The 71307-nt window shown below is 43.6% G+C and overlaps 4 protein-coding genes and 1 long non-coding RNA gene across 6 annotated transcripts in view; 2 read left to right on the top strand and 3 right to left on the bottom strand.

Annotated features, from left to right (window-relative positions):
• Positions 1-2901, top strand: part of LOC120651382 — a 10130-nt gene extending 7229 nt beyond the window's left edge. Inside the window, exon 2 of the mRNA XM_039928858.1 lies at positions 2306-2901. Within this exon, the coding sequence (XP_039784792.1) occupies positions 2306-2646 (341 nt within the window). The 3' untranslated portion in view covers positions 2647-2901. The remainder of the gene's footprint in view (positions 1-2305) is intronic.
• Positions 2902-8386: 5485 nt separating this feature from the next.
• On the top strand, positions 8387-8923 carry LOC120647980 (cilia- and flagella-associated protein 251-like). The gene is made up of 2 exons (XM_039924773.1): positions 8387-8560; positions 8609-8923. The coding sequence occupies exons 1-2, from the start codon at positions 8387-8389 to the stop codon at positions 8921-8923; spliced, it is 489 nt and encodes a 162-aa protein (XP_039780707.1).
• A 14511-nt stretch (positions 8924-23434) lies between these two features.
• LOC120651381 (probable alpha-mannosidase At5g66150) lies at positions 23435-46713 on the bottom strand. Its single transcript, XM_039928857.1, has 28 exons — positions 46501-46713; positions 46332-46415; positions 43461-43549; positions 43203-43377; positions 42752-42871; positions 42547-42633; positions 42406-42477; positions 42196-42309; positions 41752-41852; positions 41573-41666; positions 41294-41461; positions 41123-41206; positions 40712-40777; positions 40588-40644; positions 40193-40406; positions 28912-29048; positions 28171-28239; positions 28018-28077; positions 27121-27192; positions 25790-25837; positions 25226-25291; positions 24993-25105; positions 24411-24495; positions 24194-24304; positions 24017-24112; positions 23864-23911; positions 23711-23779; positions 23435-23623 (listed from the first exon to the last, which is right to left on the bottom strand). Exons 1-28 carry the CDS (start codon positions 46711-46713, stop codon positions 23435-23437), a joined length of 2901 nt encoding a protein of 966 aa, XP_039784791.1.
• A 5300-nt stretch (positions 46714-52013) lies between these two features.
• Positions 52014-64728, bottom strand: LOC120651380 (alpha-mannosidase-like). Of its 2 annotated transcripts, none has more exons than XM_039928855.1 (28): positions 64199-64728; positions 62421-62509; positions 62158-62332; positions 61874-61993; positions 61673-61756; positions 61520-61591; positions 61307-61420; positions 60593-60693; positions 60413-60506; positions 60138-60305; positions 59963-60046; positions 59616-59681; positions 59490-59546; positions 59043-59262; positions 58401-58537; positions 58162-58230; positions 58013-58072; positions 56919-56990; positions 56203-56250; positions 55951-56070; positions 54030-54095; positions 53623-53735; positions 53198-53282; positions 52981-53091; positions 52811-52906; positions 52666-52713; positions 52502-52570; positions 52014-52380 (listed from the first exon to the last, which is right to left on the bottom strand). In XM_039928855.1, the coding sequence occupies exons 1-28, from the start codon at positions 64505-64507 to the stop codon at positions 52192-52194; spliced, it is 3036 nt and encodes a 1011-aa protein (XP_039784789.1). In that variant the 5' UTR covers positions 64508-64728; the 3' UTR covers positions 52014-52191. The 2 variants fall into 2 exon arrangements, with proteins under 2 accessions (XP_039784789.1, XP_039784790.1); XM_039928856.1 differs by having other exon boundaries at positions 52073-52380; positions 59963-60090; positions 60200-60305; positions 64199-64666.
• A 1468-nt stretch (positions 64729-66196) lies between these two features.
• LOC120648696 lies at positions 66197-67638 on the bottom strand. Its single transcript, XR_005665051.1, has 3 exons — positions 67408-67638; positions 66873-66955; positions 66197-66423 (listed from the first exon to the last, which is right to left on the bottom strand). It is a non-coding gene; the product is annotated as an uncharacterized LOC120648696 (long non-coding RNA).
• Positions 67639-71307: the final 3669 nt, after the last annotated feature.

Raw genomic sequence — 71307 nt, 5'->3', positions numbered from 1 at the left:
GATCATGTTTTAAGTAGCAAACTAATACTCTTGGATTTTGTATTTTGTTCATAACATCTCACTCGGGATTTTTGGTACCGTTTGAATACAAAATTTTTTAGTACATTAGATCGTCCTATATATCACTTTATTCCACATTTCGTATTGGTCATAACTTTTCACTCGGGATTCCGATTTTGATAATCTTGGACTCTATGAAATGTTTGTGAAACATGGTAGTTCATAAATGTAATCTATTTGATCGACCAAAATATAAATATACATGGGATAAGTCTAATTCATTCATCTCTTTGTCCCGGCTTTGGTAGCTTTTTTTTGTGTTCCATCATTAGAACCTATGAAACCCTACAAGTATAATTAGTGATCTAATCAGATCAGTTTCCTCACCCATTATTAGTTTTCACCCGGTATTCTTGATGATACCCTTTTTTTCTAGTAGTGTATATATATTTTGAGATAATGGAAAATTTCCAAACCTCTTCATAGAATTATTACATCGCATATAAAATTTAAAACACATAATGGTTCAACATTATTGACCAATGCGTAAAATAAACGACCATCCATGGGATGCAAAGAACTCCATGGATCTTGACTCTAGACCCTGGCATGCTTTGACAATCTCATCCTTTTCTGTCATCAATGTGCTGCAAAAGAGCCCAAAACTGAAGTCAATGCGTCCCTCTGAAAAGAATGTGCAAAAAAATGTTTGACCTGCATTTGTTAAACACAAAGAAGCAGCCCCTGTCAATAGCATTACATTGTGATAATGATTACCAAGTTTGGACAAAGCGCATTAAACAAATCAATGTTACTTTGTGGTGGTGATATCCCAAACACAATATTTACTGCACGCCATAAAAATTTGGCATAATGGCATTCAAAAAGCAAATGTTGGATGGTTTCTGGTTTACTACCAAAGCAGCAAGTTTTGCTTCCTTTCCAATTTTTCCTAACTAAATTGTCTTTCGTTAAGATCACTCCTCTTTTAACATATCACATTAAAATCTTTATTTTGAGAGGAATCTTCGTACGCAAAATTTCTTATGTAAATTTAATGTTGTTATTGACAAGGTGCTTACATTGACTTAACTGTGAGTGTGAATAAACCATTCTTATGGAGATTCCATACAATAAATCCATGCCCTCATTTAAATTAACATGTACTAGTTTCGAAACAAAACTACGCCACTCAATTAATTTGTTCCCAACTAGCGCTCTCCTAAAGGAGACATTGAGTGGATTTGTACTGAGCACTTCCGCCACAGTTGCATGTTTCTTTCTTACAGTGTTTAACAAGTTTGGGTACTGGAATTTTAGGGCTTGGGTGCCTAACCATTTGTCCTCCCAGAATCTTAATTTGCTGCCACTATTTAGCTTGAACTTCCCAAGATTTAGGAATTGATCTTTTACACCCATGAGTCTCGACGAGAAGTAGCGTGAGTCTCCTGCTTCCTTACAGACTTGGATTAAAGTTTTAGTGCTCAGATATTTGTTTCTAAGCAATTCCTCACTATATCAGCAGTTCCGCGGAGAAGGAATTAGGTAAAATTTGCAGACTTGTTGCAACTAATATTCCTATAGAGGACACGGTTATGGACACGTTTAGCTCGCCTAATTCTTTAGAACTAGTCATGGACAAGGTTAGCTCGCCTAATTCTCCTCTTCTTTATCTGGACAAGTGTACTACTACTAACCAATAATATAATCCTCCGCAGTACTATAGAGGAATGAATGCCACTGTACTGCAGAGGATATGGCTCGTTGACTCTTAGTGCCAATCTTGATCCGTCCCTTTCTGCGCGTGGCACCTTTCAGTTCAAACGATGGCTCCTAAATTAAAAAAAAAAGAGCTATATACTCAACCTATATAGCAGGTGGCCACTGTCTGAATTAATGCGTACGATGGCAATGCTATTTTTCTGGTCCAGATTCACTCCTTTTCCCCGGTGCTATCAGCACGGACTAAGAAAGCTGCTTTATTTAGTTGTTCGGATACAAAGGCACTACTGGAACCGGAGAAATTTATCACGCCTCGCTCACTCTCCTTTTTCGAAAGACAGGTGTAGCTCATTCTCAGATTGGGAGTTTCTCACCTGTTACATCCTAGAACGGTTGCGTTTCCAACGGATCCGTTGAGTACACGCTAGTAGCAAATTAGTACGATTTTCTACCGAAATAGGGGTATTCGAGCATTCGCAAAATCCGGTGCGAAAGAAAAGCTGAACATATTGTTCTTTATTGCAACCATATCTTGGTACTTTCCCATCGGGTTGTTGATGAATTGTGTATTTGTCTGAACCAGGTGCTAAGGTAGCTGTACTCTGTAAAACTGACGGACCCAATGATCCGGTGGCTGACTCTGCATTTGCAACGACCGACGAGTTTGGCAACTTCACAATAGATCTCCCTTCCCAGCTCCACGCCACAGAAAATCTGGAGAGGGCTTGCACTGTGAAGGTGCTCCAGCTCCCGGCGGACTCCTCGTGCCGCCTCCGACACTGCCCCAGCACCACCTATGGCCTCAGGCTGTCTTCTCAGGAAGATGGCGTTCGAGCCTACACCACCGGGGTGATACGGATACAAAACAGTGATACGCCGCATGACAAGTGTGTGAGTGTAGAGGAAAGAACTGAAAGAAGATGAACAATTAGTTGAAACAAACTCGATAGGAAGCAAACAATGCCATGTGAAATTGGAGAGAAGGTAAAATTTTGAGAGAGTAAAGTTCACTGGTCCCTAGTACAGCTATACGCAAGCGTGTATAGAAATGTAGATCGATATGTGTGTATGTGTATGTAATCTTAGCAACGACAACTGTGCAGGAATCAGTTCATCTTCAGAGAGTTCAGTGTTCAACTGTTCACTATAGCAAATTAAGGAAAGCCACCTTTTGATAAATACCACAAATTTCCTGCGCAATATGTGGATCCATACTACATTTATCAATGGAATCGTCATTTGGCACCGCGAGAATTTTAATTACATAAACTCAGAGTAGTACACCCCCCCCCCCCAAGCAAAAAAAAAAGTTTGGGAGACCACCAAACTTTAACCCGCTTTGATATCCACACAAGAATATGAAAAAAGATTTAGAAAGCTACCTTGTCGTCCAAGGGGGTGTAAGATTTGTGTGCATGTGGGCTGTACCCTCTTGGAGGTCAAGACCGGGACCTTTTTCCCATCATCTAAAAAAACATATACATCTGTACTATGTCTCACAAAGAAAAAAAAATCAAAAGATGCCTTGGAAATTCATTGCGTTCCATATAATGCCTGGTGCTAGCCGAGCAAGAGAGTGAGTGGCTCATCCCACTGAGAACAAATAAGTTAGGAGGTGCTCATCCCACTGAGAACAAATAAGAAATGACTCTACGCACAAACTACCACAAGCCTGCTTGTTCCGTGTACCACGGGTTTACTTGTGCGAGCATCTTAGGGTGCAAGTGAGATACACAACGGATCCTGAACGTGTAAGGGACTACTCTTTATTAGGGACAGATGTACTTGTGTTACATTATTTTTGCGTATCTAACTTCTTTCTCCATAAATTCTCATTAATTGCAGGGCATCTCCCAAGGAACAAAGGACAACTCCATGAGAGACAACTTCTAGAAGTAATCACTGATTATACCATTTCATTATGCACGAAGTGATCAACCGGAGGGGAACAGTTTTTCAATAAAGACCACAAATTACCAATAGAGCTTAAATATCTTGGTCTTCGTGAGTGAGATAACAAGAAGCACCATGCCTTCTCTAGTAGCGTTGGTAAATAGGAGAAAAACATGCATTCGAGCTTCAGTTTTAATTATTTACTGTATTAATTATATTCTTTGTAATGACATATGTGTGTGTTTTATTTCCACATGATCAACTCCAGGAACGCTCCAGGAACTCTGCCTTAGTCGCTCAAGCGGCAAAGGACCAGCCAAAGGATCAACTCCAGATCCCAACAATGGACTCGGCCGCCGAGTCCCAGCTGCAGCCAGACCAGAGGTCAAGGCTATCGTCCTCAAGGACGATGAGCCTCACAAGACAACATTGATTGGGTCCTAGTTTGATCCGGCATAGGAAGGCATGCTCACCTCCTTCCTCCGAGCCAATTGGGACATCTTCGCATGAAAGCCCTCCGACATGCTAGGCATTACGAGCTCGAGGGAGGAGGCTGAGTACTCCTTGGATCTCAACGAGAAAGCACAACCCATCAAACAATGGTTGCTCCATTTCACCCAAGATCGGAAGGAGTCCATTAGGGTAGAAGTCACCTAGCGCCTAGTTGCCGGGTTCATTCGAGAAGTCACACGTCCAAATTGGCTAGTAAACACAGTCCTTGTAAAAAAAATGGTGAATGGAGAACGTGTGTCGACTGCACCGATCTCAACAAACACTGCTCTAAGGATCCTTTCCCCTTACCACGCATCAACCATGTCGTTGACTCAATGACCGGATGCGTTCTTCTTTCTTTTCTTGATTGCTACTTAGGTTACCATTAGATCGCCCTGAAGAAGTCAGATCAAGAGAAGACCTCCTTCATCACGCCCTTCGGGGCCTACTGCTACAACACCATGACGTTCGGGCTCAAGAACGCGGGTGCCACCTATCAGAAGGCCAATCAAAGATGCTTCGAGGGGCAAATCGGGTGCAACGCCGAGGCCTACGTGGATGATGTGGTCATCAAGACCGAGAGCAATGATCAGTTCATTGCAGATCGAAAAGAAACACTTAAAAATCTCTGGAAATTCAAATGGATTGCCTAGCTAGCTTGAAAAAATTGTATGAAGGATGCGTGTATTTATTTTCATCTCCTAGACATGCCGACGAGCATGAAAACAATTAGACTTAAGGAGAGGAATTTGATTACGATTGTAATATTACATTTTAAATTAATTAGCTATGCATGTCAAGTATCATTTCCTGTCTTTATATAGGAATTAGCTTTAGCACTTCTTTCCTATTTGCAATAATTGAAATATACATTATATTTTTTCCTAAATTAGCACTGCCTTTTTTAATCGTAAGCTTCTTCGAGTATTTTTTTTATAGTTTTGCTTTCCTTCAAGCCGATAAATATTTCCTACATGCACGGATTTGATTGGCTCCAAATAAACTCATGTAAACTCTCATTGGTTATTCCATGGCGCAACAAATGAGACTTTTTAGTAGTTCGATGTAATCCAATTATTTTTATATATCTCCACTATAAACACGTGCCTGTGGCACGTGCATCTCTACTAGTAAATATCTAAAGAGTAAAACTCTAGGGAAAGTCAATAAGAAGTCAGGATATTCTTATTTTTGGACTAGCCAGATGGGGGTGAAGGATGAGTTTCTTAGCTTGGACTTAGAGATAATAAGGTTTTGGAAGACATATGGCTGGGAAACAACACATTGAAATTCCAATTTCCATCTCTGTTTAATATTGTTTGCCGACGACACGCTACGGTAAAGGAAGTGTTTAGCACCACACCACTAAATATCTCCTTTAGGAGAGCTTTAGTGGGGGATAAACTACATGACTGGCTCCACATAGTGGATATGTTGTTGAATATTATTTTACAAGAGGGGAGGGATAATTTCACTTGGTCCCTACAAGCTAATGGCTGCTTCACAGTATACGATATGTATAAAAATCTTGTTAATAGTGCTATAAAGGTTATACAAGAGATTTGGCATGCAAAGATACCTTTAAAGATTAAAATCTTTATGCGGTACTTAAAAAGGGGTGTGTTACATACAAAGAATAATTTAGCTATGCAAAATTGGATTGGAAGTAAAGTTTGCAGCTTTTGTAACTGGGAAGAAAGTATCCAACACTTTTTTTCGATTGCACTAACGATAATTTTTTTTGGCGCGCTATTCACTTAGCTTTTGGTTAGCACCACCAAATAATGTTGATGATTTATTTAATCATTGGTTAAAACAAGGGGTCATAAACCAAAATTATATTTACTGACATGCATATGGTTTATGGTTTACTGACAGGCATATCTAGGAATGATGTTATTTTTAACAAATGTCAACCAAATTTTTTTTGTAGATTTTATTTAGGGGAACATATTGGCTACGTCATTGAGCGCAGTTGTAGTGCAGTGATGATCAAAAGGAGAGGATGATTCATGTGTGTCGTTTGCTGGAGATGTCGGCTCTTTGTTTCTTCACATCCTATATGTATGGGCTTTTAGTTTATGGATTGGCTTTCTATAAGCATACTTTATACTTTAAATAAAAACATGATGTGGTTGCTACTGCGTGTACTAAGGTTGGTTTGATCCCCCCCCCCACCCATAAGGAGGGTGAAGCCAGATAATCATTTCCATTATCTAAAAAAGGTACATAGGAATTTATCAAGTTGTCATTGGGATCAATATGATGTAATCAATGCATTTAAACGGTTATCTTGATCCTGTTATCCCAAGGATATCAATGAGCCAGGCACACATGCAAGCCACAACACGGCATCTTGAAGATCGGGAGATTACTTGGTGACAAGGACAATCCCTGGAGGCAATAAGGAAGGCTAGGCCGATCAGCCTGGGGCTCTCCTTCACCCAAAAATTTTGCCTTGGGAACAGCGACCTCCTTGAGGTGGAAATTTAAAGATGCCAACATCTCCAATAAACACTTGTAAAATGAGTTGGATAGCTAAAATTAGAAAAATTGGGATAAAATCTGGGTCCAACAGTCTCTTTATAGTGCTCCTCTTGGTATCCGGCAAGCTATCCTGGCGTCCCCGCGCGGTATCTGTACCAAGCAGGCACCACGCAGCATCTCGCCCTCCCGCCACGCGACCTCGCCTCCACCCGCCGGCCCCACCTCCTCCCACTGGCGCCGGCCCGGCGCCCCCGACAGCGACCTCACCCTCCAGCACCGCCTCGTCTCGTCCAGCTGGGGCCGCCTCACCTCCGTCCAGCCACGCCCCTCCAGCATCACACAGAGCTCAATGCAGAGGCGACGGTGGCGGCGGTAAACAACCCTGGGCAACCGGCAGGAGGCCCTAGCCTCCTTTATTTCCTCGCCGTCCTTGTGTCAGCCTACGTCCGTCGACATCTAGCTCGTGTGGATGTTTAAGGAGTAGATCCCCTTCTCCTCCTTCCTCGAAGGCGACAAGCTTGAGGACCACATCTAGTGGTGGGAGTATCGCAAGGCGACCGCACATCTGTGGTGGCGCGATGAGGCCCATACCACTAGCGCTCTGCGGGTTCCTCACCGACGTCCGGGGATCTCGCAATGCCTACGCGAGTCCGACAGGGTCGACAAGCACATCGACCCGTAGCTGCTCCGCCTTCTCGAAGATCTCGCCTGCTCAAGCGCACGCGGCCGCTGCCTGGGAGAGCTACCCGCAACGAACTGCTACGCACGCTGCAAGGAATCCATGGCCGGGGCGACAATAGGGAGGCGGTGGTCGAGCTGCAGCTCGCTTGCCGGCAGAACTTGCAGCTGCTCTGTGTCACTGGGATTTGGCGGCAGGTAGGAGAAACAGCATCAGAGCGGTGGCGGGACGCGCTGCCCGCGCTAGCGGCGGAGCTCACACCAGTGGGGCCTAACACTGGGACGGGCGGCACGGGAGTCCACGGCGGAGCTTGGACCCGCGGTGGCGGAGGTCGTGCCGGCCGACGGGCCGCAACACGAGCGGGAGAGGGAGGGAACGAGAGGCAAATGATTTGAAGAGTCAATTTGGAGAGGCTGTTGGTTCCCCTACCACTTTGAGAAGCTTTTATTTGTTTACCTAGTCTTTTACCACTCCATTTAGCAAGAATTTTTACCTAACCTCTTAGAGATGCTTAAATGAGAACTATATTTTTATTTATTATTCATGCGTGGAGCTGCTACTTGGTTACGTGTTTATTTTATTTGTTATCTATATATGCTTACAGTACATTGACTCTCTATTACGAACATGAAACAAGTTTGTGTAATGCTTAACAGAAATAGTTCTTAATAATATGTTACACAGATTGATAAACCTTGGAAATAATACAAAAAGGGGAAAGCTATGATGATTTGTGTGCTTGCCGGACAACATTTGGTGCACTTAAGTGCCATTAGAAGCGTGGGAGGAGGAGATGAGGGGGAGGAGCTGTGGTAGTGTGAGCAGAGGGTTGGGGGCACGTTGCTGCCCAAGGGGAGAGTGAGTTAAGTGAGAGGGATGCGGACCAATCCCCAAGCATTCACTTATACATTCTGAGATTTGGTAGCAACTATGAAATCCATATTTAAGAGAATAAAAGCAAAGTTCCTATAGTTGCAAGAAAAGTACATGACCAAAAACAATACTTGTTTACATCAAATTGGTTCACCAAATTAAAATAACAATAACAAGTACAACTGCATAAGACGGAAATAGTTCCTCATTTGATAAGCCGTGGACATTGAGTTTATTGACATGGAGCAGTTGGATCACCGACTTATACCACCAACTCTATACGTGCTCTTGGAGGAGTTGGAACTGGTGCCCCCAACTGTGGGGAAGGAAGGCGAGGAGTGGAAGGTGGACCTCCCTTCCGAGGGAAAGGAGGGGGAGCTCGAGGAGGAGCTCCCATCTGAGGAGGAAGAGGAGGTGTTGGAAGTGGTGCCCCTAGCTGTGGGGAAGGAATAACAGTAGTAGGAGGTGGAGCTCCCTTCCGAGGGGAAGGAAGAAGGGGAGCCTGAGGAGGAGCCCCCATTCGAGGAGGAAGAGGAGTTGGAAGTGGTGCCCCCAACTGTGGAGAAGGAATGCGAGGAGTGGGAGCTGGAGCTGCCTTTCGGGGGGAAGGAAGAAGAGGAGCCCGTGGTGGAGGAAGAGGAGTTGGAAGTGGTGCCCCGAACTGTGGAGAAGGAATGCGAGGAGTGGGAGCTGGAGCTACCTTTCGGGGGGAAGGAAGAAGAGGAGCCCGTGGTGGAGGAAGAGGAGTTGGGATTGGTGCTCCATATTGTGGGTTAGCTAGAGGAGTGGGAGGTGGATTGGCCTTCCTAAGGGGAGGAACAAGAGGAGAGCGAGGGGGAACACCTGATCGAGGAGGAGAAAGAGGGGGAGTTGGAAGTGGTGCTCCCAATCGTGGGGAAGGAATAGTTGGAGTAGGAGGTGGAGTGGCCTTCTGAGATGGGGGGACAAGAGGAGCACGAGGGGGAAGTCCCATCCGCGGAGGAATTGGGGGAGTTGGAAGTGGTGCCCCTAACTGTGGTGATGGAAGGCGAGGAGTGGGAGGTGGAGCTCCCTTCCGAGGGGGAGGAATAGGAGTTGGAAGTGGTGCACCGAACCTTGGGGGTAGAATAGGTGCAGGAGATGGTGCACGCTTGGTCCTTGAGGGAGGAAGAAGAGGAGCGCGAGCAGGAGCCCCCATCCGAGGAGGAAGAGGTGGAGTTGGAAGTGGTGCCCCCAACTGTGGGGAAGGAAGGCGAGGAGTAGGAGGTGGAGCTCCCTTTCGAGGAGAAGGAACAAGAGGAGCCTGCGGAGGAGTTAAAGGAGTTGGAATTGGTGCTCCCAACTGTGGTGTAGGTAGAGGACTGGGAGGTGGAGCAGCCTTCCTAGTGGGAGGAAGAAGGGGAGCTCGAGGGGGAACTCCCCATCGAGGACGAGGAGCACGAGGAGTCGGAAGTGGTGCTCCCAATCGCGGGGGAGTAAGTGTAGGAGTGGGAGGTGGAGTGACCTTCCGAGAGGGCGGAATAAGAGGAGCACGAGGAGGAACACCCAACCGTGGTGGAAGAGGAGCAGCCGGGAGTGGTGCCCCCAACTTTGGAGGAGGAAGGGTTGGAACTATTGGTGGAGCGCCCTTCCGTGAGGGAGGAATTAGAGGAGCTTGAGGTGGAACCCCTGATCGAGGAGGAGTCGGAAGTGGTGCCCCTAACCATGGGGAAGAAAGTGGGGTGGGAGATGGAGCTCCCTTACCAGAGGGAGGAAGAAGGGGAGCACGAGGAGGAGCAAGGGGCGGAGTAGGAAGTGGTACTCCTAACCGTGGGGGAGGAAGAGGTGGAGTAGGAGGCGGAGCGCTATTTCTAGTGGGAGGAGGAAGAGGTGTGCGGGCGGGAGCCCCCAGCCAAGGAGAGGCGAGGGGAGGAGTGAGAGGGGGAACTTTCATCTGTGGGGGAGGAAGAGGAGGGGTGGGAGCTGGAGCTATAACTGCACAAGCTGCACCCATAGCTCCGGCGAGAATGAGCAATGCAGTGATCATGAGGCGATGTGGCGGTGGAAGGGCAGTGCATGCCATGTTGTTGGGGTGAGTTTTATGCTGTAAGAATGCTAGGGGAACACTTGATTGATTGCGGTGTGGGTGCCAAGGACACCTCCATGAATATATAGGGGTAGTCGACCTCTTGCTCACCAAGTGAATCATTGTCTAAATATGGCAGTTGGATCCATGCATGCAAAGTTAATCGCGTGACCCAGCTCCATGTCCATGGAAAGCTCACATCTGGGAATTGATGCTGAACAACCGGTCCTTACTCTACGTTTTGTGCCGAATGCTAGCTGCAGATTGACTAGTTAATCAAAAATACAATTTTTTATTTGACCGGTTAATAATAAAACTTTAACATTTTAAACTCTTACTTGTCAATCTCGTATAACACAGTGTTGTTTGAACCATTCTCCGGCATGTCCGGTCCGGATTAGTGGTTTTGCTGGCTTTGGGACCGGTGACTGATTCTGTCCGCTGGCTAATTCTCCTCAAATGAGCAGCATGCATCCATCTCATCTTGTTGTTCGTGCATGGCTTACTGCTTCTCGATCGATCTAGAAGTCCCAATAGGATTTAAACTACTTTTACAGAGGGAGTATTGTTTACACTCTCTGGATGAACCCGCAGCAGGCATTCTTTCCGTTCATGAACCCTTCATCCGGCCATACAAGAAACAAGTAAACACACATCAATCGGATTGCATAGTTAGGTAACATCATAAAGATGAATAACTCCCGGTGGAGCAACGCTAGCTTGTTGAGGTCTTCGGAAAGCAGAGCTATTCACTGCCGGATTCAGTTATTTTGCAGTGTGCCACAGGCACACGGCAAAAGCTTTGCTATGGGGCACTCATCGTACTGGCAAAGTCAGTTTTGCCGTGGGCTATTTTTCAGGCACACGATAAAGATTTTGCCGTGTGCTAACGTGGCCCACGGCAACATAAAGCACTCGCAAAATTTAAATGACAAAAACTCCAAAAAAATAGCAAAAACTTTTTTTTAATAGGGGAGGGCCCCACCAGTCATCACCCATCCGTTTCCGTCTCAAGTCGCAAGTCACGATATTTTTCGAACAAAGTTCGCGTGCTACGCAGCCGGTAGGATTCGAACCCGCGACCTGCCCTTGCGGACATTTTCCATGCAAAGTTTGCGTGCTACATGGCCAATGGGATTCGAACCTGCAACCTCCCCCTCGTGCGTTAGCTTCTCTACTGCTGCGCCACACTCTCACATGTGTCTATACTTTGTTTTCTTTCCCCACATATTATACTAAACTAAGAGTAAATTGCTTATTTGAGGCTCTAAACGAATTCAAATTAAAAAGTTGTCAACAACAAAATTTCATAACTTTTTCAGATCTACAACTTTCATTTTGGTTGTTTTCCATCCGAGGTTGTTTACAAAATTTGAATCTCACTTTGCCGTGTGCTTGATCATGGGCACACGGTAAAGCCTGGTCATTTGCCGTGTGCCTTGATCTGGCACATGGCAAACCCTTGCTTTACCACGTGGAAACTGAGCAGCAAACAGTTGGGGCAGATAGTTTGCCAGCTAACATTCAAATGGGCCGCAATGCGACGGTACGGATGTCCGAGCATTTTGTACTACGGACAGTCCTCCAAGGAGGCGCGGAAAGTCCATCAGCTAACATTCAAACAGCCCGCTATGCTGATGGTTCGGATGTATGAACATTTTGTACTGCGGACGGTCCGCCATGGGGCGCGGACAGTCTGCCAGTTAACAGAACAGTCACTCAAACATTGAATGTACATGACAACTTGTGCGAAATCTTCTCAATTTTTTACCACAGCCTTCACGTATGAAATCGTGATATCTGTTGGAAATATGCCCTAGAGGCAATCATAGAGATGATCATATTTCCTTGTATTCATGATTAATAAAGTGTTCATTGAATATCCATAAAAGGCAACTTGTATTGATTAACGATTATGTGAATTGTTTGTAAAACTCTTTACTTGTATGGATATTCTAAAGATGTTCCTAGACAGAGTTCATGCATGGACACATATGAATATTAGACTAGCACATGTATTAGTTGATGACTATGTTTCACAGGTTATGGACATGGAGATGCCAAACTAATAGTGTGAACTCATGTAGGACATGAGTCTAAACTGACCCAACACAAGAGATGGTGATTTCTCATTACACAATATGTACGTTGTGTCCATAGACCTGAGATTGTCGCATGTACTCAAGATGTGAATTGACTTACTTAGGAGCCATCAAACGCTATTTCGTAACTGGGTAGTTATAAAGGTGATTTTCAGGTTTGCCAAGAAGCATGCTGTGAGACATGGACAGTCGAGATGGGATTTGCCCCTCTCTACTTGAGAGAGATATCTCTGGGCCCCTCGAGTAATTCAGATCAAGAAGTGCATGGCCATGCGAAGGTTAAGAGTTAACCAAGGATCTGAATCACGGCATCGAGAAAGAGAGGTTAGCTTAGAGCAAGACCAAATATCGTGAGACAAAAGGACCAATATGTATATGACATTATGACGGCTTGTCTGATATGATCTTTGCGTGCGTATAGGAGTTGACATGTCTTGCTAGAGGCCGCTGTCTACTATTGGGCCGTGTAAGAGTACTCAGACCATGTCTATTCGCATGTGAGCCTATAGGGTCACACACTTAAGGGAAAGAAGCCTAATAAAGATGAGATCAGAATTAGACTGGGTTTAAGTGCACTAATGGGCCTCTCAGGCCCAAAAGGGGACACCCAAGATGGGGCCCAAGAGGAGCCCTCCTAGGGGGTGCCCCAGGGGCTATAAAAGCAAAAGGGGGGGCGCCCAAGGGACAACCCTAGCCCTTCCTAGACGCGCTACAGTACCGTATGTGTGGATATCTTGGATGTGCCGCATCTGCTGCACAAGGACGAGCCACACGTGAGGAGGATCTCACAACTGCACTGCCGGCTTCCATCTGCACTACACCAACGCGCTACAGAAGTTCCGCACCCGCGCGTCTAGTGGTAATCACGTGATCTATAACAGCAGTAGTTCCTGGGTATGGGTAGAAAACTTTGTTTTTCGGTGCCCGTTTCCCTACAGTGGTACCAAAGCCGATGCTTCTGGTTATAGGTTCGTGGTGCATGCATATGGAGATATGCATGACATAGATGAAACCCTAATCCTTGTTTCATGTCCTCGCTACGATGGTCGTGTGGCGAATTACTCATATCGGTCGGGTATCCGCCATCTGAGTTAAGTGACACACATAAACCCAGTCACAGGATGAGGAGATCAATAAGATTGATCATATCGAAACTTTGGATGGTTCGCCAAATGCATGAGATGCATAAACATGTTGTTGTGATAGAGAGGCAAAAACATGTTGTTCGGTAAAACAGCCATAACTTTTGCATACGAACTTGGATTGAGGCGATTTTTATATGAAAAATCATCTACTAAAAATTTTGCACGTGATGCAGACTGCCATTGGCAGTTTTACCCAATTTAGATTTGCGAAATTCAGCCAGGAAGATCGAGTTTTTGGCGATTTAAGTTTGGACGTCGGAAGCGATTAACTCTGTTTTGCAAGATTTTGTGATCGGTATGGCCCCTATGTGTATGAGATGCATGTGTATAATTATTTTATGACCTGCGTGTCGTGAGTATGATAATTCGGCATGAGCCATATGAATTGTTACATTTGATGTAATGGCCTATGTGCCAACTTTGATGATCCGTACCAACAATGTAACTAGATTAACGTAGTTATAGTTCTTGGAGGCTTCATCACATGGAGGATGGTGCACATAAGTCATGGAGATGGGGATCAACATGGTGAATAGGTTCTATGGAGATGGAAATCACCAAAAGAACATGGGCTATACTGATTCACAACCATGTGCTTGCCGTTCTTATCGTTTTACTTCAATATGCGATAAAGAGTTTTATGCATACGGTAGAAGTGGAATGATTGATCCCTCACAAATTTTAAGTTATTATTCCATACCAACTAAACTTTGCACTGTCCCATGTCATGTACGATTGGTGGTGGGTCTATGAAATTAGGGCGCCACTAGTTTTTCTTGGCTAGACATATTTGTATCGGATATTTACACGCATAAAGATTGGTTTGCTTGACAAGGTTATCTTAACGGTTAAGGACCTTGGGGCATAAAGGTTGGGAGCCAAGACATAGAGATGTCACCCAACAACAAGAGTCGTATGTGATATGATTAGCAAAGAGTTGCTTACCGATCTATCTAGTCTTCTAGCGGTGATGCTAAAGCTCACTAGTCGACTTGATAGTTGTGGGTCTTGAATCGCTAAGAATCAGTAGAGGAATATTGATTTTAGTGGGAGTAAATTCTGTTAATTTCTAAATTTCGCTTACTCCATCATGAATATGTTTGTCTTAGTATTTTGTATTATTATTTTGTTGTAGATCATGGTCCGCAACAACACCCAATCCTTTTCATTGCGTTCGGTCCATGAGAAGGATAAACTAAATGGGACTAACTATGCGGATTGGATCCGCAACCTGAGAATTGTTCTCAGGGCAGAGAAAAAGAAAGATGTTCTGGATACCCCATTACTAGAAGAGCCTGCTGATGATGCACCTGCTGAGGAAAGGACTGCTTACAGAAAGGCTTGTGACAACAACCTTGAAGTTAGCTGTCTTATGCTCACTTGCATGGAACCTGACATACAGATGCAGTTCGAGACAAACCATGAGGCACACGATATGATCGTGGCACTTCAGGACATGTTTCAAATTCAGGCCAGGACTGAAAGGTTCAATGTGTCCAAGGCCTTTGTCAAGAGCAAGTTGGCAGAAGGCGCAGCAGTGGGTCCGCATGTAATCAAGATGGTTGGTTACACACAGAGGTTGGAGAAGCTCGGCTTCCCACTTGGCCAAGAGTTGGCCACTAATTTCATTCTCACCTCTTTACCACCAAGCTATAGGAACTTCATCTCGAACTACCATATGCATGGGGCTGAAAAGGGCCTGACTGAACTGTGTGGCATGCTCAAGATAGCAGAGAGTGACATCAAGAAGAGCACAAGCGGCAGCCATATGATGACTGTCCAGAACAAGCCTGCTTTCAAGAAGAAAGGTTCTTCTTGGAAGAAGAAGGGCAAGGCTAAGGTTGCAAACCCTAAGCCAAACCCTGCACCTAAGGCTAAACCTAGACCAGCTGCAGATAATGAGTGCTTTTATTCTCACGAGAAGGGACACTGGAAGAGGAATTGCAAGCTGTACCTCGCCTCGTTGAAGAACTGTTCTTCCACCTCAGGTACACTTGTTATTCATATTATAGAAATATTTCTCGCTAATTCTTGTGTTAATTCTTGGGTATTTGATGCCGGATCAGTTGCTCACATATGCAATTCGATGTAGGGACTAACAAAGAGTAGAAGCATTGGAAGAGGAGAAGTTGACTTCCGCGTCGGCAATAATGCAAGAGTTGCTGCTGTAGCCGTCAAGACGATGCAACTTCACCTACCGTCATGATTTGTCTTGGAGCTTAATAATTGTTATTTTGTTCGTAGTTTGAGTCGAAACATTATGTCTCCTTCATGTTTGATGAAGGATGGATATTCTTTTGCGAGTGAAAACAATGGTTGTGCTATCTCTAAGAATAATATGTTTGTGGCTTTTGCGTCCATTGTGAATGGGCTATTTGTTTTAAATCTTGATGATTCACCTATCTATAATATTAATGCTAAAAGGTCTCGGCTTGCTGATTTGAATCCTAACTACATGTGGCATTGTCGTCTCGGTCATATAAGCGAGCAACGCACGAAGAAGTTCCATTCGGATGGACTTCTAACTTAGTTTGATTTTGAGTCATATGAGACATGCGAAGCTTGTTTGCTAGGCAAGATGACCAAGACACCATTCATAGGTTTTCTAGAGAGAGCATCGGCTTACTAGAACTCATACATACTGATGTATGTGGACCAATGAGCTCGACTGCTAGAGGTGGATTCCAATACTTCATAACTTTCATTGATGACTTGAGTAGATATGGCTATGTCTACTTGATGAAGCATAATTCTAAAACTTTTGAAAAGTTCAAAGAATTTCAGAGTGAAGTTAAAAATCAGTGTGGTAAGAAAATTAAAGCTTTACGATCTGATCGTGGAGGCGAATATCGGAGCCACGAGTTTAGCAGTCATCTAAAGAGTTGAAGAATTGTTCCACAACTTACGCCGCCTGAAACACCTCAGAGAAACGGTGTGTCTGAGCGACGTAATCGAACTCTGTTGGACATGGTTCGATCGATGATGAGCCAGTCAGACCTACCATTATCGTTTTGGGGTTACGCTCTAAAAATAGCGGTTTTCACATTAAACAGAGTACCGTCTAAATCTGTAGTTAAGACACCATATAAGATGTGGACTGTGAAGAGTCCCAGTTTGTCTTTTCTGAAAATATGGGGCTGTGAAGCATTTGTCAAACGTCTGCAGTCTGACAAGCTTGCACCCAAATCGGATAAGTGTATTTTTGTGGGATACCCAAAGAAAACTTTAGGGTACTACTTCTACAACCGATCTGAGGGCAAATTGTTTGTCACTCGAAACGGTGTTTTTCTATAGAAAGAGTTTCTCGAAGGAGAGAAAAGTTGAAGAACAGTGCAACTCGGAGAAGTTCGAGATGAGCCAATAGATTCAAACTCTACAAGTGACGCTAATGTAGCTGAACAAGTTGAGGCGCCTATGTCAAGGGATGCACCGCCACAACCACGAAGATCGGCAACGCTCCACCAAGCGCGGGAATTATTATTGTTAGACAATGATGAGCCTGCGACATATGCAGAAGCGATGGTAGACCCCGACTCCGTGAAGTGGCAAGAAGCCATGGAATCCGAAGTAGAATCCATGAGGGAAAATCAAGTTTGGAATTTGATTGACCCACCTGATGGTGTCAAAACCATAGAGTGCAAATGGATCTATAAAAAGAAGAAAGATATGGATGGAAATGTTCACATCCACAAAGCTCGACTTGTTGCAAAAGGTTTTCGACAAGTTCAAGGAGTTGACTACGACGAGACGCTCTCGTCCGTAGCGATGCTTAAATCTGTTTGGATTATTCTAGCTATTGCAGTATATTTCGATTACGAGATATGGTAGATGGATGTCAAAACAGCTTTGCTTAATGGAAATCTGACCGAGGACGTGTATATGATGCAGCCCGAGGGTTTTGTCGATCCAAGCAATGCTGGAAAGATATGCAAGCTTTGTAAATCTATTTATGGATTGAAGCAAGAATCTCAGAGTTGGAACATTCATTTTGATGAAGTAGTCAAAGGGTTTGACTTCATTAAAAACAAAGAAGAGGCTTGTGTTTACAAGAAGGAAAGTAGGAGCTCTGTTGCATTTCTAGTCCTGTATGTGGATGACATATTGCTGATTGGAAATGATATTCCTATGCTTGAGTCCGTAAAGACTTCACTGAAAAATAGTTTTTCAATGAAAGATTTAAGGGAGGCAGCATACATTCTGGGCATCAAGATCTATAGAGATAGATCAAGGAGGCTTATAGGATTAAGTCAGGATACTTATATCGACAAAGTGTTGAAACGGTTCAACATGGAAGAGGCGAAGAAAGGGTTCTTGCCTATATCACATGGCATACATCTTAGCAAGAGTCAGTGTCCTACGACAACTGATGAGCGGGATCGCATGAGCAAAGTTCTATATGATTCGGCAATTGGATCTATTATGTATGCAATGATAAGTACCCGTCCAGATATTTCTTATGCTCTAAGCGTTACAAGTAGATACCAGTCTGATCCGGGTGAGAGTCCCTAGACAGCTGTGAAGAACATTCTTAAGTACTTAAGAAGAACTAAGAATGTGTTTTTGGTCTATGGAGGTGAGGAAAAGCTCGTTGTAACGGGTTACACCGAAGCTAGCTTCCAAACTGACAAAGATGATTCAAAGTCCCAATCAGGTTACGTGTTCACAATAAATGGTGGTGCTGTTAGCTGGAAGAGTTCCAAGCAGGAGATGGTGGCCGATTCTACAACAGAAGCCGAATACATCGCAGCTTTGGAAGCTGCGAAGGAAGGTGTTTGGATAAGGAAGTTCCTTATTGAGTTTGGTGTGTTCCCAAATGCATCCAGTCCGCTGGATCTTTACTGTGACAACAGTGGGGCTATTGCACAAGCAAAGGAGCCACGGAATCCCCAAAAGAGCAAACATGTTATGCGGCGATTTCATCTTATTTGAGAGTTCGTCGAACGGGGTGAAATCAAGATATGCAAAATACACACAGATTTGAATGTTTCAGATCCTTTGACAAAATCTCTTCTGTAGCCCAAGCATGAGGCGCACACAAGAGCAATGGGTATTAGATACATTATAGATTGACTCTAGTGCAAGTGGGAGACTGTTGGAAATATGCCCTAGAGGCAATCATAGAGATGATCATATTTCCTTGTATTCATGATTAATAAAGTGTTCATTGAATATCCATAAAAGGAAACTTGTATTGATTAATGATTATGTGAATTGTTTGTGAAACTCTTTACTTGTATGGATATTCTAAAGATGTTCCTAGTCGGAGTTCATGCATGGACACACATGAATATTAGACTAGCACATGTATTAGTTGATGACTATGTTTCACAGGTCATGGACATGGAGATGCCAAACTAATAGTGTGAACTCATGTAGGACATGAGTCTGAACTGACCCAACACAAGATATGGTGATTTCTCATTACACAATATGTACATTGTGTCCTTAGACCTGAGATTGTCGCATGTACTCAAGATGTGAATTGACTTACTTAGGAGCCATCAAACGCTACTCCGTAACTGGATAGTTATAAAGGTGGTTTTCAGGTTTGCCAAGAAGCATGCTGAGAGACATGGACAGTCGAGATGGGATTTGTCCCTATCTAACTAAGAGAGATATCTCTGGGCCCCTCGAGTGATTCAGATCAAGAAGTGCATGGCCAAGCGAAGGTTAAGAACCAAATATCTGAATCATGGCATCGAGAAAGAGAGGTCTGCTTAGAGCAAGACCAAATATCATGAGGCAAAAGGAAAAACATGTATATGACATTGTGATGGCTCGTCTGATATGATCTTTGCATGCGTATAGGAGTTGACATGTCTTGCTAGAGGCCGCTGTCTACTATTGGGCCATGTAAGAGTATTGTGACCATGTCTATTCGCATGTGAGTCTATAGGGTCACACACTTAAGGGAAAGGGTCATACACTTAAGAGAAAGAAGCCTAATAAGGATAAGATCCGAATTAGACTAGGCTTAGGTGCACTAATGAGCCTCTTAGGCACAAAAAGGGGCGCCCAAGGTGGGGCCCAAGAGGAACCCAACTAGGGAGCGCCCCAGGGGCCATAAAAGCAAAATGAGGGGCGCCCAAGAGACAACCCTAGCCCCTCCCTGGACGCGCTACAGTAGCAGCGCCCCTTTTGCTGGCCGCCCCTCCTGTGCGCCAAGCCCTAGGTCGCCCTCGCGGACCTAGCAGTCCGGATCGCGACGCTTCTTCCCTACAATATCATGATAAATCTTATAATTTTGAGACTTCGTTTGCTTTTTATAGAATTTAAAAATGAATTGGCCACACGTGGTCGTGTTTCCTGGACAAGATTTTCAAAATTTCTTTTCATTTGATGGGTAAGGCCTCAAACTAGGTTAAATAACATGAATATTATTTTTCCACTCATTTATTCTATTATTTGAATCACTTGCTGTTCAAATTTAAGTTGATTCAAAAACTTGCTTCAAATGCAATTAATTAGTTAAATATAGCAAATAAATATAAAAATATACCAAATTTTAACATAGAGTATTACATGCTGTTTGTGAAGAGTAGAAAAAGTTTCGAGGTGAGAAAAAAATTATTATTTTGCCGCGTGCAAAAAAAGCACATGACTATTTTATTATTTTGTTGTGTGCCAAAATAAAGAATACAACGAAGCATGGATTTGCCATGTGTTCAATATTTTCCGTGTATTTTTCGAGTGACACACGGCAAAAGAATTATTTGCCGTGTGCCTGAGAAGTTGGCCACGGCAAATTTTAGAGCACACGACAAACGACACACCGTTTCCTGCAGTGATCGGAGACCCCCTGCCGATCAGCGGCTGCGCGGGTACGCACCCCACTGGCCAGGAGCAACCCCGTCACGCAATCTGCCGTGCGCCCAGACTCATCATCCAGCCTCTGCGAGCCAAACGATCAGATGCACCTGTGAGGCGTTTCCTTAATAACCGAGAAGATGGATCACATAAAAAATATATAAAGGTTTGACTTGTACAGTTGATCACAAGTTACATGTGCAGTTATAAGAGACTTGCTTGCAGTTTGTGACAAACCTAGATCACCTAGGAAGTCCATGCTGATCCTGCCGCTTGGTGATGGTCCGGATGTAGTTAGTGTTGCCCACTTGGTGCTACCGCAGGGAGGAGCTCCTGTGTGACACTCGCACCTACCGCTGGGATCACACTCCGGCAAGAGAGACACCACTGCGGCGATCAGATTTTTTCATGCTGCTGAGAGGGAGCGAGTGGCGAGAATTGGCCGTGCTGATGGATGGTGGTGTTATTGGATAAAGTTAGTCACCACTCTCACCAAAGTGACTTTGATTTCTAATTGGCAGTTCCATCTGTGCTAGTCGATCAGGAGGCTGATTTGGCCGGTCACCTTGATAGACTTTCATATTTGCGCTGTTCGTATCTTGATTATATACTAGAAAATTTGCTCGTGCATTGCAACGGTGGTTGAGAAAAATAAATTCTTGAATACCCTCGACAATAAAAAGCACCATGATTATATATTTTGTACGTTCAACTTACTGAAGATGACATAGCTTGTCCAAATTTTGTAATATAAGAAGTTGATATGAATCTTAAGATCGGACCCATTTGTTGATAAAATGATTAAAAGTTCCCACCAGGCATGTTTTCAACGAACTAATTAGTAAAAGGAAAATAGAGGAATATGACACTACTACAAAAAACGATTTGTACGAACACCCCAACTTTTTTTTAGAGGCGGACCAAAATGTCATCCGTTGGTACAAATAGAGCGAGATTACTGTAGCATCCAACCCGCCCCTAGAAAAGCATTTTTAGGGGCGGGTCACCCCCTCACCCGCCCCTAAAAATGAGCGCCGTTTTCAGGGGCGGTTCATGGCGTCACCCGCCCCTAAAAAGAGCATTTTTATGAGTGGGTGACGCCATGAAACGCCCCTAAAAATAGTGACATTTGTAGGGGCGGGTCATGGCCTCACCCGTCCCTACAAATGCATTTTTAGGGGCGGGTGATGGCATGGCCCGCCCCTATAAATGGTTTCATACAAACAAATTCATGACTTTTTCATATGATTTCGGATGAAGTCAAATTTTATATCAAAAATATAGAGAATGACAAGATCTAAAACTTTGTAGTTGATAACTTTTTCATTTGAGGTCATCTAATGGTCCAAAAACTTAGTATAAGTTATCTAATAGCTATAACTATATAGTATCTCATATAACTCAAGTAATACTCTAAGGTTTAGAGAATCTTAACATTTATATACACTAAAATATACTTGGCATATTTTTTTGTTTATATAATTTACAATAACCATAGTGTAGAAGTTTCATATTTTTTTAATTTGTTTTGCTATATGTAAAAATTAAATGAATTTATAGATAAAATAGAAAAATATTTTTAGGGGCGGGTGATGACGTCATCCGCCCCTAGAAATGCATTTTTAGGGGAGGGTGATGGCGTCACACGCCCCTACAAATCAATTTCTGGGTTAATATAAAATTATAACATACCCCATAGAGTCACAAGTGGCTGTGTAATGTAGTGGTAAGTAAGGAACGCGCGAGGCTAGAGTTAAGCAATTCGAATCCCAGGTGATGCAAGTGTGTATATTTCATCAAAAAACATAGCTTGACACTATAGGGCTAGTGGTGGTGGCTGGTTGGCTAGAATAATTTTTTTCTTTTTTATTTTACTGTTTTTGATTTTTTTGGACTTTTTGATTTTCTGGACATGGATTTGTAGGGGCGGACCATGTCATGACCCGCCCCTAGAAATAGATTTTTAGGGACGGGCCATGCCATGACCCGCCCCTGAAAATCATTTTTAGAGGCGGGTGCATTACCCGCCCCTGAAAATGGTATTTTTAGCTGCGAGAACTAGGGGCGGGTACCGCATCCGCCCCTAAAAATACGTTTTTACCCACCCCTAAAAATCATTTTTGTAGTAGTGTGGGAAAGTAAATAACAAATGAAATTCATATTGAGGGTGGGTTCGAACGTTTGAAACTTTGAATACGGTAGAAAATATTTCTGTTAAGTACAATATAATATTTCTTGTTAAGTACAATATAATATTTATGTTTTAGAACAAGGGCCCACTTGTTATTTGACCCCATCTCCTCCATTCACATTCATCTATCCTTTCCCTTTCTTGTCCAGATGTTTGTCATTCTATCCTCTCATTAAAGGGAAATAGGCATGCTTGGTTGAGAGAAAGTTCTCTATTTGAAATTGGTAAAGTTGAGGCTTCCTTATTTGACACTTAATTTTTTTAAACTTCCCTATTTGACACTGAGTTGAATCTTTATTAGAGATATAACGAAAAGAGATGAACCCATTTTGCACAAAAATACATATGCAATGTTTGAAATCTTAAAATTAAAATTTACCAAATTAGGCTACTTTCGAAGATTATAAAAAATTTTAGGGCAGAAAAACACTTTTCAACACTTATGCAAAATTCCTAATATTCAAAGGTACGTGCTTTGTTTTTTTCCCCTTCTTCGAGAAAAAAGGGTACATGCTTTCTGGCTGGATGATCCAATTAAATTTTATTTATATGGGATAGCAAAAAAAGGTATGTGTACGGCAAGAGGTATTGGGTGTCTTCCCAGGTTTGAAGTATTTTTTTCCCTCAAAAAAAAGGTTTGAAGTATTTTTTAGAATCTTTTATGTATCTTACTACCATTAGTATCACCAACTGTTATTAAAAGATATCTCTAGCACCGGGTGAGCGACCCAATACTAAAGATGTTGCTACCAATTGGGGATCTGGTATACTGGTGGGAGTTTGGATATAACATTTGCATCAAAGGGTGATGGACAGACAACATGGACCAGAAATGTAAAAATAAGGACTCGATTGGCCAACCAGAAGTTGAAGGACGAAATTGAGTCCCAGACAAGAGGTAAGGAACCGAATTTGATACCGGTCACAAAAATGTAGCAAATTGCTTCTATGTATTCTGGTTCTATCTGTATATCAACTATGCACCTGCATATCAGTAATTCAGAACTTCAGCAAGAAAGTGCGTATTTCCATGGGTCCCAACTCAACTACAAGAGCTTGACTGTCAACTGGGCCACCCTTCAATGGGGTGAGACCACTATTTGTGTCCCCAACTACCCTCCAGTTGAGCTTCTTCATGTCTGACTTCTTTTGATTTGCAGAAAGGTTAGTCTCAGTCAACTCCTTGATCTGCATTTCCACATAGAATCATAACTTAATGGTCTTAATTAGATAGATCTGAAAACAAAAATTGCAGAGCAAATAAATTTTACTTACACTTCTCTTTGCGAACACCTTTCTTAGTTCAACTTTTGCTATAACTGAATATTGAGGGTCCTCTGCTGCCTGTAGATCCAGCAAAAGGTTGATCAGCATCATGGGTCCATTGTCAAGCTGACCAAAAAACTATTGAATAAACTATTAATATACCTGAAAAAGATGGGCCAAGCGAAGTAATGTCGTACCATCATCTAGATTCTGAAAATGTTTAGATGGGTTTCATTAATGAATTCAGATTGCTAATAAGGTGTGTACCAATACTTCTTTATGAGTTAACGGTGGATGGAGAGAGCATTATAATACCTGCAAGGTTACAATTGCAACATTATTAGGAAGACTGTAATTCGCATCCATCATACTTGCTCTGGCAACATTATAGGATTTCCAATTTGTCTCATCCTGTAAGGACAAAGTTATTAGTTAACTGTCGAACAGCAGAAAAGCATTATGCAGACAGGTTCAGAGATTAAGCAATTATACCTCATGAGCAAAAGCCACAAGATAGGGCGAATATACTTGCTGGCCATATGTTCTTCGCCAGTGAGGTCCATGGCCTAGCTTGTCAACTTTAACATAGTATGTTCCCCTGGCCTGTCATTTTAATTTTTGGCGGAATTACAGGAGCTATTTTCGCATAAGTAGCTGCATGCTGTTGGAGAATACAGAGGCAACTTAAATATTGTCACTGAATGTATACCGTGAGCCCCTTGCAGCTTCCATCCAGACAAACAACTTCACCTAGTGGCTCATCCACACCTTTGCCATCATCTCGTACTGTACGCCTGAGAATGACATAGTTCATGGTTATTACAGAGGGTTCCAGTATGCGCAAGGGAGATGCAACATAGTTAAGTTGCATAAAAGACTATTAAATTCCTAGGGTTTTGTTTGTTCAATAGAAAGGATTGTAAGCTTTCCAGCTGTCCCATTGTAAACCTAAGCTGGCCTTTGTCTACAAATATACAGCATCATCATATTGAGATACAGAAAACATACTACTATTATTATAGAGTGTGGCGGGTATTTCCAGTGTGTTATAAAACTTTGTCCTAAGGGCTTGGCACCAGATCCTAAACATTTTGGTCATAACGGTTCCAAAGAAAAGAAATCCATGAGCTGACTCCACGCTTGAGACCTTGCATTGGTTTCAGGAGATAAACATCACCCCCCCCCCCCCCCACCCACCCAAGAGGACACCGCTGACAAACTATCCTATCCCTGCTTCCACAGACAGTAGCAGGAAACTAGAACTTGCTCAAGTGACTTCATCAGATAGTACCTATGTAGCATGATCTCTAGCTCACCATCGTGAATACTTGATGCTCCAACAGCACGGTCCACAAGTACAGACACCTCATATTTTTCGTCTGCTATATACGCTCCTAGATTGACCTGAAAAATTGGGGTGTAAGATATTATTTATATATCATCTCACACAGGATACATCGTTGCATGAAATTTATACACCAATACTTCTACGCAGGTGGGGGGGCACTCTGAAAATGTGAATACCGGATAGTAATTTCCTGCAACCGGTTCAGTCATTTCAAGGTTCCAATCTTCCCTGTGGTTTCTCACCTGCAAATAATGAAATTCTATATGAATATCCATGGAAAAAGGGAGTTTAGAATCATTTAAAACTGTAGTTGGTTTTCACATCAAAAAACTTTTCAGTGGAGTAATATGAGAAACACTAAATAGTGAGAAGGTCCACAATGATCTACCTAATATGTTCTGTACATTTGTCTGATTTGAAACAAGTACAGCTGATGTCCAATGCACAAGTTATATTTATGATTACCCTTTTTAGAAAATCCCTTCCATTGGAATCAGTATAAAATGTACTGTTTGTGACCATGTTTGCTGTCAGTCGAGTGATCACCTCCTTTCCTACATCATCATCGATAGGGATTGGCCCAATCTTAGGCATTCAAAGGAACAAAATTGTTAGTTCACTTTTGAGTTATAGAAATCCCCATGCATGCTAGCATCACTATAACATCATACTGATATTGTACAACCAGTAGGTAAATCTTATTCAAACATCTTTGACAACAGCTGAAAGTAGTTACTGACCGTGTATTCAACTTCAGCATGCTCCTTGTTCTTGTAGAGTCGTGTAACCTATATAAAGAAAATTATTAACAACTATTTCCCTAGTGCACTATTCAAATAGATTTTCCAAAATATATTTATAAATGCACAAATGAAGAACTGTTACCAAATGGTGATTAACTCATTCATATTTATAAGTTTGTAATAGTCGGAATTACGTAGGCTAGCTTGAAAAAAGGAATTTTCTAGTACTAATCTATAGTAACACATAACAAACAGAAATAGAGGAACGTATTTGGTAACTAGACCTAAAATGAAGAAGTGTAAATTGCAATAGAACCTGGCATCATCCAAGTGCCTAACAATAGGGTACTACAATTTAGTATTGATGAAGAAAATTCAACACTTCTATGAGATCCTCATCTGATTCCTAGAATAATAAACATGTCTTAAATTATTAGTAACTTTAAAAAACCACATTTCTCAAATGAGGCAAGAATTTAACCAATAATATATATGTTGATTAATGCCTTAAACATACAAACCTGAATTTAGCCCCTGAGTTGATTTGTGCTTTAGTCACCCTCTGTTTGTGCATTTCAAAAAATTGATAACAAGAAAATAGATCAACAAAGAAATGCTCTTACTTTAGGATACTCCCTCTGTTTTTATTTGCATGTCGTATTAGGTTTGTCCTAAGTCAAACTTAAAAAACTTTGACCAAACTTATGGAAAAATAATAATAACATTTTTAATACCAAATTTGTTTCATTGTATCCACCATGAAGTATATGTTCATAGTGCATAGGTTGGATAGTATAGTTGTTGCTGTATTTTTCTATAGACTTGGTCAAAGTTAGTTAAGCTTGACTTAGGACAAACCTAATATGACATGTAAATAAAAATGTGTGAGTACTAACAAAATAGGGACATCTAATTAATTATCCAAGACCAGAATCCATTTTGTTCTTGTGGTTGCATTGTTACACTAGGTGGTCACTTCATGGTTCATTAATCATGATCATTAAACAACTAGTTGATTCATAAACTCAAGTGACCATAGTAACGAGGTCTTTCCTTTAGTACGCTCTTCCAAAGCATTTCTTTTGATTGGTTTACTGCTCTTGCATTGGTTGTGATTTTTTGGTTGTTAGTATGTATGCTTGTGCCAATAAAATGAGAATAAATTCCAGAAAATTCTCAGAAAACCTAAACTATGGGTAATCACATTCTAAAAGTTATTCACATACTAAAATTACATATTTGGGGTGTGAAAATGATCCACTAATCATGCAATCTATATCACATTTAGCAATGATGGGTTCTAAATTGGAGTAAATTTGAGATCTGACCTGATAAATCCATGAGTTGAATTGTTGATGCACTTCATCAACCAGAGGTCCATGGATAACTTTCAGCGGCACCTAAAATGAAACTATAAGAAATCAATCCACTGAAATAGGATGATGAACATGAAGTTTTAACTAGCTAGTGCATGAACTTAAGTTACTTTTTAAACAAAATATAGATACATAGAACTGGGTTCCCTCTCTTTATTTTACAAGAGCTGTTTGATAGCAAAGACCAAGTTAGCAAGTCCAGTTGGATCTGTTTATTTCAATATAACAACAATATTGTCTTAAGTTAACCTATGCTCTATGTTGTATATGACGTATAGAATCCATGCATGCAATGAAACATGAAAGATTGGAGTACTGATAACCAAATCACCAAAAATTTAGTTTGAAAAAACTTTAATTATTACCATTCTAATTCAGTTTTATGAAGTTGATAGACCAAATTGCACCTCCCCTAACTAAAAAGGTTCAACAGGATCAAACAAAAATAATGTTGAGGAGTATACTTCTTAGAAGTCCTGTGATGAACCGAGTTCTTGTTCAGGAAACAGATCAAGATCAAACAAAAATAATGTTGACGAGTATACTTATTAGAATTCCTGTGATAAACTGAATTCTTGTTCAGGAAACAGATCAAAAGGTTGTGAGATATTATACTATGATATTCCAGACTATATCCTTCAAAGTCCTTGGTGTTAAAATGCAACCATAAGAAATACTATACTATGAACATCTCTTGTCTGTGTGGAAATTCAACAAGCACCAATAAATGATGTTATTACTAATAGAATGTTTAGTCATCTTATAAAACTTAATAAAATGTCACTGGCGAGGTATATCAATGGAATATGGATAAAGAATAAATACAGATCATTTGCTGTGAGGTATTACCGAAGATGAAACAGTGGTTGGTGTAGTACCATTAGGTCTAAATATATATGCTCCAGATGCCTAATACGAAACATTAAGTATATACATCAAAACTGTAAAATAATGTGGCCAGATTTTATTTAACTGAGAAAAGTTTCGATTCCTTAGTAAAACCTGTGAATCCACAGTATCACCGTCGTTTGATATATACCAAAGAAAGCTTTGTTGAAGTGGTAAATCCACCTGAAATAAATTATCCAAATTTTGATATATAATTAGTGCTAATCAACATGTATGGTAGGCTAGGGCTCTAAGGATTTGTGACACTGTAGACAAGTTCTTTATCTAGAAAAATAACATGAATTTTTAAATCTTAGTGATTATTCCCTGAGAGCAAAGCAGTCAAATCATTCAAAGAAGAAATACGCAGGCATATTTTCTTCATAGAAACATTAATAGCTATATACAGTTTTTCATGATCTAAGGTTCTTTTAACATAATATAAATGACATGGTACATGACCAAAATGGAAAATTATATACAGTATCATGTATCCCTGCATGTAAAGTTATGTGTTCTTATGCATAAAAAATTAGATCATGAGGTCCCCTAAAGATAGTATACAAGATTACAGTTTACAGTAAAGTCTTATGCCAACTAGTTGCAATGCCTAACCAATTCAGAGGTTAGATCCATTGTCGATAATATGTGACTTATTCATATATCAAGTATAAGCATGCATATAGTATGATAGATCAAGTATAGACACCAATAAGTTGGAAATGGGTTAGTCAATCTTATGTTAGATATCCCTATTGAAAAATGGCAGTTTTATATCGAATTGTCTCAAATGTAACGTGGAATACTGCTACATTTTTATCAACTCAAATATGACAAATTTATCTTAAGACTCACTCCAGATACAGGATTAAATATCCTCTTGAGTTGCCCTGATTCTGCTGAAAAGGACATCTTTAGAGGCCCGGGTCCAACTTCGACCATATCATTACCAGGAGAAACCATGGTCGAGACATACCCGGTATTATTGTATCCTAGAAAGATTGTAGGAAATCGATCACAATCTCATAGATTAATTTGATAATTTTTTAATTGAATAACGAAGAACATTGCTATCATTAATTATATAGTGGTTGTATGACTAAAGGATAAGAATCTGAAAATTGTCAATAGAGTAAATTGCATCACGAGTCCCCGAACTTGTCCCGTTATGTCAACCAGGTCTCTAAACATGTAAAATGCATTTTTGGATCCCAAACTATGCAAAAATGTTCATATCAGGTCCCAAACGCGCTACACGAGTTTTCGATGCCGACATGGCATGCCACCATGGTGCCATTCAGGCGAACACATGCGCGCGCACACACAATTTCTATTATTTTCACCCGATGTCCTCTCACTACTACAAAAAACATTAACCGCGACCTTTAAAAATACCCTTAGAGGGCGGGCACAATTTTCTGCATTAACTGAGGCAGTCATTTTTTATTAACTGAAGCAGTTGTAGAAAACCGCCTCACAAAATTGATTAACCGAGGCGGTCATCCTAACTTCACCCCCTCGGTTATAGTTAACCAAGACAGGCAGTGTAACTCAACTGCCTAGGTAAAACAGGCCCAGCCCACTAGCCCAAAAAACCCAATTGCGAACATATATGTATATACTCCCTCCCCAAAACCCTAGCTCTATCCTCTCAATTCCCCCAGCCCACCCCAACTCCCTGCCGCAAGTGGCGGCGGTGGCGCCGACCTCTCCTCCCCTCTCTCTCTCTCTCTCTCCCTCCTCCTTCTCCTCCCAGCGTCGACCACAAAACGGCGGTGCGCAGTGGCCCGAGTGCAAAGCGGCGGTGGCCATGAGTGGGGGATCCCACGGAGGCCCCGAGTGCGCGGATGCGGCGGCCCCAAGCGGGGGGAGCAGGGCGGTGCAGCGGCCGCCCCGAGCGCGTGGAGGCAGCGGCGGACCCCAAGCGGGGGGGGGAGGGGGCGTGGTGGCGGAGCGGCGGCCCCGAGCTCGCCACCGACTGAGGGGAGCTCGAGCTTGGGGCTCGCCGGATCTGCTATGGGGCGCGGCAGCGGGCGATAGCGGCGGGCGAGTGAGGCGAGGCCGGTGACGGCGGCGGGAGGTGGCGGCGGCCCATGGGCTCGGCGGGCCTGTGATGGGCTCGGCGGGCTTTCCCTTTTTTAATTTTTTATTCTATTTACCAAGGCGGGCATGAAAACTGCCTCTATTAATGCCATGATTAACCGTGACGTTGGCTCCAAGACGGTTGCAAAAAACCGCCTCGGTTAATGCTTTTTGTCTGCGTCTGAAAAGATTTCTGTAGTAGTGTCTTTCCTCTCCCTTCCTATCTATCTCCTCTCGCATGAGAGTGGCTGACCTTGAAGAGTGGCTACCTCTCCGGCGGCAAGGTTCCTGTAACACCCAAAATTTAAATTTGATTTGAATTCAAAATGATTTTATTCAAATGATTTGAGTTTGAAAAAAAAACAAAACATCTCACCTCCCTCTTTTCTTCTCCAGCTGGCCCGGCCCAGTTCCTTCCTCCCCTCACTTTTCTTTTTCCCTACATGGCCCAAACCCGGCCCAACAGCCAACACCAGCCCACCCCACCTCCTCTCTCCCTCTCTCACCGCCATGCAGGGCCCACCCGTCAGGCCCTTCTTCCACCTCCCGCCGGTTCCTCTCCCCACCACAACGATCGCCGCCAGCCGCCCTCCTCCGCGCCCGCTCGCCTCTCTTCCCTCTCCACCTCGCCCCGCCTTTAATGCCACCGTCAGTGCCGCCACCAACCCCTCGCCTCCTCTCCTCCCTCGGCCAGTAATGGTCACCACCATAAGGGCCATCATGGCCGGCCACCGAGCTCCGCTCCCTCCCTTTCCCGTCCTTCCCTCTCCCTCCCTCGGCCTATAAAAGGTACCCCGAGCACCGCCTGCCTCCCTTTCACCCTCTCCTCGCTCTCACCCTCGCTCTCATGCTCAGCAGCACCGCCGTCACCAAGTTCCTAGCGCCGACGCCGTCGATCTCCCTCCTCGCCGCCTCCCGGACGACACCGACTGCCGCCGAAGCTCCGTGTGGTGGTGGGCATTGCCGACGACTCCCTTCCCCTCTCTCTCCCACACCTGCGCCACGACAATGGCTCACCGGAGCGCAGCCACACCACTGTGTCATCGTACGCCACCTCCACCGCACCGGACCACCTCGCCGCCCCCTCCATCGTGCTCGGTGTCATCTCCTCCCGCTCCCCGGTGTTTCCCCATCCTGAACCGGCCACCGGAGCGCCATTCTGGCGAAGTCCGGTGACCCCGCCGCCGTGCGCCGCCGCACGCCATCGCCGGCTCTGCCAACGCCGACCCCAAGCCGCCTGCAGAGCCGCCAGCCATTCCCTTGTCAAGAGCTGAGCCGTCGCCCGCGCCGAGCCGAGCCGCGTCTGTTCGCGAGCCGCCGAGCCGCTCAGAGCCGTTGGATCAAGATCCAACGGATCCAATCCATTCTAACCCGAGTCAAAACCTCAGCTAACCGGTCAACCTTGGCAATCTTGCAAAGAGCCCCAATGTTTTATAGAAATCAACCCGCAGTCCTGCCCAGTTCAAAAGTATTTGCGAAAAAAGTCCTTTTTCTTTTGTTTAGGCCCCTGTCTTTTCTAGTTTTTGTGCCCGCCATCCCTGGACCCCTCTTTTGCACTTTGGACCCTTGGTTTACAGGTTTAATTAGGTTTTAGCCCCTAGTTTCTTCATAGCTAGCCCCTGGAATTTCATATCTCTCGCAAACAAGTCCCTGAAATCTTCTTCTAGCCATATCTTCCTCGTTCTAACTCCGTTTTTAGCGATTCTTGCGCTCACGCGATCCTTGCAATGCGTACAACATCTTTGACACCATATCTTTCTCTATTTTTACTGTTTGTTATGTTGTTTCTTATTTGTTGTTTGTTTTTGTTTGTGTGAACGTGTAGACAACGCGTCGTTCGAGGGAAATCAAGAATAAGTATACGATGAAGAGAATCAGCAGTTTGGCAAGGAAGGCAAGTGGACTTCTCCCCCTGCATATTCTTCTTTGTCCCAAAAATAGCATGACAATACATTTTATTTTATTGTTGTTTTGCATAAATTTGATGGGACACCTATTAAGGATTTACCTAGCCTTTCACTGATGAAACCTTGAACACCGGGTTTAATAAATCTTTTTGGGTATAAATGCTTAGATGCGTTATCTTGGGATGGTAAAATAATGAATTTTGAGAAATGTTAAACATGCTTTATGTGTTATCTTGGATAATTACAAGATCATCTGACTTTAATTGGAACATAGAGAACCACCCAGGAAAACAGTACAACCACAAGGACCACATGGCTCTGGTCTTGGCTGATTAATTAGAGACTCTAGTTTGAAGCGGTCTTACCGAAAGGGCAAGAGGGGCGACGGTAGATGGGGTATAACCCGGTCCTCTTGGGTAGTGGGCTTTGCTAAGACACTATGCCCATTAGGGCATAAGCTATACTACTGCTCCGGAAACCTTAGCGGACTACTTCTTACTAGAGAATCTTTGTAAAGGCTTCGTAGCGTCCCTATGCAATCACACCTCGGAAGTGTGGTATTGTGTCTGATCACCACATGCGTGGTTGGGTTCAAAGTTCTTCGGAACTTTTACGCGACTTGTGGTGAAAGTGTACAACCTCTACAGAGTGTAAAACTGATATATCAGCCGTGCTCACGGTCATGAGCGGCCTGGACCCTCACATGATAATTGAACTTGAAGAATAATTTAATCCGTGGTTTCTATGGTTTTGTTATGATATATCCTTTATGCTTAAGTGGGTTGGCATAAACTTATACCTAGTAATTAGGTGCCTGCTAATAAAAGTTGACCAACTAAAATGCTAACTGCTATAAACCTCAGCCTTTCCTTGAAAGCCTTGCATTCTTCCCCCGCTTGCTGAGTACCAACCATAAGTGTACTCACCCTTGCCTACTTGCTGCTCAGAAGAGAACACAGAAGTGGAAAACTATGACAACTTCAAGGAGTTTTAGGCGTGCGCTCACCAGTCGACTGCCTGTGGAAGAAGACGCTACTGTAGTACTCGTTTAGGTTATCGATGGAACGCTTATAATTTATTGGAGTGTAATAAAGTTATTTACTCTCTCTTATCTATGTTTTGGACACTATTTTTTATATATTCACTTATGACGTCTATCATATGTGTGTAAATTTGATCCTGGCGCACATATGAGATGCATTCGGTTTTGTTCTTGAAACCGGGTGTGACAGTTCCAGTGAGGGGACCGGCCTAGCGAGGTACAGAAGCACGGCGCACCCAGGGCATGGGCTAGCGTAGGAAGATGCTGGCCGAGTACGACAAACGGAGAGCATGCGGCGGCCATGGCCGTGGTAGCACCACGAGCAGTGCTGCAATGCCGGTGGCATGGGGAAGATGTTGGGGAAGGGCCGATGAGGAGAAGAGCATTGCTGGGACGCTCATCGTGCTCTTGATTCGAGGGAGAGAGGGCGGAGAATGTGGTCTATGGTGGGGGGTGGGAGCTCGAGCGGCTCCAATGGTGACAATTTGTGGTGCACTGGTTCCCGGTCGGGCGGCATGAGTGGTAAAAGGGGCCAGGCGGTGGAGGAGGAAGTGGAGAAGGTGCTTGGTGGAGGAATCGGGTGGAGAAGGACGGTGACAGGAGGATTTATGTGGGTGACGGCCCACTGTATAGCCAGTGTGGGGGACTGGGGGCACGTGGAAGGCACTGTTCCTCTCCTTGGCTTGCTTGCAAGGTGAAGATCAATACTAAACAGAAATTTTATATATAACTGTATAAGGGCAGCTGCAACATGCTTATCAAGGAGATGCAAAGAAGAGAGAGAAAAAGGTAGTTGAGGTGCAAAATATTGGACCGGAGGTGCTAGACTAGCCTATCTAGTATCTATGGCAATTTTGAGCCCCTAGGGTATAAATTATTTTATTCCTCTCAGCTGAAGCAATTAATGCTAACTGTTTTTTTGGAAAGAATTAATGCTAACTGTTGGGAGAGAAGTAGACGGGATGGGAAAAGATAGAGAAGAAGAGATACTTCTATTCAGCGTGGAACCCACCTTAGTATAGACTATAGGTGGATAACCTTGGAGAAATATGGACCATAGCTTTAACATTGATGTGTCCTTCACTAGCAATTTCTAGTAGTATCTACACTAAAACTGCTCTAATGATGTAATCATTGCACCTTAGAAGGGAAGAAATAATAATAATAAAAGACAACTAGAGCTGGTTGTCCCATTCATTTCTGTGTATTTATTTTGGAATAAATTTTAAACTCTAAAAGCGCTTTTTTTTTGGGATCGAACGAGTATAACTGATATAGTGGGGCAAGTTTAGCTACCTATAGTGCATTTTACTCTAGCCAAAATAATACAGTCCTCTTGCATATTTAGTATCGATGTTAAAAGGTCAGTGAAAGCGAATATGGCACGGGAAAACTATGGATTGATTAATCAGGGGTACAAGAGGTGTACAATACATAGGCAAGGAGCGTCTAGGGTTTATAGAAGACACCCTAATCAACGGAGATCCTTGCCTATTCTAAACCAATCACAAGTAAACCCTAAGGCAGCCCTAGCCGCTTGGGCTGGGCGCCATATGGCCCAAAGGCCAGCCCACTAATCACCTTGCTAACACGCCCCTGCAGTCTGATTGTCAGCCACTCTGCATGTTCAGACTGGACCTGAACTCCGTGAATACCGAAGAAGGAAGTCCTTTGTTGAAGATATCAGCATATTGTGACGAGGTCGGCACATGAAGGACACGAAGATCACCAATGGAAACCCTCTCCCGGACGAAGTGGAGGTCAATCTCAATATGTTTGGTGCCCTGATGCTGGACTGGATTGGAGGACATGTAGATGACGCTGATGTTATCACAATACACCAGTGTGGCTTGGCGGAGGGGAGCGTGCAACTCCTGCAGGAGTTGACGCAGCCAGGAAACCTCGGCGACACCATTAGCCACTACGCGATACTCAGCTTCTGCACTAGATCTAGAGACGGTGTTTTGACGCTTGGAGGACCAGGACATGAGATTGTCCCCGAGGAACACAGCATAGCCCGATGTGGACTTACGCATATCCGGACATACAGCCCAATCAGTATTAGTGTATACCACAAGATCAGTCGAAGTAGACGGGCGCAGCAGAAGACCAAGGTGTAGAGTCCCTTTAACATACTGGAGAATCCACTTCAGTGCCGCCAGGTGAGGTTCACGCGGATCAAGCATATGAAGGCAGATCTGCTGAACAACGTAAGCAATGTCTAGCCGGGTGAAAGTGTGGTACTATAAGGTACCAGCAAGGCTGCGAAAATCAATAGCATCCGCCACGGGTGCACCATCAGTAGCTGCAACCTTGGGATTAGTGTCAACCGGAGTGGAACACGGCTTGCACTATGTCATACCAGCACGATCCAGAATATCCAGCATAATCCATCACCACAACGTTGAACTTGCATCCCAAGAAAATGATGTAGTTCACCAAGATCTTTCATGGCGAATTCCTGCTGGAGAGCCAAAATAATCCTCTGAAGAAGACCTGAAGAGGACACCGTGAGAACGATGTCATCCACATAGAGCAGCAAATAAGCAATATCTGAACCCTACCGACAGACAAAGAGCGAAGTGTTCATTTTGGCTTCAACGAATCCCCGTGATAGCAGGAAGGAGGCGAACCGACTGTACCAAGCACGAGGAGCCTGCTTCAATCCATACAGGGACTTGTTGAGGCGGCAAACAAAGTCCGGGTGAGCAGGGTGCTCAAAACTAGACGGTTGTGCATAGTAAACTGTCTCCGACAAGGTGCCATGTAAGAAAGCATTCTTCACATCCAGCTGATGAATGGGCCAGCGATGAGAGAGTGCCAAAGAGAGGACTGTCCGAACTATAGCAGGCTTCACGACCGGACTGAAAGTCTCTGCACAATACACACCAGGACGCTGAGTGAACCCTCTGAGGACCCAGCGAGCCTTGTACCGCTAGAGGGTTCCGTCGGCGTTGAACTTGTGCTTGAAGATCCACTTCCCAGTGATGATGTTGGCCCGCGGAGGGCGAGGCACAAGATCCCAGGTGTGGTTCTGGAGCAAAGCATCATGTTCTTCCACCATAGCTGCTCGCCAGTTGGGATCGGCCAGAGCGCTACGGTAGGTCTTCGGAACAACAGAGAGCGGTGTGGTGTGGTAGAGTGCAGGCATCCGAAGGCCACTCTTGGCTCGCCTGGACTTGGCATGCTGATTGGAGACTAGGGGAACCGGCACAGCACCTTGAGGAAGCGGCTGGTCGGCTGGGGCAGCCGGAACCACAGCCCCGCTACTCGGTGCTGGAGTGGGAGGCGGCGGCGGGAGCGGCCATCGGGTGTACACCTACGTGATGATGCAGGTGGCCGGTGCTGGCGGCGTGGGCGAGGATGCCAGGGGTGGAAACCCTGGCGGCGGTCCACTCGTCACTGCTATGGACGTCCAAGCCGCGCGAAGCGCTGGCGGGACGTACAAGTGACGTGGGGGAGTCGACGAAGGAGCTGGGGTCATCGTGCCCGCGCGTGGCGTGGGGGTGGGCGATGCAGTGGCCGCGCATGGTGCAGGGGCGGGTGTCACGGCCCCTGGGCTGCGTAGCGCAGGCGGGTGTTGTCGGATGGCACCTGTGGCGTACCAGGCACAGTCGGAGATGGACTGGCGGGTACACTAGGGGTGTCAGAGGAAGCCGCCACAGCCTGAGGGGGGCGGCAGGAGCAACGCCGGTGGGAAGACCTACAGGCAAAACTTTGTGCAGTGGTCCAATCAGAGCCGGCACAATATCAGTAGCATCAAGAAACTCAAGCTCCATGGTAGACCTGGGACCATCGCGCTCAGCAAAAGGAAAGGCAGTTTCATCGAAGATGACATGCCTAGAAATAATGACTCTGTTGGAAGAGAGGTCAAGGCAGTGGTATCCTTTATGGTGAGTGGAGTAGCCCGGGAAGACGCACAGGGTGGAGCAAGGGGCGAGTTTGTGGGAGGCTGTGGTAGACAGGTTGGGATACACTTGCAACCGAAGACTCGAAGGTGACCATACGCCGGGGGAGTCCCAAGGAGGGCATGGTGCGGCGTGGAGAAGCCGAGGGTCTTGGTTGGAAGATGTTAATCAGGACCGTCGCCGTGGAAAGGGCATCGACCCAATAGGAGGGAGGCATGGAGGCCTGAAACAGCAGGGAGCGAACAACATTATTAATAGAGCGAATAATGTGTTCAGCTTTACCATTCTGGGGCGAGGTGTAAGGACAAGACATGCGAAGATGAATGCCCTTAGTGAGGAAGAACGTCCGAGCACTGGAGTTATCAAACTCTTTCCCGTTGTCGCACTGGATCGCCTTGACTGAGGTGCCGAATTGAATTGTCACATAGGCGAGGAAGTTTGCGAGCGTGCTGTAAGTATCAGACTTGAGACGCAAAGGAAAAGTCCACAGGTAGTGAGTGCAATCATCAAGTATGACCAAATAATATTTATAGCCTGAGATGCTGACTACTGGAGATGTCCATAGATCACAATGAATAAGATCAAACTTGCTAGATGCATGAGAAACTGATGCATGAAAAGGTAAACGAACATGTCGTCCTAACTAACAAGCATGACATAAGTCTGAATAATCCTCTATCTGACAACAGATACTAGAAGCAAGCTTCGACAAGGCTTCATGACCGGGATGGCCGAGACGCCGGTGCCAAAGTGGAGAGGCGGCCTTGGCGACAAGGGAGTGTGCTTGAGGGAGGCGTAGTGGATACAGTGGCCCGGAGCTATTGCACCTGACTATCTCATCCTGAGTTTGTAGATCCTTCACAGAACAGCCAACAGGATCAAATTCCACAGAACAATTGTTATCGGTAGTAAATTGGCGAACAGAAATAAGATTCTTAATAATATGTGGAGACACAAGAACATTATTAAGACGCAGGGCGGGAGACAGTGCAGCCGAGCCAGTGCAAGTGACCGGGAGCAAAGCGCCATTACTGACAACGATGGATGAAGGAGTAGGATACCGCTGGGAACAGGCATATGAAAGATTACGGGGAGAGGAAGTCATGTGGGAGGTGGCACCTGAGTCGAAGTACCATTCGCCGTTGGAGGGCTGATTCAGCAATGCCATGCTGAACGCGGAGGCCAGGGATTGCTGGTCCCAGGAGGGCAGGCCGGCCATGGGGTGATACAGCCCTGGTGCTATCCAAGGGCTGTCCCCATTAGTAGCAGGTTGTTGTTGTTGCTGCTGCTGCTGCGCGACGAAGGCCTACTGGGGAGGACGAGGCTGCTGCAGGGGCGGCGCCGGAGGGCGGAAACCAGGCCACATCTGGATGGACCCCGCCCAAGGGTTGTAGAAGCTTGGCCACGGGGCCCCTGGGGGGCAGTAGTCTGGGTGCCAGGGGCAGGCTGGGCGCCGCCAGCATGCCGCTGCTGCTGGGAGCTGGCGGTGGAGCGCTGGCCACCCCCGCCACCACCAGAACCGCCACCACCGCCGTGGCCATTGCCGCCACACTTGCTGTGGCGGCTGTTGTTGCTTCTGCCGCCAGTGTTGGTGCCCCCGGAGCCGGAACCAGTGTTGGCGCCCCTGGAGTCGGAGCCGGTCTGCGGAGAAGGTGCAGAAGTCCTGGTAGAGGCGGCGAGGGCGGCGGCTGGAGAGGAATCACGATTTGCCAGGGTGATCTCCTCCAGGATGAGATCGTCGCGGGCCTCCAGGAAGGAGGGGAAGGGTCGACCTCGCCGAAGAAGGGCCCCGACATGGGCGAAGTTGTTGTTGAGGCCGCAGATCACGTTGAGGACGAGAGTGCGGTCGGTGATGACTTCGCCGAGGGCCCCAAGATCGCCAGCCATCTTCTTGAGTCGACGACTTAGAGATGGAGAGGTCGCCCGGGACGAAGTTGTGGAACTTCGTCTCGAGTTGGATGGCGCGGGCCTCCTTGTTGCCGAGGAACTGGGACTCGACGGTGAGCCAGGCATCTCTGGCGGAGGAGCCCTGGGAGGCGATGACTTCGGCGAGGTCGTCGGCGAGAGTGCTGAGAATCCAGGACTTCACCACGCAGTCCATCCGAACCCAGTCTGGGGAGAGGACAGGTGTGTCGAGGTAGATGTGATCCTAGAGGAAAAAACTTGCCGAGGGTCAACAGAAATTGATCACGCCAGCGACTGAACTGACCAGAGTCGATGTCGAGGATGATCGGGATGAGGCTGCGTATGTTGTGGACAACAATCGCCTGGGCGTGCAGATTCAGGAGGGCAGCGGCTTCCTGAAGGAGCATGGCGGTGTGCGGATCTGTTGGTGCAGCGTGAGGACCCGAGGAGCCGGAGGATCCTGACGGGGCAAGGGCGGCGGCAGCAGCCGCCCGTTCCTGGGCAGCAAGGGCCCGGGCGGCGTCGAGGGCCTTCGCCGCGGCTGCGGCGTCGGCGTCGGCCTTGGCTGCGCTAGCCATGGCGGCATCATAGGCGTCCTGCCGCTCCTTGGCGAGGCGTTGCGCCTCAGCCAAGGTGGCTTCTTCGTCGACGACGGCGGCACCACTGGTGGCCGAAGGGGAGGTAGGCGGGGTGCCTACCATGGCACAGCGTGGCAGGAAGCCGGCGCGCAGGGAGGGGGGGTGCGCGGCAGGAGGGCCGGCGCACGGAGGGTGGACGCGACCGGCGGGAAGCCGGCGCGTGGGCGCAGCGCAGCGAGGAGCCGGCGCGCTAGGGCAGTGGAGGGTGAAACCGAGGGGAAACCCGGACTCTTGATACCATGAAAGCGAATATGGCACGGGAAAACTGTGGATTGATTAATCAGGGGTACAGAGGTGTACAATATATAGGCAAGGGAGATCCTTGCCTATTCTAAACCAATCACAGGTAAACCCTAAGGCAGCCCTAGCCGCATGGGCTGGGCGCCATGGCCCAAAGGCCAGCCCACTAATCACCTTGCTAATAGTCAGAAATAAGCTAATTATTGAACCATGTGATATATATATGTTCCATTATTTTATAAATAAAAAAGGTAAGGGTACGACATCGGTCCTATGCAATTTGGCACCCTCCACGATAAATATTTTTTTTACCTCATATGTTTGTTCCCCTAGCATGAAACGGCCAATGGACTAGAAATACTATCATATCAGAGTTCAATCGAAATGTTTAGGATAAAGATGGTTCACAAGTACCTGGGGATCTTGAGATGTAATAAGAATTCCACCCCATTGGTGGCACAAGGGCTTGAAATACTAGCCAATACTTTGGTGGTCTGTCTGTTGTAATTCCAAGATAAGCCTTCAAATAAAATTTCCTTAAGTTGCTTGTCACGTTATCAACCTCAACTAGTTGTGACTCAACAATAGTTCCATCAGAGCTTTTTACAACAAGGGTTTCATCATTCACCTAAAAATATTTAAAATAAAAAACATGTAACAGTAGAAATGGAAAAGTGGTACGCGAGTTCCTGTCTAAGTACATATTTAGGGTATAGTAGTGGCCGTTTACCCGTGATCCCTGATGTCTTTTAAGTATAGTATCAGAAATTACTGAAACTAAGTACTGAATGACGTTTTCAGGCACTTACCGGGACCCTTATGAAGCCACTACGTTCCCATCCAAGAGGGTTGTAGGCAACTACAACCTGCAGATCTTGTATCAGTATCTGAAGTGTTAATTTATATGAATGTAATTAAAGAGATTATACTTACTAAACTCTTTACTGCTGAAATTTTTTCCTCAGTTGAAGGGCAGTAGCTTATATTGAGAAGAGGGCACTAAAAGTTATCAATAAGAGGCAATTTGGTCAGGTAATCTGTTCAAGAACCATATGAGGACCATTTAAAATTCTATATATAGTTAATATAGTATCGAATAACAATATTTCTACATCCAAATATTGCCCGAACAATAAGAGCTGGTCCTCCCCTTTTCCTTGTTTTGATAAGAAGAATTTAATCAATCGCCAGCCGTAGGGGAAAATGTGGACCAATGCAAGTGAAATAATATATGAGTAGTACCATCACAAAAACTGTTTCAAACAACTTACAGCACAAAATTAAGAAAAAAATATTTTTTCAAAAAAATTACACCACAAAATTAAGTAGTACAAAGTTTCTCACCTGACTAAATTTTACTACTGAGGACCGACATGTTCCATTGGAACTTGTTAGACAGGTCAGAGCAATGTTCACACCTTTCTCGACCTATAAAGTATGAGCGTAGCTAATACATCATAATGTCTATTGCGAAAATGAAGAATATTATATCAAAAGCATTGGTGCAAGGTAAACCTTAGATGCTCCGAGAGCAAGGCGTCTCGAGTAATCATCCGTTGTGTGTTGCTTTGCTGTACCTGAGACAGCATCATGATGCTGGGAAATTCCTATCGCGTCTTCCAAGCTGCTAGTGAACAATCCTAAGGAACTTCTACCCACTAAAAATTCTATTTGACGTGCTGCCTGTAGAAAATGACATCTTTCCAAAAAAAAATTCTAGAACTTCTTTATATATAATTTATACAGAACTGGACCATGATTCATGTGTGTAGTTGTAGAGAGCAAATATCATACCAGGTAATATCCACTGTGCACTCGAACATATCGTTTGAAAGTTGGACGGCTTGTATAGTACCCAGTCCAGTATGTATTTTTTGCATCAGCATAGCTGCAATTTGCAGTAGAACAAGCACACCGTGCTTATTTTTTAGCATAAAAATGTTCATGATATTCTACAAAATTTAAGAACTCACGGGAAATAATCGTCATATTTTACTGGCCAAGATTTATTTGATGCATATTTTGCATCTGTGTAGATGGATGGAGTAGAATATAATGCGTGCACTCGGCCATCCTGCAGCATTCACGACATTATCTCCAAGTTTTAAGATACTGTCATCATATCGATTAAAAAATAGCATTATCACTGAACTGGTTACATATGACTAGAGTGTTTAGGAAGATGTTAAGAATCATAACATGTATATATGCTGATTATATTGTTAAATGAATGAGAAATGCCTGTGATTATCAGAAGTTCAGAACCAACCCACATACCCGCGGGAACCCTCATTTCAGATAAGCTACCAGTCCCTTACAAAACAGCACTTATTATATACCATGGAAATATATATCTAGTATTGTTTGCAGAAATGTAAATGAGTAATGATTGTAAGTGCAAAATCAGTAATCCATACCTTGTTCACATGATAGATAAGTTTGTCCATATTCCGAAACCAAGATTCTGCATACTGATGACTAAAATCTTCCCCCATGGTCCACATTATGTGGTTTGTGCGAGTAACATTTGCCTGATTATAAGAAGTTAGATTCAAGTGTAATGGAATTGTAATTTAAAATTGCTCCAATGAACACTACGACCTGTGGCAACAATATTTGAAGTTTACCTGTGTTATGGCTGCGGCAACAAAATCATTAACTCGTTCTTCGACATTATAATCAGACAGCATCAAGTCATCCTACAAATTTGAAATTAAGATATCTACATGTAATGTTCCAAGAGCAAGGAACTTGTTGTGTACATGTACCTGGACAGGCATGATACTTTCATCCAAAATTTCGAAGCCAAAGCCATTTGGAGGACTATAATTGATAGGAAACACATTTGCAAATATCTGATATTAAATCATAGAATCAAATTCCATTCACAAAGTTACAATTTAAACCTTCATTCTAACAAGTAGGATATACGAAGCTATATGTCGGAAAAGAATATATAATATATATATGAACCTGTGAAGATGAGCTGAAAGTTCTTGAGCCACGCCATATAACCTCTAAGGCCTTATCTGCTTTACGCTTTTCCCTATCTTGGTAATCAATTCTTGCAAAATGCACAGAATCAAAGCCAAGCTTTACATGCAATAAAGTAAAGAAATGTTAAATGTATATGCTTCCCTAAAAAAATGCTAATTGATCAAGAAAAAGATATGTTGTTAAAGTTAATCTGAACAGCCAGTATATTAAGGCTTGTCATTTGCATCCACCATACAAACACAAAAATCAGTCAAGTAACTTGACTGGCACAACTACATGTACCTGCAATAATGCCGGCAGACTGAAAATGACAACTAAGTGCTTAATGATAGTTGCGGTTCAGTAAATCTAGGACATTATAATGGTACTGCTTTATTGATTTTGGTAACACTGACATCATCGGAAATAAGATGTTCATATATATTACCTCTGCTCCCAGCAAGTAAGCTTGAACCGCAGAATGTCCAAAAGGATCAATTTGCCAGCCGGCCCTTGGAGTCTTATTGAATTGTTTCTTGATCATGCGGTGACCAAGTGTGGTTTGATCAATCATGTCAATATAGTGGACTGCAGCTTCATCATGCATGCACCATCCACCATTTCTGAGTCATGATATGTAGAAAAACCTTTTAAAAGAAAAAATCTGAAGTTAAAATCAATGAACAAGGGAATTCACATCCCATACACGAACTCTAGCTGGCCTGAATCAACCAGCTTGCGAACTATCACTTGGATGTTTGGGCTTTTCTCTGCCCACCATCTTTGGAAGAAAGCCTGAAAAAAAGTAAAGGAAACATTATATGAATATAACAATTATTGCCTAAAAAAACACATCTAAGAGATAAACTTTGGGCGTTTTCTTTTCCACACCTGAAAGTTGGAGTACATACTTTAACATTTTTCAGATCTGTTTGGAACCTAAAATTTCAGTTGCAAATTCTCTATAAATTGTGTTTTTCTAAGCACACCCATGTACACATAGTAGTACCATAATTACACTTAGCTTCCGTAATCCGAAGGTAATATGGCATGATAAAGATCTATAAGTTTGTTCCATCCTTGCTCAGCTAGCAAGATGGTACTACATTGTGCACGCAACACTCTTAACTCTTGCTACAACTGGACCATGCCACATATACACGCCTCAAAGGACTTGACATTCTTGTCGGTCCAAATTCATGACCGTACATCCAGTGCCAGCGTCATATGACATTCCTTGTGTGCCACCCAGGCTCACACTCATCATGCTTCACATTCCCGCACACACATTGGTCGTATGTGCAATGTGAGAGTTTGGCTCTGATACCAGTTGTAACACCTGGTACTCATAAACCACAACATCAAGTCATTTCGAGGGGAACACTCACATACACATAACAGCCTACTTACACTTCTGCCTTAGTTTTATGTAAGAGGTTAACCTGAAAATGTTACAATTGGAGGTCAAAGACTTATAAGTTAGTTTCATCCTTACTTAACTAGCAAGATAGTACTAAATATATAGCCACGACTGGATCACATCTAAACTGGACCACAATAAGTTTACTCCACAATCCACAACAATATAGATGATACATTTATCCACTAGTCACCGGTGTTCATTACACGAGAGGAATGATATTTATACCAGTGATCATGCACTCATTATAGATGGCTAAGACTTTTAGTCTTAGTTACTCAGTACCGGTTGCGGAGCGGGTACTAAATGCAGTTTTGACCTGATGCTAATCATATGTTTTTTAGTACTGTTCTAAAAACTGTTCTAAATAATTTACAATAAATTTATTACATCCCAAAAATTCCATGTGAACTAACTATTTGACCACAGTTCACAGATATGTACTCTCTTTGTCCTAAAAACAAGTCATTCTAGGAATTCTAGAACAAATTAACGAGAAGGTAAAATGTACTCATATTTGGCACTAATTGATTCTTGCATACATATGCACTTTTAAATAGGGTAAAATAATTTGTGTTTAGGACAAATTTTGAATCCTATACTGACTTGTTTTTCTGGAATGGAGCGGTACACTATTAAAATAATGTTATCTTTTAGCAAAGCTTTAGGATACACTACTGTAAGGAAAGCGACACTAAAAATGGACGGATCAAGTCTTAAAGACATCGTCTTGCGTCACGGAGTACTTCACTTATTCATGTAATTGTAAAAGCCACTTGATACACTACATTTTGCAGATGTCCGTTGTATTGCCATTAATATCTAGGTGGTTCACATATCTGCGTATTTTTTCTACACAAATTTAGTTACTTTTTCTTATCGTACGTTACTACATAAAGTGTTTATAGGGGCAGTTGAAAACATATTTTTAGGAGCGGGTACAGCACCCCTACTTTCCGCTGTTAAAAATAGGTGTTTGCTGGGGCGAGTACGTTATCCACCTCTGAAAATGCATCTGTAGGGACGGGTCATCCTCCAACCCGCCCCTAGAAATGGATTTTCAAGGGCGGGTGAGGGCATAACCGGTCTCTAGAAATAGATTTTTAAGGCCAGGTCATGCCACGACCCGCCCTAGTAATTGATTAAAAACAATAAAAAAATAGCCGCTGTCCAAGCAGCATACCCAGCGCCCACCTGCCACCACGTGCCGCTGCCGGCACATCGTCCAGCCCCCGCAGCTCGCGGACACCGACGAGCCTCCTTTGTGGCTTCCGCACCTCTGCTCGACTCCGCCGCGCCTCTGCTTGCCCCGCCCCGTAGTTTGTGGTTTCCACACTCACAATCACTATATACACTAAAATACGCGTTTGATAGTTTTTTTAGTTCCATAGATCACAATAGATTATGGTAAAAATATAACTTTTTATGTGTTTTGCTATTTTATTGAATTAAATAAATTTCTGAAATAAATTTTAAAATCATTTGTAGCGGCGGGTGGTGGGTGACCCGCTGGCTCAGCTCGGCACGGCAACCCGAATACTCAAGACTATCCTCCTATTCCCCCCCTACAAATGTATTTTTAGGGGCGGACGACATCACCGCCCCTTACAAATAATTTTCAAATTTATTTTAAAATTTGTTTAATTCAAAAAATAGGAAAACAAATAAGAAAAAGTGAAATTTTTAGCACAATTCTATTACCATTATATATGCTAAAATATGATTTTAATATTTTTTTCTAGTTCTACACATTACAATAGGCTTACGCTAAAATTTTCAAATTTTTTGACATATCTTGCTTTTTTTTGAATTAAATGAATTTTCAGAATAAATTTGAAAATTATTTTTAGAGGCGGGTGAGGGGGTGATCCGTCCTTACAAATGTAATTTTAGATGCGAGCCCGTTACTACAGTAACCGAGCACCATTTGTAGGAACGGATAAAATTTTGATCAGTCTCTTATAAAAATTGATGTATTCCTACGAATCGTTTTTTAAGTAGTGGTAGCTATAATATAATCAACAAAATTGTAAATCGTTGCCTGTGAGCACTGCGCATTCAGTCTAGAGTCTAGACAATGCGTGGGAGCAGCATGGGGATTGGATCGATAGCGAGAGGCTTAAGGGAGAAGAAGGTGAGCACATGGCCGGGCAGTACCTGCTCGACGACGACGAACTTGCGGGCGGGGTCCTTGGCGAGCGCGTCCACCACGGAGTCGAGCGTGTTCATCACGCACGCCCTCTGCGGCCATCGTCTTCTCCCGAAGGTGAGCGGATCGGAGAACGGGCGGAGCGGAACAGCGATGCGCGGAAGTGGCTTATATTACCTGGATGCTGTTGTTGGATCCCAGGTAGTACTGGTCGACGGTCTTGAGCCAGCCGACGTCGTCGTGCGAGTGCGGCACCAGGTGCACCTGCAGCTTGCCGCCCGCCGCCGTCGTCGCCGCTCCCGCGCTCGAGATCGCCCTCGCTGCCGATGCCCCCCTTGCCGTCGCGGCCGCCGCGATCACCGCCAGCAGCAGCGGAAGTGCCGTCGCCATGGCCGATGCCCTGTGGCGAATGCCCGGACGCGTCCGGACTCGATGATCGTAATGCAGAGTGGATCGGTCAGTCTTCTCGATCTGACAACGCGGATCACCGCACCGGGCTGCGGGCGTTGGCGATTGTTTTCCGCTGGCCGTACGTGGCGCTCACCGTGGCTCCGTCAAAACTAGCTAGCTATATATATATGCATAGTTGACCAGCGTATTGGAAATGGAGCTATTCAATTATTGGAGCAAAGTCTACTTTTTAGGTAAATATACCAACGGCCATGCGAAGGGGCTACACGGTCACTTCTTGGCTTGCCACAGTATGTGGACATGTGTTGTGTGGACTGTATTTTGACTTACACTAAACATTTGTATGCAGTACTGAGCTACCTATGGGCTACATATCCCCCCAATGCAAGGATCCGACGTCCTCGTCGTTCCCACTCCTAGACCATGCATATGTTCAGTGCCGAACCATACGACACGACACGCAGTGTGTCTAATTTGAACCCACACACGCCATATGTCATATGCCTGCACATTATTCTCATGCATCCCACTCAAAGGACCTGACATCTGCATCGATCTAACTCCACAGCCATACCTGACACCATATGTATGCCTTGTCGTATGTCCCATCCTTATCAAAAACCATCATGCATGCTTTGGATAGCTTTGGGTGTCTTCTTTATGGACGCGATTTTTTAATCGAAGTATATATATAGTTGTAGGTCAGTTTATGTTCTAGAGACGTGTGAGTGTGTTGTGCATGTCTAGGGTTAGCGTGTACGGAAATAAAAATACTACAGCCGTACTTAGATGGCGAAACTTATCTATATTGTCTAAGTTGAAACAATTGAAATTCTTTGTCACCTAGATTAGACCTACCGTACCTTCACAGAGGTTGTCCCACTTGTTAAGCCAAAATGTTTGACGAAAAGGGGTGGATGTCTATTTTTTGACAGAAGAAAAATGTTTGTACCGAAATGTTGATGCTTTTTACACCAGTACTTTCATATACCTACCTCTTGTACCCGCTTTTTTTTTATACACTTTACTTTCGTATGCATATGCATTCACTCATAATTCAGTTTATTATTTGTTTCGAAAGGATAATAATTGACATCATAGTTTTATGATGAAAAAAAGATGTGTATTATTTTTGAAAAAAATAATAATATATGGAACCAAATTAAATACTACTGTCATCTCCACTAGTAAAATTAAAAAGAAAAAAAGAGAGAGGGAAAAAAGGACGGGCGATGCATGGGGCTGGGCTGGGCATGCCTCAGCAGCAAGCCCGGCTCAGAGGGAGAAGGGAAGAGTGGGCCAGGCCGATTAGTTGTGGGCCGGCCTATAACCAGGTTTGGTTTAAGCTTTTGTTTTTTTATTTTAGTTTAGATTTATAGTTTACATTTTTAATGGGATTCAAAATTAAAACAGCACACAATTGAACTCCAATAAAATCCCAATGAGCCAATTCATTTGATCTTCGATCTTCTATATGAAGCGGCAAGCAGAGTTGATTGCAATCATTTTGAGCAGCCTGATGCAATACCGCTAGTATAGATGCAAAAGGTAACCGTCCTGTTTTTCTAGAGGTGGATTAAAAGGTAACCCACTCCTATAAATAGAGCAGGGACACTGTAGCATCAAACCTGTCTCAAAAATGTATTTTTAGGTGTGGGTGATGGCGTCACCTGCCCCTAGAAATGGCCACCATTTTGGAGGACAGGTCATTCCATTACTCATCTCTAAAAATATATTTTTAGGGGAGGATGATGGCATGACCCAACCCTATAAATAGTTTCACGCAAATAAATTCACTTTTTCATATGATCTCAGATGAAGTTAAACTTTGTATCAAAATTATAAAGGTTGACAAGATCTAAAATTTTGTTGTTGATAACCTTTTTATTTAAGGTCATTTAATAGTCTAAAAATTATTATAAGTTCTCCAATTTTAAAAACTAGGAGTTTTGATTTTTCAAACTATCTCGGATGTAGAGTAGCTCCATATCAAAGTTTTAGTGGTAAGATCTAAATTTTTTTAGTTTATACATTATTAATTTAAGATTTATTAAAATCACAAGATCATTTAATAGTTGTGTTGTATATATGACCATGACTATATAGTATCTCGTACAACTCAAGTCATATTTTGAGATTTCCATAATCTTAACATTGTATATATATACTAAAATATGCTTGACATATTTTTTGTATCTATAGTTCACAATAACTATAGTATAGAAGTTTCACCTTTTTATTTTATTTTTTATTTATATTGCTATATTTAAAGATGTAACTGAATTTTCCGAATAAAATAGAAAATATTTTCAAGTGTGGGTGGTGACGTCACTCACCCCTGGAAATGGATTTCTAGGGGCAGGTGATGGTGTTACCTATTTCGACAAATTGATTTTAGAGTTAATGCAAAAGAATAGCATACCTCATAGAGTCATAGGTGATTGTGTAGTATGGTTTGGAGGAGGGTACACGCAAGGTATGAGGTAAGCGGTTCGAACCACGCTTGATGCAAGCTTGCATATTTCGTCAAAACATTGTTCCTCTATGGTAGAGTTGCTTGTGGGCTGTAATATTTTTTTCTTTTGTTATTTTTTCAGATTTTTTTTATTTTCTAGAAATTTATTTGCAGGGACAAGTCATTGCATGCCCCGCCCCCTACAAATTGGTTTCTAGGGACGTGTGATGGCATGAACCGCCTCGGATTTATAGGGCCGGTACCATGCATGCCTCTACAAATGGTGTTTTACACTTCCCTAATATCATTTTTGTAGTAGTGAATATTGAAGGTGGATTGTAGTATATCAATTAAGAAATAGCCTAGAGTAGAAAATATGGTTGCTTTAATAACCAGAATTATCTTTCCAGCAGAATCGCCAAAAAGTATAAGTATGGTGACATAAAATCCAGTCAACATAGCTAATGCACTAGAACAAGTGGATGGTAAAAGAATTATTAACATTAGTGTGCGACAATGGGTCAGATCGGTTTGACCAGTCATGCCGATTCCCTCGGGCTTCGCTAAAATCAGTTGCCCAAGGATGGCTAGGTTTAGGAGCAAACCATTAAAGAATAACCAACATTCGTACGTGACTGTTGACGGTTCTTAAGATGAAAATCCAACTGTCAACTTCTCTATCATTCAATACCAAATAAATCACCAAACTTAGAGATAGGGATTTAACTCTTAACTGTTTCCACTAGTTTTGGTAAGTCATGTTATGCAGGCACCTATGAATAAATACTAAGAAAAACGTACATAGAATGCAGAAGGATGCACAGAAGATCACACCCTGTGTTACACTTACAAAAAGGGCCCACATGGCAGGGAAACCGACGTTCCAAGATGGAAACACCCATGGGATAAGGCAAGGACCCACCTATTATGCAGCCACGCAAAGGTGGCGTGGCTACAGAGCCGACCAGGTGTTGGCCAACCCCCTAGATCGTCTGAACTTGGCCCGTCACCCATCTAGGTGCAGCTTGGTGGGAGATTCCCTCTTATCCTTCTGAAGTAGATGCCCGGGTGTTTCCATATGTTTCATAGCCAGAACCACCCTTGGAGAACTATATAAGGAGGTGGAGAGCCCTCATTCAACACAACACAATTTGGAGAAGGAGAGGGGGAGGACTCCACCTTTAGAACTACCTATTAGAGTAGGTTAGGGAGTGTCTGAGGAGAACTTCAGGAGGAGAGCTGGAGTTGTCAGCCTTCCTCTGCTTGTACCTCGGTGGATACAAGTGCCCTTTTGAGTAAGTATCCGAATTTCGTCTACTTGGTGAGTTCTTATTAAAGTTAAGATTTCGTTACCATTCACTTGCAGTATCATTATCTGCTCTTGAGCGGTTGTTTCTAGCTTAAATACTTGAGTCTTAAGATGGAGTCTGGCTAGAGCTAGGAGCAGTAATTGGCAACATAGATGTGATGTCTAGGCTTGAAGTTACCTTTGTTTGTTACCCTTCTCCACAGTCTGAGAGGTAGGTGAAAGGTGGTGATAGCTCTGTCTGTCCCTAGTATTCCTCCACGTTCGGGTTGGGCATAGGGCTAATAGCCGGAGCCACTTGGTATATTAGGTGTGCTAAAGCATGCGAGTGAGAGCTAGTTTATCTTTCTTAAGTATCTCTTCTCTTAAACAACCACACTACCCAATGACATTCTATCTTTGTTTCTCGAAGTAAACGAGCTAAAAGACCTTTACACCTTCGTTCCTCATGAAAATACGATACCCTTGAATACTCACGGTGAAGTACAGCAACGGTATCTCCTGCGTTTGCGGGTCTTATCTGTGAACATTAAGAAATACCATAGTGATGAATAATGAATAGTTCATGAGAAAATTAGCAAGACCATCGATGCTCTCGCCTAGGAAGGACCCCATCAGGGCGTGGACATTGTTGGTGTGTCCTTGGTCAGCCACCAAGCTTGGGATGTCATCTATAGTCATGGAGATCAGTAGATGAACAATAAAAGAGGTCGGAAGAGAGATTTAGGATTTAGAAGGTAAAAAGTAAAGGCATATTAGATTTGTTCAATTGGATGTGTCTCAATTGGCCGTAGCCCTTCATACATATATATAGGGTGAGAAGGTTTTAACCTAATAGAAGTCAAAACACATACACATCCCGTATTAAAAAGCAACTCCTAAATTGGATCGCGCTGTCAAGATCAGTCCGACCTATGCTCCAACCGGTCTGATAGCCTTCAGACCTGTCTAACCTAGGTGTAGGTTTTCATGGGACTATAACTTCCTCGTCCACACTTCAAATTGGGTATTCTATATATGCATTTCAATCGTCTCGAGGAGATCTATGCAATGGTGCAGTCCAATTTATAATTTGACAATGTTACTCAGACCGACCGGTCTCATCGATTTATAAGACCGGTCAGGCCGATTTGCCTAGATTATCCAGCAAACATAAATTTGGTTGTCAACACTTGCTCCTGAGTTTCCATGACAGCCACAAAGTCTAGATTTTGTTTTTTACCACTTTAGCGATGTATTGGTCTTTTTTATTACTACTTCAAATTATCCATGAGGATCCAAAATAGTATTACTTTGTTTTATTTGTTGGATGCTTCACATCATTTCAAATATGCCTAGAAAGAATATAGCTGCTTCATATAATGAGAAGTGCCAGCATACTTTCCTTGAACACATATAATGTTTATATGAACAAACTTAGTGTGGGCGTGCACAAGTTCAAAGACCTACTTAAGTTCTAATTTGGGTGCTTTACCTTCTCTTTTCTTTTCATAATAAGGCAACAAAAGTTCTCCTATATTTTATTTTTTGAAAAAGGAAGTTTTATTAATTTCAAGTAAAGTTACATCAAGACGATATAACACAAATTGAATGGCTCCTGACCTATCAATCCACATAGTAGACCCATGTGCCAGTAAAACATTCTTGACCTTTTCTAGGCATATCTGATTTTTATATACATCATATATAAGTGCAATTAAAATTTCAGCAAGAACGTGCGTATCTCCATGGGTCCGAGCTCAATAACCAGAGCTTGACTATCAACCGGGCCGCCTTTTACCGGAGTGGGACCATTTTCAGTTTCCCCAACAACCTTCCAGTTGAGTTTCTTCATCTCTGACTTCTTCTGATTTGCAGAAAGGTTAGTCTCGGTCAATTCCTTAATCTGCACATTGGAACAACATTATTCACAAGGTTAGTCTCTGACTTCTTCTGTTACAAAATTATTTTTGCAACACAATCTTCTCTCATTCTAAAACCTGGGCTGCAAGAAAAAATTTACTTACAGTTCTCTTCCCGAACACCTTTCTCAGATCAACTTTTGCTAGCACCGAATATTGAGGGTCCTCAGCAGCCTGCCGATCAGATGAAGATTAATTGGTATCTTTGATTCATTATCATCAAGAAGGAACAACAATGTGTAATAGTATTGACCAAATTACTAGTGTACCTGGAAAAGATGGGCTAAGCGGAGCAGTGTGGTACCATCATCTAGATTCTGAAATGTTAATTAAGACATGCTTGGTTAAGGAATGATGTATATTCGGCAGTGTCATGCAGGGGTAAAGGGTGGAAGAAGGGGAGTACAGTGATACCTGCAGAGTGACGATTGCGACATTATTAGGAAGACTGTAGTTTGCATCCATCATGCTAGCTTTAGGAATACTGTAGGATTTCCATTTTGTCTCCTCCTGCAAGAAGTGCTCACTCTGAAATATAATGAAAACACAGAAACCAGAGATTTTGAGAGAGCAAGCAAGTATACCTCATGTGTAAAAGCAAGGAGAAAGGGCGAATAGACTTGCTGGCCATATGTGCGTCGCCAATGAGCTCCATGCCCTATCTTTTCGACATTGACATAGTAAGTGCCCCTGGCCTGTAAATGATCATTAGGCATAATTACAATAGCTATTAGCAACTGAATAGAGAGGGAGAGAGAGAGAGAGAGAGAGAGCTCTTCAATATTGTGACTGTATGCGTACCGTGAGCCCCTCGCAATCTTTACCCACACAAACAACTTCATCTAGTGGTTCTCCAACACCTCGAGCATCATCTTTAAGCAGACGCCTGATAATGTTCAGGATTAGAGAGAGTTTCAGTACTCAAGATATGCATAAAACATGATATGCAGATTTGCGGTTGACTTCAAACTGTTCCAAACTACTTTGCAATTACTTGCTAAGTTGATCATATCATTCAATAAAACTGTGTATGAAACACGGGCCTATATTTGTGTTTTGACCAAAATTTTGTCAGTTATTCAGTAAAGCTGGGCCTGTCTGTCTTCGAAATAACAGCGTCAGATTTAGATACTGAAAACAAACTAGAGTTATAGTAGTGTGTAATGGAAACTTATACACCACAAGATTCTCGAGTTGGAACGGGCTCAGACCACTTTTGCTACTACCTGTGTAGCATAATCTCTAGCTGACCATCCTGGATACTTGATGCTCCAACAGCACGATCAACAAGTACAGATAGTTCATACTTTCCATCTGCTATATATAGTCCCAGATTAACCTGCAATGTTAAGATGTTAGAAATCAGCAAGCCTGGTGGATTTTCTAACCCAAAAGATAATATTTTGATACACTGGAAGTTTGGAACTTTTTGTCTTTCTTTTCACAAAACCTATGTCATTGCAATGAGGCAATTAATTGGTTCAGGTATTTTCAACTACAGTGCCACACAGCCAGCACGTTGTCCACGAATACTTCTGCCCATGTCAAAAATATTTCCCATAGAGAACATGTTGCTCTGCTCGACTGAAGACCTGTAGATGGTTTCAATCTGAAAATGTGAACTTTTCCTTACCGGATAGTAATTTCCTGCAACAGGTTGAGTAACTTGAAGATCCCAATCTTCCCTGAAGTTTCTCACCTGCAAATGAAAATCTCTGTGAATCCCCAGGTAAAAAGAGAGATCCTTTTGGAGAATTATTTCAGATGGGCTCCCGCACTTTCCCCATAAAGAACATGTCCAGATATAGATGAGAATATTTGGAAAGATATATTCAATACTCCACTAGAGAATTGTGTAATTTTTTTTTGAAATGGAATGCTGTGAGGGAGGCCCCCGCAGCAAATTTATTAGAAAAAAAACAAACAAAGCAGCAGGCCGAGAGGAAACTTACAGAGCTCGAGATGAGTGAAAGGAACAAGAGAGCAAAGGAACTATACAATCCTAGCTGAAGAAAATCTTATGTACAGAGCTAACTAACGCTATCTACCCAGGTAAGGAAGGGGGTCTTCAGGTCTTCTTTCATTCTATGTGCTTGGAGGAAAGACTCATCTCCGAAAGCTCTTTTCCATCTCTGCAGACTTGGCTGTTGCTGCTAAATTTTTTTTGCATTTCTAGTCTTCCAGATTATCCATGCTGCAATGATGACTGCCTCCATAAAGAAGGGATGTGCAAAGTTTATTTTGGCTTCTTCCATCATTTGAAAGAAGGCAGACTGTTATTCCAATGGATGCCTAGACGGTGCCAGCATTGCCTGGAGAAGATACAATCAAAGAAAAGATGAAAAGTTGTTTCCTCTTGCTGTTGAGTGCAGATATCGCAGCTGTAATCATTTCCCTGTATATTGTGCTTTTTCTTTTTTAGGATGTTTCTAGTATTTAGTCTATCAACTAGCATTAACCAGGAGAAGACTTTCAATTTGTTAGCACACTTTGAGTCCCAGATCCAAATGAAAGGCTTAGGGGGCTGAATAAATTTGTAAGGGAGGTTGTACATCTTCTTTGAAGTGTATTTTGAAGAGCCCCAGATGTATGTCCATTGATCTTTTTGCTCATCATGAACTTGCAGTGAATCTATGATTTCCCTGAGTTGTTGGTATTCTTCATTAGCTTGTTGAGACAAAGGAAGATAGAAATTGTTGTCCATATTTTCGTCACTTAGGAATTGGGCCACCGATATTTTCTGATTTTTCGCGAATGAGAACAGCCTTGGTAAGGAGTCTTTGAGGCAATGGTCATTCCAGACATCCAGCCAAAAGAGTACTGAAGTTCCATTGCCGAGTGTGCACTTAGCTATTCCTCTAAACTTGTCACAAAGATGCAATAAATCTCTCCACCAAAAGGATCCTTTATCATTTTCAGCATGAGGCACCAAATTGTTTTGATAGTGAGAGTTCCAGATCAGATCCACCCATGGGATCTCTTTTCTGTTGTAGAATTTGTCAAGATGCTTGAGGAGTAGGGCTTCATTATGTGCCTCTAGGTCCACTACACCTAGGCCTCCTTTTTTTTTTGGTTTGACAACTTTTCTCCATGCAACCACCGATTTTGTTTTCCCACTCACTTCTGACTTTCTCCAAAGACAGTGTTTCCTGGCTCTATCAATTTGATCTAAGATTCCCTTAGGGACCTTGATGCTGCACATGGTATATGTTGATAGGGATGAGAGTACTGAATTTACCAACTGGAGCCTTGAAGCTTGATTTAGCATTGCAGATATAGAGGTTAGTCTTCTTTCTGTTTTGTCCACTAAAGGCATGAGATCAATGATTTTAGGCTTAGTGGTGCCTAAGAGTAAACCCAAATAGGTAAAAGGTAACCCCCCCAATTTATATCCAAAGGTGCTTACAAGATTTTGTGCTTGATCCTCACTTAGGTTTAGGGGTATCCTGCAATCCTTTGCAAAGTCCACTGGCCTTAAAGTTAATTACAATTGTGTAATTTTCAACCAAATAATAATATCAAACATCCAAACAACAAATTATATAAATAATTACCCTTTTGAGGAAATCCCTTCCGTTTGAATCAGTATAAAATGTACTGTTCGTGACCATATTTGCTGTCATTCGTGTGATAACCTCCTTGCCTATGTCATCATCGACAGGGATTGGTCCAATCTTTTTGACGTATGAGAGAAACAAAAATTGTTAGTTCAATTTTGAATAACAGATTTGCCAAAATGTGGTAGCATCACTAGGTAAGTATTATGTGAGTATCTTTTTCTAAAGCTGAGAATAGTGACTACTAACCGTGTATTCAACTTCGGCATGCTCCTTGTTCTTGTAGAGTCGTGTTATCTATATAAAGAAAATGTTAATCACTAGCTAGGACTAAAATAGAACCTCCTATTATTTTTCAAATGTGGAACTTATACTCTGGACCAATGAAGAATTATGCTCAAATGATGGTTATACAAATAACTTGCCAAGAAATGATTTCAGGAGGGGTACATTATTCTTCTCCGATGTAAACATTGTTGAAATGCTTGATGCTAGGAGATAGGGAATGCTTCTAGTACTGAGATTAAGAAGAATGAATAAAAACAGAGGATGCATTTTTTTTTCCGGAACACATGAGATCTCCGTATCATTGCATTTAATATGAAATGGAAAAATAAACAATTGTAGGATTCATATATGCCTTGTAATCAGGCAATACAATTTAATACTTAACAACCAAACTCAACAACTCCATGAGCTCCTCTTGTGATTCCTAGAATTGAGATGTCTTGATTTTAAGTAACTTATAAAGACATGCTTTTTCAAATGATCTATCGGTTGATTTATCCCTTTCAATGATAAATAGATCTGAATGAACACCTAAGTAGAATTATCCTTCAATCACTCTTTTGTGCATGTTAGCAGCATAATAAACAAAATATTCATACTTCAAGCTCATCTGATGATTAAGCTAAGTCACATTTAATTTTTATGGGGCTCTAAATTGGAGCAAGTTAAGAATTGACCTGATATACCCATGAGCTGAATTGTTGATGCACTTCATCGACCAGAGGTCCCCGGATAACTTTCAGTGACACCTAAAAGGATATCAGAATAAATATATTCCATGACATAGAAACATGAACTGTAAAGTTCTATCTAGCTAATGCATGATATGGTAGATATCATAGGAACTTCAGTGCCCTCTCTTTACTAACAAGAGCTATATATTGAAAAGAAAAGATCAAATTAATCTATCACTTTTGTTGACTATTCCTTTGAATATAACTAGAAAATTGCGCTGATAAGTGTACCTATGCCCTCTGATGTTTTTTTTAATATGAGAGGAGATCCGATTTGAGGATGAGGAGATCCATCATAGATTGATCCTTAAAATTCGGTGGGATGACCCGATTCTCCATGTTTATGCTAGTTATGTGCACATGATGTGGTGATGAATCATCACATTCCATTTATTCAAACCAAAGAAGAATTTGAGGAGTATGAAAACGATGGACCACCTCATTTCTCAAACTAAACGCCCCATTATAGAGTCCATTCACTAAAACATTCATCGACTAATTAATACCAAACCACTAGAATTTTTCATTTAAAATCCTTTAATCACTTTCACCCTGACTTCCAGTATTTATGAAAATTTTGATATGCAAAAAACTACATCTGCTATATAGTTAAAGTTCCACAGCATTAACTAAAAATATTTGTGGGGAGTATAGCTTTTGGACTCCTTTGATGAATTAAATATAAATGCCACAATTTCATCTGCTCTGTTAGTGTAAAGATGAAAGGCTGTGAGGAATAACACCATGCTATTCCAATCCATGTCTAGGTCCTTCATTCTAAAAATGCTAACAAAAATAGCTTTAAAAATGCTAACAAAAATATAGATACTACAACATTATTGGGAATAACTCCCTGCTTTCTTCAGCCAATTTGTGCAAATATTATTGTGGGAAATACAACATAGACCAACAAATAGAATTAACATCAACAAAAAACTCATTCTCGTAAAATTTAGTAAAGTGTGGAAGCGGAGAGTGATCAATGGAATACCAATAAAAAGTAAAGGAAACACAGAGATAGGCCTCAAAGATATTACCGATGATGAAACAATAGTTGGCGTGTTACCATCAGGTCTAAAAATATAAGCTCCAGATGCCTAACATAATACATATACATTAAGATTATTAAATATGTGTGACCAGATTTTCTTCAACTCAGAAAAAAAGCTCAGTTCCACAGTAAAACCTGTGAGTCCATGGAATCACCTTCACTTGATCTATACCAAAGAAAGCTTTGCTGAATTGGTAAATCCACCTGAAACAAATTATGAAAGAAAAACATAATAATGTTTCCCTATAAACAAATCCGAAACATTTCTTTAGGTAACGAAAAATGTAATGAATTTATTTCTGTCAGATCCACCGTAAAACAGTACTGTATTTCTATCAAGTCATTTAAAGATATATGCTTATCTTGACACTCACTCCTGAGACGGAATTGAACATCCTCTTGAGTTGTCCAGATGCTGATGAAAAGGACATCTTTAGAGGCCCTGGTCCAACTTCAATTGTGTCGTTACTTGGAGAAACCACCGCAGAGGCATACCCTCTACCGTTGTGTGCTGGACAGATTGTAGGAAATTCATTTAAGTCAACTCTACAGAATAATAAAAATCTGACAGATTAATCAGAAATTTTCGAATGGACCAACCACAGACTCACAGAGCATTACTATCACCGTTCATATGCAGTTTCAAGCAACACAAAGGTGAGCCTAGCTCAATTGATTGGGACGGGGGTGTGGTTGTGCACCCCAAGCACCCAGATTGGAGTCATACTTAACTCGAATTTCGGTTATTTTCTTCTTTATAAGAACCACCTAGTTAGTTCCTCCAAGGTTGGGTCTCGTTTGCAAATCGATATGGTAGTTTGCTGTTTTGGTGACAATTCAAGCTAGTTCTGAGATATGTGATCCCATGTCTTACTCAGTTATCTTAACAGTTAACTCTGTTATTGGTAAAGCAGTTTCATGCTTCAATAGGAGCAAAAGATTGCTGGGTCAAAAAGCAGTAGTATTTGCACATGGGCTATCATAGTTGCAGTTTAATCTAAATAAATATGATTCACCTGCTCCAGTGGATTTCGAAATGTAGTAAGAATTCCATCCCATTGGTGGTACGGAAGCTTGAAATACTAGCCAATACTTAGGGGCCTTGTCTGATGTGATTCCAAGATAAGCCTTCACATAAAACTTCCTTAAATTGCTGGTCACATTATCAACCTCAACCAGTTGAGACTCAACAATAGTTCCATCTGAGTTTTTTACAGCTAGGTTTTCATCATTGACCTGAAATCATTAATTAAAGAATGCATAACTATAGAAGTAAGGATTCAAAGGAAGGAAATCAAAGGAGGTGGACGCCTCATTGACAAATTTATCCTGGAACTTTTGAAAATTAGGCTATGGCTAGTTGGCTACTTAACAAAGAAACCATGATTCTTGATCTATAACATTTTCTTAAAGAGCATCCAGAATTGCTGACAAAGTGTTGATTGAAGTTTTAAGTCACTTACAGGAACCCTTATGAAGTCACTACGTTCCCATCCAAGAGGATTGTAAACAACTACAACCTGCAACAGACCATGTCAGTATCCAACATATTAATTGGTATACAAAATGAGAAAACAGATTGTACTCACTAGACTCTTTGTTGCGGAACTTGCTTTCTCCGTCGAAGGGCAGTAGCTTATATTCAGAAGTGGACACTAAAAGCGAATCAATAAGAAAGGCTGTAAGGTTAGGTAAATCTCTTTAAGAACTACTTACGAGAAACTTGTAAAAATTTATAGAGTTAATATATAGTACAAAACTTTAAATCTTATATGACCAAATGTATCAAAGTTATAATAGTTTATCGCTTTGTATTTTTGATAAGAAGAATTCGAATGCTCATTGGGGAAAAAAATAAAAAATCAAGTGCATATTTTCTCACCTGTTCAATTTTTATTGGGGAAAAAAATAAAAAATCAAGTGCATATTTTCTCACCTGTTCAAATTTTGTTGTAGAGGACACGCATGTTCTGTTGGAGCTTGTGAGACAAGTCAGAGCAGTGCTGACACCATTTTCAACCTGTACGATAAGAGTAGCTTGTACATCACAATTTCTGTGACAACCTGGAAGTGCATTGTAAAAATATCATTCTGTAAGGGAAATTGTAAACCTTTGATGCTCCAAGAGCAAGCCGTTTTGAGTAGTCATCAGTTGTGTGCTGCTTCGCAGTACCTGAGACTGCATCATGATGCTGGGCAATTCCCATTGCATCTTCCAAGCTGGAAGTGAATAATCCTAAGGAACTCCTACCCACCAGAAATTCTATTTGACGAGCAGCCTGCCAGGAAATGACACATGTTCGGTCAATCAAAAATTTATTAATACATGGTTTAGATAGAACAATAATTCATATACTTGTAGAATTGAAGTCCGCAAATATTATACCAGGTAATACCCACTGTACACTCGAACATATCTCTTGAATGTTGGGCGGCTTGTAAAATACCCAGTCCAGTATGCGTTTGTTGAATCAGCATAGCTGCAATTTGCAGTACAGCAAGACCACCCATGTTTACTTTTGTTGGCATAATTTTTTTTCATGTTATACTAAGTTTCAGAACTTACGGAAAATAATCATCATATTTTACTGGCCACGATTCATTTGAAGCATGTTTGGCATCTGTGTAGATGGAGGGAGTAGAATACAGTGCGTGCACTCGGCCATCCTGCAACGTTCATGACATTAGTCTCTTCAAATGCAGTAGTGATAATAGTTAACCATATCATGTCACTGAACTGCAATCAAAATTCAAAATGATTGATGTGCTGTGGCATATATGTTAGCATATATGATGTGCTTGAAAAAAATAAGAGCCGTCCATCTGACAGAATCATACAGTGGTTAAAGTAGAAAGTACCTTTAGGTACCTAGACTAAAGTACCTGGTGGTACAAAAATGTGGAACCAATTACCAAAAAGAGTGAGACCAAATACTAATTTAATTTAGTTTTCCATAGATCAACGGCCAGGAAAAATTCAAGGAAAAAGTATCCGAAAGTATCCTCAAGTACTTTACAATTATTGTTACAGAGCTCATGTTAAAAATTCATAATGCTCTCATAATGTGTATGTTATTTTTTTTTATGAGCGAGATGCAGTCTGGCAAGCCTGCATGCCAGTAATCAGCAGATCTAAAACTACGTGAGATGAGTGGACAAGTCCAAATGTGGCACTTATCCTTTTACAGAATTTTTAAAAACATAACACTTTAACAATATTTTTGCAATTTGTCAAAAATGCGTATGGAAGCTTGACATGGATGGATAAAATCTGCTATACCTTATTCACATGTTTGATGAGTGTGTCCATATTCCGGAACCAGGATTCAGCATACTGGTAGTTAAAATCATCCCCCATGGTCCACATGATATGATTTGTGCGCGTAACATTCACCTGAACATTGAAACATTTCAGAAGTGAGTTACAGGTTCAGTTCAAACGTAACTTCAAAATCACTCCATTCAACCAAGAGCGGTAGAATGGGACATTTACCTGTGCTATTGCTGCAGCAACAAAATCATTCACACGTTCTTCGACATTATAGTCAAACAGTGACATGTCATCCTAGAAAATGGTTGTATGATTAAAAACAAAAGATTCAAGGAGTGTCGAATCGTTGTGGGATCATTATATATGGATATGCACCTGAACAGGTATGATATCATCCAAAACTTCGAAGTCAAAGCCATCTGGTGGGCTATAATGGACAGGAAATGCATTGGTGAAGATCTGCAATTTGATTGTACAGTTAAACGGATCCACTAAAAGTCAATTATTTAGTCCATCATACTAGTAAATGGGATAGTGATATAAAAGAATTTTTGTACGGAGAACAACTAAAACTACCTGTGAAGATGAACCAAAAGTTCTTGAGCCGCGCCATATGACCTCTAGGCCTTTATCTGCTTTCCTCTTTGCCCTATCTTGGTAATCAATTCTTGCGAAATGTACAGACTCAAAACCAAGCTGCAATTGCAGTAAAGTAAACAAATGTTAGAAGAAAAAATAAGGTTCACCTTTTGGATATTTCTATCTTCTATTCAGCGAGCCTAGGAATTTATACTAATACTTTAGTTCCTGAAACAATTAAAGAAACATTTACATGATTGCAAATGTGATGTTTACAATACCTCTGCTCCAAGCAAATATGCTTGAACTGCAGAATGGCCAAAAGGATCAATTTGCCAGCCAGCTCTTGGAGTCTTGTTGAACTGTTTCTTAATCATCCGGTGACCAAGTGTGGTCTGATCAATCATGTCAATGTAATGTACAGCAGCTTCATCATGCATACACCACCCACCATTTCTGAACAAAGTATTTAGACCAAAATTTTGAGAAGAAAGAGACGAACCCAAGATCAAAGGGAATACTTAAGGATAATCACATGCCATACATGAACTCTAGCTGACCCGAATCGACCAGCTTGTGGACTATGGCTTGGATTGTCGGGCTTTTCTCTGCCCACCACCTTTGGAAGAAAGCCTGAAAGCAAAGAGGAAAAGTTAATCTCCAAGGTTAATATGCTTCGACGTTACCTGTAAAATAAGACATACAGAAAAGTTCTTTTCCACACATGAAGCTTTAAGCGATATACTTTTGAACTCTGTCCGGTGGTCACTATATCAGTGATCTAGAAAGCAATGTCTTAAAATCCACTTTCAGAAAATGAATAAAGCCTAATGATGGCAAGCTTCAGATGTTACTTCTCTAAAGCATGCATTTGATTTATGGTCTGGTTTAAAAAGGTTTGAACGAACAGAAGGATGGTCTGGTTTAAATAGTTTATTCCTTAAAAACTAGTCAACAATCCAATATCCATGTTGGAATTTTGTATGCTACAATTATATTTTTGTTAATGGTATGTGACAAGCACCATTTTTCAGCCTCAAATTTGCCAGAAGCCCAACTTTAGCTTGTTCACAAACTGATTACCACTGTTTCCCTGAATTTGAAACTTCTTGAAATCAAAAGAAGGGTTGGACGACATCCCTATCTAGGAGTGGAAGGTGGTCCACATGTTGGCCCCTGTTGTAGCACATGTACATGATAGCAACCCACAACCAATAGTTAGCAGATGGCAGTGCACTCTTTGGATTCTTTTGCTGTGCAATAATGAGAACTCTTTGGTAGTCACATTTTTCTCAAAGAGTGATCCATGGAAACAAGTTCAGTGATAGATATTGCATTGGATATGACTAAGGCCCATTGGGCACGATCACAAAGTTGAGGGGGCAAGAAACGTCTTATCCTACCGAAACGAGTACAGTCAGGCTTAGGCCTTTTGAACTATTTGGCCACACACGCCGTAAAAATGCATGATTCATATTTTAGGCAAACATTAAAAACTATATAAGCTTTGCAGGATGAGTAATTCAATTCAGAAACTATATAAAACATGCCACAAGCACAGTTGCTCCACGACCCAGATAATAATCACTTAAAATCAGTATTGAAATCCAACTGAAGACGCGACGGCTCAATTCAATTCAAGAACTGTATTAAGTGTTGCCGTCACTATCTGGGAGTGGAAGGGTGGGTCAGTGCGGTACCACTGATGAGAGTAACCCGATACCAATCAAGCTAGATTACACTCCAGTGGAACAAAAGGATAGGGGGACATACTGCATGTTGTTGGTCCCTTTTCTACAAGTCGCTATTTTTTAGATTGAGGAAAATCCAGCCTTGACCTCTCACAGCTGAGAGGCTACGGCTTATTCTACAAGTCGCTATGGACGTCAAAATTAATTGTGTGGAATAATGATCACCATGTCATACTTACATTTCAGGAAATTATATATGGACAGTACATTTGACACTAACAAATAATTGGTACGGTAATGCTTTAGGAAACTAGCACTCTAGTATATATATTGAAGAAATTTTCAATGACGTTGCTTCGGCGGAATATCTAATAATATTGCCTGCTGGTCGCTGTTGAAATGGCCTGCAACAATGCACACCGGCAGCGCCCCATTTTTCTACTCTCTCATGTCACCCAAGGCGAAAATCTCTATGGGCAGTGGGCAGCGCATGGCAGTTACCAAAAGCCAAGGTAGTAGCGTAGACGTTTAAAGGCAACAGCATTCGAGAAACGACCGACAAGGACTAAGGTCAGATCGATCGATGGAACCCCGCCCCGACCCAGAGAGCAGTGGGTAGGTAGGTACTGACCTGCTCGACGACGACGAACTTGCGGGCGGGGTCCCTGGCGAGCGCGTCGACGACGGAGTCGAGCGTGTTCATCACGCAGGCGCCCTGGATGGTGGTGTTGGAGCCGACGTAGTACTGGTCGACGGTCTTGAGCCAGCCGACGTCGTCGTGGGAGTGCGGCACCAGGTGCACGTTCAGCTTGCCCTCCACTACTACCACCGGCGTCGGCGGCGCCGTCGCGTTGTTGGACGCCGCCGCGAACGCCGACGCCTCCGTACCCGCGAGCGCCGCCGCTGCCAGCACCACCAGCAGGAGAAGCGCCGCCGCCATGACGGCGGCCGACCGCCGATCGATGGTCGTCGGCGGCGGCGAGTGAGCTTTTTTTTTCTTTCTTTTTTGAGATTGGCGAGAGAGCTTAGCTAGGCTAGCGCGCGCGGAACGGTGGGTGATGAGCGGAGTGAGGCGGGCCAGCCGGGCGCGGCCGGCCTGCAATGCGTTTGTTTTCAACCGGGCGCGGTGGGGCTCCGTCAAAAGCAGCTGTGACCACTGACCACATTCCAAATGCAATGGAAAATATATATATATATATATATATATATATATAAGTGGCAATGGCATCGACGACCTTTGCAGTATTTTATATATATTTGTATATATAATATATATACCTAGAGTATGGATTAGCTTTTATATATAGTCGGCAAACATATAGCGGTTTAGTGATTTCTTAATTTGTTGTTGGGCTAGCTCGCTCCTGCCTGCCAAATTAAAACATACGAAGCGGCGCGATTTCGTCCACATGCGCGCGCGCGCCCGGATTGATTTGTTGGTTGTTGCCTTTGTGGATCGTGAACCGGCCGGCGGGGCCAGGCAGAGGAACGCAGGCAGCGATTTTATTTTATTTTTATCTTATTGCGCTTTGCACGCAGTTCGTCGTTGACTATGAAACAAAAATTCAAATTTACTACGCCTGCACACAGTAATAAGTTGAACGACAGGACGCGCACGACTATTGCATTGGATTGGCATTGGGGTTGGGCTCGCTCGGGGAGTCGCCGGCCGGCGTCAAACTAAATGCCCTGACAGACACTCCAGCCGTACAGCGCGACTCCGCCGCCTACGCTACGTTCCTTCTCGGCGCGGCGGCTGCGACCTGCAACGACGCCAGGTCGCGATACCGGCGGTCCGCCTCGGACACGACACCCGGCGCGTCCATCCACCTGCGTTTTGACCGTGTAAACCCACGATTAGGTCTGTGTAATTTTTTTGGGTCATTTTTTTGACCCGCTCATTCTTTTTGTTAGCTTAGATGGATTGAACGGGTTAGTCGGTTCCATAGATATACTGTACAATGCGAATAAACTATGTTGTTTGTGTTCGAACTATCCATTTAAATCTACTGGTTTCTTTTAACTTGAGATTTCTTTTCACAACGAGGTGCTGGTCAGGGAGGGTGGCAGCTAGGCCTTGTTTGGCATGCTTTCTAACGCTAGGAATAGTAAATTTTGACCGTTAATTACGGTGTCAAACAAAACCAGTTTACAAAATCAACTTCAGAACTCCCGCGCAGTGACCCTGAAGAATCTAATGAGGCATTTGACCGCGCGATTAGAGGACGGATACTGCAGTATCACTGTAGCAAATCATCGATTATTTACCGTCGTTAGATTCGTCGCGAAAAGTTACATCCATTCCTGAAAAGGTTTGGCAAATAGACTTCATTTAGTGCTTCATGCATGCGAGATTCTTTTTTCGAGAAGCATGCACGCTAGATTTGTTGCGGAACCAAACAAGGCCCTAGTGTCTGGGTCCCTTGTTATGGTGGTCATGATAATTCAGATCGCACTGAATATTTATATTTTGAACTAGTTCTTCTTGTATATCTGAACTGAGTGCTGGTTGGCAGGTTCTCAAATCCCACTAAAAGCCTTTCACCAGCAAAAATGGAATCTGTGTGGACGGCACCTATATTATGAGTTTCTCCGACAGACATAAGGGACTGAGGATATATGCAAAAAAAAGAAGTCGGGTATATGCATACACTTACCCAACGAGGATCAATATCAGTATTCTTCTCAATCAGGAATTCAGGATAGCCTTGCTCAAGCAGCTGGTGCAAAATCCTTTTTGCTGCATTCTCAGCTCGACAAATCCAACTTTGCCAAGGCAGTCATGGCAAACCGATTTAGGACAGCACAGACACTGAAAATGTGAACTCTGTCTGCAGTTGAAACATATGTGCCAATCTGTATATACCAAAAATTAGGCCCAGGTATTAATAGCATTAAGGGTCATGTAGCATAAGAAGTTAATAATATGCAGTCTGTGCACATAAGTCGTAAGCCCATAGCTTGGAGCACTGCAGAGCAACATTTGAGGAAAGACTTCCAAGATCATGCAAATCTAAGTGCAGAGCTGCTGATTATTTGCGACCATTTATTTAATTACTGTCTAGCTTATGTGGTCATCGGAAAAAAAAACTAGCTGGATAATCAATGGTTTTCTGAGGCATACAAATACTCGTACATATTTGACACTTTGCATGATGCTGGAGCAGGTAGCTAGGAAAAACCCAGGACAATTAAAACTCGACTGTCCAAGCAAAATATGGTAATTCCAAGAAGGAAAAAGGAAACCCTGAAAATCCATGTATTCATGATAGGAAAAGTAAAGAGGGCATCACAAGAACGCTCACCGCAAATGAGTTGCTCGCTGTGACTAGAAAAAGAATCATGTTTGTTCTCCAAACAGCGCAGATGGTACGCCTTCGTGCAGTTCCTGGAACGAGGCAAAGTGAGGATCGGTTGGCAAAGATTGGATCGAAAATGATGATGAGCCAAATCGACGAGATGTCAATCATTCATCCATTCCCAAGCCAGCAAAGACGTACTACAGATTAAGATTCAAGACTAAAGTAGTTAATACGCATGCGATTCCCCAAGGCATAAAACAGACGGCAGATAATTCGTACTATCAAATTTTCCATGCAAAAAAAATATATGCAAATTTCAGCCCGCTCGTCTCAGTCTGGCATTTGCCTTGCCTTTGCACACTTGGGCGTGGACGCACTGACGTACGGCAACCGGCCGCAGCGGCGCCCGCTGCCTCCTCCGTCCAGGCGTCCACGTGCCGCGGCTCAACCCTCGCTGGTATCGCTTTGCCCTTCTGCCGGCGGTGTCCGCCCCCGTCCCGCGGCGGCGCATCACGCTCGGAAACACGAGAAAACCTACCCAGCAGAACAGGTGACGCTGCTCGCTCGTCAAGTCAGGCTCAGACCCTCGCTTCTCTCCGCGAAACGCAAGCGTTTTCCACCCGTGGCCTCTCTCCCGAGCGGGCCGAACCCCTCCCTCTGGAAGGCTTTCGGCACCGAGCGCCGCCGCCACCACCGTCGCCTCCCCGCCGGCATGATCCTCGGATCCGACAGCACGGTGGCCCTCGTGTCCCTCCCGGCGGGCGTGGCCCAACAGCACCGGCCCCAGCACGAGACGGGCCTGAAAACAACTTCTTTTTTAGGAAAGGGCCTGAAAACAACTGAACGCTGACCGACAGGTGGCCCATAAAATATGACCAAAACTCGCGGCCCATAACGACAGCTACAGGCCCATAAGGCTACGCCGGCCCAGCTAACGCTTTACGCTTCTTCCAGGGTTGTACTGTTCGCAGCAACGGTGCAGTCGCATCACACAAGACCCACGCTCCTGCCGCCAACTTTTATCATATCGGGCAGCGGCCACCTATGACCACCGTCGATTTGCTGCGGCCCGGTCGTAGCACTGGGCACCGGTTGTCTACTCGACCGTTGGGCGTTGGCAGTTGACGATTTCTACCGCCTCGCCGCGCCACCCACTCAACCCGCCACCGCCGTGGTCGATCATCCCTCCTGCCCCCACCCTTTTGTAAGGCCGCCGGCAGCTCCCCCTTCCCTGCGTCCTCCCGAACTTCGGCCGCCGTTGTGCGAGGAAGAAGAAGAACAGTACGGGCTCTCTTGGCAGCGGCGTCGGTGCGCTTCTATGAGTCTATGACATCTCGTCTCGCAGTAACGCACGTGACTCCTAGTATTCGCGCTCATTCCTCCTCTTGCCGTTCTCTACGCTGCGAACTCGGACGCTATGCTGCCCGCGTACGGGCTACAACCAATATATACAGAGCTACACGAAGCGCCGATGAGCACGAAAACAAGCCGGATCGCCGGAAAAACCCCGAAGCTGAGCACACGCAAAACAAAACAAGCACCGAAGATACCGGACCCGCACGTTCACCAGCGCCACTACACACAACGACAATCTCATCGCCATGGCTTACCTGAAGTCGCAACGGTGGAGGTTGTCTCCGTCGTCCTTGCACACGAAGCAGCACTGATCCAGCTTGCCTCCGGCGGGCATCTTCAAGCTGCTCATCCCCTCTGCCTCCGCTCTGATCCCGGCGAACAACGGGAGCCGGCCCGCGAGCTAAACCCTCTGCAAAACAACCCCGGCCGGAGAGAAGGCCCCCATGACGCGTGCGGCGGAGAACGACGACGAAAATGTGCGGCGGCGGCGGCGCGCGCGCGAGATGGCCGGTGTCTGGACGACGTATGGTGGATCTGATCTGAGCACGGCTGGGAAAGGACAGGCAGAGGGCGTGTTTTACAGCGGCCGCGACGGGGCGAGGAAACGGAAAGGTGGAGGCTCCTCCTCGCGTCGGCTGCGTGCTCTGTGCACTGTGCTCTCCCTCGTTTGCTTTTGCCAGCGAGGGGAACGGAGTGGGAGGCTGACATGCGGGCCTAGAATGTGGCCTCGCTTGTCATGCAGCCCTGACTGGAAATGTCAGCGGGTTTGCCGGGGCCGGCTGGATTATTTTTTTTATTTCAGGCAAGCAGTGCGGAATTTTGTTCATTTATTAAGATCGAAAACAATTAAAAATTTCTTTCACTCAAACTAGATCCACCGTACCCCTCACGCCGGACAGGCGAGAGAAGTGAGAGGGGTAGAGACCCACAAAAATCGAAAGTTGGAAAATATTTCTAAACTGATTGTTTTTTTCACACGCACCGATCCTACCCACCCGTCATGCTGCCACCACTCCACCACCCATCGGCATCCGAGCTCCTCTCGCACATCGTCTCCAACCACCGCGACACCTTGCTCTCAGCAGGACTCGGCAGCGGCGCTCCGGCGTCCAGTGGCTGTGTCCCTCCTCCCCACGCCGTGCTGCTCCCCTGCGTCCGGCCTGCCCCTCTGCAGTTCAGCGGCCGGCATTCCGTCCCTACAGACCAGCGCCCGGCGACCTGTCCAGTCAGTACAGTGGCCGGCGACCCGCCTCCTCTGCTGCGCCCGCCTATATATATATATATATATATATATATATATATATATATATATATATATATATATATATATATATATATATATATATATATATAGAGGCTAGTATTCTATCTGCATACTACATATCTAATTATATCTATCTGTAAACTGTAGCTATATATGAATATCTATACACACACTACCACGGTACTACTCATGTGAGAAATTTGGACGCATTAAGTAGAAGAAATGGAAATAAACTAGCTGTATCCATATCTTTGTGGCAATTTTTGTAGGGTATATATAGATCTTATACATGGGCCTCTATACACATGGGCTCAATATACTCCAACACCCCCTCGCAGTCTGAACTACCGGCGCAGCGGTGTTCAAGACTGGACAACAAGAAAGCTAACACCCCCCGCAGTCTGAACTAGCGACGCAGCGGTGTTCAAGACTGGACAAGAATAGAGTACACAGGGCAAATCCCCCCCCCCCCCCCGCAGCCACAACCAGCGACCGGCTACGTTGAGGCTGGATCGAAACTCCGAGAAGGTCGAGGAGGGCAGCCCCTTGGTGAAGATGTCAGCAAACTGGGAGGTAGTCGGAACATGGAGTACCCGAACATCGCCGATTGCGACCCTGTCGCGCACGAAGTGTAGGTCGATCTCCACGTGCTTCGTCCGCTGATGCTGGACGGGGTTGGTGGAGAGATACACGGCGCTGACGTTGTCGTAGTAGACGAGCGTGCTCTTGGCGAGCGGGCGGTGGAGCTCCGCCAAGAGCTGTCGTAGCCAGGACGCATCTGCCACGCCGTTAGCAACAGCCCGGTACACCGCCTCGGCACTGGAGCGGGAGACGACCGGCTGCCGCTTGGACGACCAGGAGACCAGGTTGCCGCCCAGGAAGACGGCGTAGTCGGAAGTGGAGCGACGAGTGTCCGGGCAGCTAGCCCAGTCAGCGTCGGTGTAGACCACCAGCTCATCAGAGGACGAGCGGTGAAGCACCAGGCCGAGGTCCACAGTGCCACGGACGTACCGGAGGAGACGCTTCAGCGCAGCAAGGTGTGACTCCCGGGGATCATGCATATGGAGACAGACCTGTTGAACAGCGTAGGTGAGGTCCGACCTGGTGAAGGTGAGGTACTGCAAAGCGCCGGCCAGACTCCGGTAGGCAGTAGGATCAGCCACCGGATCACCCAGATCAGCAGATAGCTTCGCCTGAGTGTCGACAGGAGTGGAGCAGGGCTTGTAATCAGTCATCCCAGTCCGCTCCAGAATATCGAGTGCGTACTGCCGCTGGTGAAGGAGAAGACCAGACGGGCGAGGCTCAACAGTAACGCCCAAGAAGTGGTGGAGCTGACCGAGATCCTTCATAACGAACTCCTGCTGCAGAAAGGAGATGACACTCTGAAGCAACTGCTGACTGGAGGCTGTAAGCACAATATCATCGACATAGAGCAACAGATATGCAGCATCATCCCCACGGCGGTAGACGAAGAGAGACGTGTCGGACTTGGCCTCGGTGAACCCCAATGTCAGCATGAACGTGGCGAACCGAGAGTACCAAGTCCGAGGAGCCTGCTTCAGTCCATAGAGAGACTTGTTGAGCCGGCAGACCATATCCGAACGACTCGAGTCCACAAAATCCGCTGGCTGAGAGCAGTAGACAGTCTCTGAGAGAGTGCCGTGAAGAAACGCATTCTTCACGTCCAGCTGGTGCACAGGCCAGGAGCGCGAGAGCGCAAGCGAGAGGACCGTGCGCACCGTAGCGGGCTTCACGACTGGGCTGAAGGTCTCATCATAGTCCACACCAGGCCGCTGAGTGAACCCCCGGAGAACCCAG

This window comes from Panicum virgatum, chromosome 9K, assembly GCF_016808335.1.
Source record: "Panicum virgatum strain AP13 chromosome 9K, P.virgatum_v5, whole genome shotgun sequence".
NCBI classification, from domain to species: Eukaryota; Viridiplantae; Streptophyta; class Magnoliopsida; order Poales; family Poaceae; genus Panicum; species Panicum virgatum.
Note: the sequence above shows the minus strand (reverse complement) of the source record. Positions and strands in the feature narration are given on the sequence as shown.

Coding starts and splice junctions, on each gene's coding strand:
- LOC120647980 (XM_039924773.1), top strand. CDS start 8,387: ATGGAGCAGTTGGATCACCGACTTATACCACCAACTCTATACGTGCTC. Junction 8,561..8,608: donor CATCTGAGGAGGAAGAGGAG/GTGTTGGAAGTG, acceptor TAACAGTAGTAG/GAGGTGGAGCTCCCTTCCGA.
- LOC120651381 (XM_039928857.1), bottom strand. CDS start 46,713: ATGGCGACGGCACTTCCGCTGCTGCTGGCGGTGATCGCGGCGGCCGCG. Junction 40,407..40,587: donor GTGGCTTCATAAGGGTCCCG/GTAAGTGCCTGA, acceptor AAATATTTTTAG/GTGAATGATGAAACCCTTGT. Junction 28,240..28,911: donor TATTTAATCCTGTATCTGGA/GTGAGTCTTAAG, acceptor AATTTATTTCAG/GTGGATTTACCACTTCAACA.
- LOC120651380 (XM_039928855.1), bottom strand. CDS start 64,507: ATGGCGGCGGCGCTTCTCCTGCTGGTGGTGCTGGCAGCGGCGGCGCTC. Junction 59,263..59,489: donor GTGACTTCATAAGGGTTCCT/GTAAGTGACTTA, acceptor TAATGATTTCAG/GTCAATGATGAAAACCTAGC. Junction 54,096..55,950: donor GAAGGGATTTCCTCAAAAGG/GTAATTATTTAT, acceptor TTTCATTTGCAG/GTGAGAAACTTCAGGGAAGA.